General features: G+C 40.0%; 2 protein-coding genes across 6 annotated transcripts; both read left to right on the top strand.

Annotated features, from left to right (window-relative positions):
• The first annotated feature begins 4055 nt into the window (after positions 1-4055).
• LOC109414091 (uncharacterized) lies at positions 4056-8193 on the top strand. Of its 2 annotated transcripts, none has more exons than XM_019687847.3 (3): positions 4056-4405; positions 4509-4703; positions 7898-8193. In XM_019687847.3, the coding sequence occupies exons 1-3, from the start codon at positions 4320-4322 to the stop codon at positions 8049-8051; spliced, it is 435 nt and encodes a 144-aa protein (XP_019543392.2). In that variant the 5' UTR covers positions 4056-4319; the 3' UTR covers positions 8052-8193. The 2 variants fall into 2 exon arrangements, with proteins under 2 accessions (XP_019543392.2, XP_019543382.2); XM_019687837.3 differs by having other exon boundaries at positions 4137-4405; positions 7892-8193.
• A 21750-nt stretch (positions 8194-29943) lies between these two features.
• LOC109420683 (fibroin heavy chain) lies at positions 29944-65048 on the top strand. 4 transcript variants are annotated; one of them, XM_062850247.1, is made up of 7 exons: positions 29944-30058; positions 42291-42345; positions 51602-51643; positions 51710-51878; positions 52467-52718; positions 64237-64523; positions 64703-65048. In XM_062850247.1, the coding sequence occupies exons 2-7, from the start codon at positions 42297-42299 to the stop codon at positions 64819-64821; spliced, it is 918 nt and encodes a 305-aa protein (XP_062706231.1). In that variant the 5' UTR covers positions 29944-30058; positions 42291-42296; the 3' UTR covers positions 64822-65048. The 4 variants fall into 4 exon arrangements, with proteins under 4 accessions (XP_062706231.1, XP_062706229.1, XP_062706232.1 ...); XM_062850248.1 differs by lacking the exon at positions 29944-30058 and adding an exon at positions 42012-42160; XM_062850245.1 differs by having other exon boundaries at positions 51602-51878.
• The last annotated feature ends 7041 nt before the right edge of the window (positions 65049-72089 follow it).

Below are 72089 nucleotides of genomic sequence, written 5' to 3'. Positions count from 1 at the left end.
ACTCACTGGAAGGCACTCGCTGTCATGTTACCGCTCACTGTTGACATCATCGTCGTCACCGCCGCCGCTGCGCATGTTGACGTTGAAGTTGTTGTCCGTGTTCGGGGAGCTGCAGTGAGTTGTCCATCGGTCGTGTGTCGCATGTTTTGTTTGGCTCTGCGCTGCAGTCGAAAATTTCTGTCTTTTTCTGAACAGCAGGCATCCAACTTTTCATTCACGTGATTAAATTCCACGGATCTATCCACCTCTGCCATCATGATTAATCACTGCATGAGATGAAAAATTGAAGTCACTCACTCCAGCGCTCACGATATTTCACTTTTTCTTTATGCACAACTTACGGATAAACAACAACCCGCATAGAAATTTACAATAACTGCTATCGATCATATAATAAGACGTCCATCCGTGGAATGATTACTACAAAAGCAATAATAGTTCTATGATTCGATGATTGAAATTGGAAAATTGACACTATTCAATACTATTAGAGTTTCATAACACCATACCATACATTAAATGATACATGAATCATTTCTAATAATACCTTTTTGGTAAGTTGGCAACTTTTGTGGACTTTTTCAATGTAAAAACTAAGCGATGACACAAAGTTACGGTACTATGCGTTACTGTTTCGTTGTCAGTGACAAAGTTACATACTTCTAAATGCCCTTGATCACCAAAAACAACTTTGCTGTGATGATTCCGTTTTGCTCTAGCGAGGTTCATTTCGTCATCCAAAAATTGCCACTCTTGGCGGCTGTTGTTTTCACGCCAGCACTAGTAATCCTACATTATAGAGATCTGCGGAGGCGGCCATTGTGAGCCAATCATGCAGAGAGAACTGTCAAAGTGTGAGCCAAATGAACATGCTTATCTTTCGTAGGAAGGCGTCGTTTGAACGGTATTGCAATAATCGGAACTAAATAAATTAAAATTATTTATTTTTAATATCGAGATATTGGCGGCAATGTATGTTTAATGAAAAGATAAAAATTTATTAATTCTGCTTTCAAAAGCTCATGCTTATGACGACACTTTTGTTGCTGCACTTGTCGAAAAAACTTCCATTGCGCTTCTTGCTTCACTTCTGCCGATATAATTAGCGCATCACTTTTGCATTGAATTTCAGATTTCTTAGATTTCTCCGCTATTTCAACAAAATTTTGAAAAAAAAATTCTACCATAGTTAGAAAATGTAAACAAAACAATTTGAACCACAACGAAGTCACGCACAAAGTTTGAACATCTAGCTTTGTAGCAAGTGTTGGCAGCTGTTGTAAACAAAACAAACAGCGTTGCCAAATCGACGTATGTAACTTCCGCTCATCTCTATGTAGAGGATTTCTAGCCAGCACCAGCTGTTCTCTGAATTCTACGAAGCACTTGAAATCGTACCTTTATCGGATGTCATAGCATGCAGGAGTCGACAACTTCAATGGTTCCCTTTTCACCCAGAATGCTTCTATTTTAGATCTCCAAAGTCGAGGAGTTCACAAATTCACACCAACGCGTATCAACCTACCGCGAACACCGATTCAAGTTGTTATAGTGCGTACACACTTAATTTTTTTCGCTGAATCTCGGCAGTTTTTCTTTTTGCTTTTTAAGGTCCCATTAGACATGACAAATATTTGGCCAAACAAGCCCAACAAATGACCAACAAAACGTAAATCATGGCAACCTCGGATGAATGTCGGACTACAATGGCAAATATTTGTCATTAGGACAAACAGTCTAATGGCCCCTTTACCGAGATTGGCACCGCCGAGAGCTCAGCAAACTTGTTTTTCTTCGAGATCTCAGCAATCGTGTTGTTTGTTTGCTGAGGTTAAGGAAATGTTTTGCCGAAATTCAGCTAACAAACAGCATTTTTACCGAGATTCGGTATAAATATTTGCTGAGCCACGGCGGTCCTCTACAGACCTGAGCCATGAACCATGGTGGATTGGGACCTAGAAATACGACGCAGTGTGCTGAAGAACGGTGCGTTACTGCAAAGATAAACCACGAGCTCGCTGCTTTTTACGGCGAACCCAGCTTACGGTGGGCAGGGCATCTTGCAAGAATGCTGGACAATCCAACAAAGGTGTTAGTCACAGATGCGGTTGGTACAAAAAATGCGAGGAGCACAGTGGGCCAGATGGATGGAACAGGTAGAAAGTGAGCGATGTACGTGAGAAGCCTTAATCCGAATATATATTGTGGCGTGAATTTGTTGATTACACGATAATATGAATGTGATGTATAGAAGAATCCATGTACAGGGGATAGACAAAATGATCGGGACAGGCAAAATTTTCACTTTCCAAAAAATGTTCAACTAGCTGTAACTTGTCGAAAAGTGCATCAAATATTCTCAAATTTTTACTGTAAATTCTTCAACTAGTAGTGTATCAGTGGACAAAATTTGGAAATGATCGGACAATTCTTCACGAAGTTATGAAGATTTTTGGAAAAGATAAAATTATCCGATAGCCAACTTTGAGCTGTTATATCTCCGGATTCAATGAGCCGATTGCAATGAAATTTTGACCATTCATGACTTATATAATGAACCCTGAAAAACATTTGACCTAACTTGAAATTTTTAACAAGCGAAAAAGTTATAGCGATTTTGTTTTTTTCACGATTTTTTAGTAAATTGGTCTATTTTTAATATGCATCCCATTACTTTTTCAATTTATTGGTGGCTATGTTGTTACTTTCCTTCAAAAAGCATTTATATATAGGTCAATTAGAGGGAAACTAAATGAACTATAATTTGCATCTTGAATTTTGTAACGATGTTGATGTTTTGGATAATTTGTTGTTTTATTAGAAAAATAATCCAATCGTTATAATTTTCTTCCGTGTTAAGAATATTAAGTTAATCAATGGTTTTTCATAGCTCATTATATAAGTCTTAAATGGTCAAAATTTCATTGCATTCGGTTCATTGAATCCGGAGATATAACAGCTCAAAGTTGGCTGTGGGATAATTTTATCTTTTTCAAAAATCTTTATTGCTTCGTGAAGAATTAATTATCTGCATCGGCTGTTTTCCTACTCTCCGCATCGACCAATGTGGCGCTAGCTTCTATGCGCGAAAAATCGCTAAAAGTAAATCGCAAAAATATTGTATGGCGAATACCATCTAAAGGCAAATTCTTTAAAGTGGAACACATTATTCGAAAAAATATTTGGTAGTGGTTGTGCACAATGGTGACCACTATTAAGCCTACCAAATATTTTTTCGGGAAAAGCTTTGTATTTCAAGTAATTCAAGTTTAGATGCATTTCGCCATACAAAATTAAATTGATTTACTCCTGCTGATCAACTGTGGCTGCGCGCAAAGCGGGTAGTCCATTGTCCGATCTTTTCCAAATACACAACGATCTTTTCCACTGATACACAACTAGTTGAAGAACTTACAGTAAAAATTTGAGAATATTAGATGCACTTTTCGAAAAGTTACAGCTTATTGAACATTTTTTGAGAAGTGAAAATTTTGCCTGTCCCGATCATTTTGTCTATCCCCTGTATGTGTTGCAATGGACTACCCGCTTTGCGCGCAGCCACAGTTGATCAGCAGGAGTAAATCAATTTAATTTTGTATGGCGAAATGCATCTAAATTTGAATTACTTGAAATACAAAGCTTTTCCCGAAAAAATATTTGGTAGGCTTAATAGTGGTCACCATTGTGCACAACCACTACCAAATATTTTTTCGAATAATGTGTTCCACTTTGAAGAATTTGCCTTTAGATGGTATTCGCCATACAATATTTTTGCGATTTACTTTTAGCGATTTTTCGCGCATAGAACCTAGCGAACATTGGTCGATGCGGAGAGTAGGAAAACAGCCGATGCAGGTAATTAATTGGTTCAAGTTTTCGTTTATTCAGGGAAATATTCTATTGAATATTCTAATTATCATATCAATAACCGCATAGCATCAAATTCAAAATAGGAAGTCGAATGTGATTACCTATCTTCTAGCGCACCTGATTCTCATCTACGGTATCGATTCACACTACGCACGTACGCCGATTGATCATTAACCTTCAGAACGGTTACATTATCCATCAATTCCCCCATTCATCCGCAATAATACAGACTAAAGTCGGCCAACAATTAAGTCGTAGATGTCATGCGCTATGGGTGGACAAATTCATTTACATTACACACGACTGTGATACCTAATAATTCCGGAGCAACTGCGGATCATCGTGGATCCACCTAAGCAAACCGAAATCACTCGGTTGGCTGACTCCAATGTGAATCGTTGTCGTGGCGCGGTGACCTGTGACTTTGTATTGTGAAGTTCGAAAAAAAAATGCAAATCTTAAGATTAACTGCCTGCATCGTATTCGGTGTTTGCTTTCGAGAAATTTTCGCCGAAGAAACCAAGACGTTTCCAGGGTAAAGATCCGCTTCAGTATGGAGTTTTTTTTTATTGCTGTTGATAAATTTGTGTTAATTTATTTGTGTTTTTCTTCCCGTTCTTGACGCGGATGCGGGTTAGTGCTGAAATTATAATCCCCGCCGTTATAGGACAAGTGGCTCCTGCCGTTATTGGTGCCATCATCAGTGGGATCGGTGGAATAGCGGGTGGTGGTGGGGGAGGCCTTCTTCCACCTGTCCCCCCTGTACCACCCATCTCAGTTTCCCATACGACGGCGGTAGCTACCTCCATCGCTAATAAGCCGATTGCAGTGAGGTGAGTTTCAAACCGACCACACTTGTAGCACATCTGAACCAGTTTCAACATTTTTTTTATACGAAAACCCTTATTCTAATTCATATTGATTCACACCGAACTCTTCTACGTAAATTATATTGAATGTAGGGGGGGGTGGCTGGTAACACAGGAGTTTCCTGTGAATTTCTCATGGGGTTCACTGGGAACTCCTCCAGGATTTCTTTGTGAGTCCCTCAAGGAGTTCCCTGCGAATACCTTCAGGAGTTCTCCGCGAACTTCTTCAGGAGTTTCCCGAGAATCTTGTAGGAATTTCCGGATAACTCCAGAAGAAATTTTCGGAGAACTCCTGGAGAAATTCTCGGGGAACTTCTGAAGGAATTCTAGGCCAACTTCTGAAGGAATTCACGAGGGACTCCTGGAGAATTTTCCAATGAACTACTGTACGAATTTCAGAGGAACTCCTGAAGGAATTCCCTTGAAACTTGTGGAAGAATTTCTGGGTAAATCCAGAAGGAATTCTTGGGGAACTTCTGGAGAAATTCCCGGGAAACTGCTGGAGAAATTCTCGGAGAACTTCTGAAGGAATTCTAGGGCAACTTCTGGAGGAGTTCACCATAAACTTCTAGGGAATTTTCCGGGGAGCTCCTGTAGGAATTTCAGGGGAACTCCAGAAGAAATTTTTGGGAAACTCCTGGAGAAATTCACGGGAAACTCCTGGAGCAATTCTCGGGGTACTTCAGTAAGAGTCCTAGGGCAATTTCTGGAGGAATTCCTGAGGAACTCCTGGAGGAATTCCTGTAGAACTTCTGGAGGAATTCTGGGGCAACTTTTGGAGGAGTTCACGATAAACTCCTAGAGAATTTTCCGGGGAGATCCTGTAGGAATTTCAGGGGTACTCCTGGAAGAATTCCCATAGAAATCCTGGAGGAATTTCTGGGGAACTCCAGAAGTAATTTTTGGGGAACTCCTGGAGAAATTCCCGGGAAACTCCGGAGCAATTCTCGGGGTACTTCAGTAAGAATTCTAGGGCAACTCCTGGAGGAACTCCTGGGGAACTCCTGAAGGAATTCCTGTAGAACTTCTGGAGGAATTCTCGGGGAACTCCTGGAGAAATTATCGGAAATCTCCTGACAGAATTTCTTGAAAACTCTTGAAGGAATCCCCGTCGAACTCCAGCTATAATTCCAGAGAAACTCCTGGAGAAATACCCAGAGAACTCTTGGAAGAATTTCCAGAAAACTCTTGCAATGGACTACCCGCTTTGCGCGCAGCCACAGTTGATCAGCAGGAGTAAATCAATTTAATTTTGTATGGCGAAATGCATCTAAACTTGAATTACTTGAAATACAAAGCTTTTCCCGAAAAAATATTTGGTAGGCTTAATAGTGGTCACCATTGTGCACAACCACTACCAAATATTTTTTCGAATATTGTGTTCCACTTCGATAAATTTGCCTTTAGATGCTATTCGCCATACAATATTTTTGCGATTTACTTTTAGCGATTTTTCGCGCATAGAAGCTAGCGCCACATTGGTCGATGCGGAGAGTAGGAAAACAGCCGATGCAGGTAATTAATGGATCATTGAAGCCGACTTTTCCGCTACTCACCGCATCAAAACAAAAGCGCCACCGTATATGGACGGTAACACAGTGACAGCAGTCGAGTTACGTCAAACACACAAGGCTACAGTGGCGCTATCTGTTCATTTCATAACGGCCGTTTTAGTTATTTTAGTGATCCATTCCCGGGTAACTCCTGCAATAACTTTCGGAGAAGATTTTGAGGAATTCCTGAGAACTTTTGGAGGGATTCTCGTAGAACTCCTGGAGGAATTTACGGGGAGCTCTTGTGGGAATTTCCGGGAAACTCTTAGAGAAACTCCCAGGGAGCTTCTGGAAGAATTCCCGAGAACTCCTGTAGGAATTCCCGAGAAATTTCTTGAAGAAGTTCCAGGAAAAGTTATGAGGTATTTCCATGCAAACTCCTGGAGAAATTCCTGGGGAGCTCATGGAGGAATTCCAAGCGAACTTATGTGGGAATTCCCAGAGAACTGCTCGGAAAATTCCCGGAATACTCCTGGAAGAATTCCCATGGAATTCCTGGAGGAATTGCAAGGAAAATATTGTAGAAACTCCCAGGGAACTCCCAAGAAACTCAAAGAGAAACTCCCAGTGAACTCCTGGAGGAATAACCAAGGACTCCAGCAGAAATATCTGAGAAACTCCTGGTAAAATTCCTGGAGAAGTTCAGGAGAAATTCCTGGAGAACTCCTGGAGGAATTGCCGTAGGAATTCCTGGGGGACTCCTGGACGTCTCCCAAGCAACACACATGCTATATAAGAGTTACGACAGCGCAAGTTGGTATTATGAAAGTAAATTTGACGTAATTCTAGCATTGTGTTAAAATTACGTCAAATTAACCTCAATACAATCAAAACTTGCGCTGCCGTTACTATTATATACCATGTGTGTTACTTGGGCTGCCCGGGAAATTCCCCGGAGACTACTGGAGGAATTCTCGGAGAACTACTAGAGGTTTCTCGGGGAACTCCTGGAGTAATACCCAGGGAACATCTGGAGGAATTCCCGGGGAGCTCTTCGAGAAATTTCCGGTGAATTCCTTGTGGAATTCTCAAAGAAATCATGAAAGAATTTTTGAAGAACTCCTTGAAGATTTTCCGGAGAACTCCTGTAGGCATTTCCGAGAAAATTCTTGAAGAAGTCTCCTGGGAACTTGTGGAGTATTTCCAGGCGAACTCTTGGAGTAGTTCCTGGGGAACCTTTGGAAGAATTCTCGGGGAACTCCTGGAGAAACTCCCCGGGAACTTCTGGAGAAATTGCCGGCGAACTCCTCGAGCAATTCTCAGAGAGCTCATGGGAGAATTCTTAGAGAACTTCTGGAGGAATTCCCGATAAAGTTCTGGAGAAATTACAGGGGATCTTCAGGAGGAAGTTCCGGGGAACTTCTGGGGAAATTCCCAAACTCTTGGAGAAAAACATCGTTCAATGTTAAGAGCAATGATTGAAACAAATGTTAATCTGGATGTTAATCGAAAATATGGACGTTTTTGGCGTAAAAACAAACATCTGTAAAGTGGTTTAGTGTAATTTCAATATTTGTGTAATTATTTGAATGAATCATTTGCAAAAAAATATACTCATTGTGTCATCTTTTTTATCTCTACGCTTCCCGTTTCTCCCAGCCACAGTGGATCCCTCTCGACCAACTCCCACACGAACGCGGGTTCGCAAGCAACAACGGCCGGTTCTGGGTCGCTCGTTGCCATCTCGAGCACCGCAGTAACCAACCCGCTCCGAAACCTCTCCAAGCGGTGGCAAAAGTTCTTCAAGAACATCCGATGAATCCGGTTCCAGCTCCGTCATCGGCACCATTAGGTAAAACGATACCCGTCGCCGCAGTGGAATAATCTGCACAGAAGAAAGTTTATCCGAAAAGTAATAAAGAAAAAAAAACTCCAACGAATCGGAAGAATAACAAAACTGACGCGAAACTGGTTTTTCTGCGCTGGGATATCTAACTGTTTCTATGCTTTTTTTTCGCGGTTGTTTGTGTTGCGGTGCAATTCGAACGTGATTTGATTAATTTGCTCATCAATATCTGGGAAGAATGAGTTTGAAGAAGCCCATAAGTAGGGGAAAGGGTCATCAACAGTAATCGATCCAGCTGAATCATGGCGCCATGGGATTCATAACTAATCTGTGATAAACAATGCGGATGGTTTTGCTATTCGTTTGTTTTTTTGTATGCATGAGCTGAGCATGAACATGAGCATCGTATACAAATCGTTGCTGCTCTAGTTGCTGCTACTCAGTATTTGACTTGAACAATCGATATTGCAAAAAGAATCAAAATCGAACTGTTGACTTACCATCTTCAATGTAGTACATCTTCGAGGGTTCCTAGTTGTGTTAGCCACAAAATTGGATTTAACAAACTCTCAAAAACCGACATCTCTTCTCGACATTGCGTTAAACGGCATTTAGGAAATTAAGTGTTTAGGGGGAGTCTTACCGCCACTTTTGTGGAATTTCGTAGCAGATACGATATTGAGGCAACTCGGGTTTCCTACTTATGGTTTTGCCGACGACTATCTAACATCGTTATTCGGCACACATGTGCATCAGTACCCGATCTGCCCCTTTCAGGTAGCTGTGGGGTGGTGTCGCCGAGATGGCTTTTCGGTAAATCCGAGAAAAACATCTATTGTTCTCTTCACGGAAAGGCGAAACTACAATGACGTTCGAACTTTGCGTATCTATGATTCTGAAATGAATGTGACTGATCAGGTAAAGTACGTTGGAGTTATTCTTGGTCCCAGGTTTTCCTGGAAACCTCACATTGAGTTCAGAATCAAGAAAGCTTTTATGACCTTCTGGCATTGCTGGAGAACCTTTGGTTAAACTTGGGGTCTAAAACCCAAGTACATCAAATGGATTTACAAAACTGTTGTTCGACGAACATTGGCCTATGGATTTCTTGTGGTGGCAAAAGGGCGAAGTGAAAACAATCCAATCAAAATTAGGTCAACTCCAAAGAATGTGCTTCATGGATATGTTTGGAGCGTTCTTTCCAACTCCCACGGCAGCGCTCCCTCCTCTCCTCTTCTTGGCGTAACGTCCTCACTGGGACAAAGCCTGCTTCTCAGCTTAGTGTTCTATGAGCACTTCCACAGTTATTAATTGAGAGCTTCCTCTGCCAATGACCATTTTGCATGTGTATATCGTGTGGCAAGCACGAAGATACTCTATGCCCAAGGAAGTCAAGGAAATTTCCTTTACGAAAAGATCCTGGACCGACCGGGAATCGAACCCGTCACCCTCAGCATGGTCATGCTGAATACCCGTGCGTTTACCGCCTCGGCTATATGGGCCCTACACGGCAGCGCTCGAAGTTCTCTTTGATGTTGCCACACTCTACACCTTCATCTTAAACAAGAAGCATTTTCTTGCCACCTATCGATACTCGGTTTACTAGAGGAAACTCCTGTGAACCGCACATCAACACACACCTCGTTGTCTTACAATTGCTTGTAATTTTCCATATAGGAAATTTTCCACGAAATTCTATTCTTGGGATGAGTGGACATCTGATTATCTGGAGAAAAGTATTTCAGACGGCATTGTATGTTACACTGATGACTCTTTTCTCGAAAGTCGAGAAGATGCTGATGTCCACTCTCGTCAGCTAAGGCTACATTAGTCTTATACTCACTTGGTAGACACTTCTCCGTTTTTCTGGCTGAAATCTTTGCTCTTTTGTGCGGAGTGCAATCAATACTTCATCAGCACGTAATTGTCAAAGTCATATACTTCAGTTCAGATGCCAGGTTGCTATAAAGCACTTGCTTCGGCCAACTCTAGGTCAAAGTTAGTTATCGCTTTTCGAGTTCAAATCGAGGAGCTGAATTCAGCAAAAGTTGTTCACCTTGTATGGGTACCTAGGCATTCTTCCATCGCTGGAAATGAAATGGCTGAAGAGTTAGCTCGCACTGGAGCATCGCACGACTTCATGGGCCCTGATCCAGGTATTCCAATATCGCAGGGCTGTGTTAAGGTTCAGATTGACACCTGGGCTGCCACTCAGCACAAACAATATTGGATTAATTTGGAGTCATGTCGTCAAACAAAATTGTATTGTACTAAGCCATCTCCATGGGTGGCGAAGTATCTAACAAATCTATCCAAGCAGAATTGCAGCATGCTGCATTTGTATGTGATAACTGTGAATTTGATTATGGAACTTCGTATCATTTGATATGTTACTGTCCAGTTTTTGCACAAACTGCGTTTTCGAGTATTCGGTTAAAACTTATCAAGTGAAACTGACTTCAGAAACCTGAATCTTCAGGATGTTCTGTGTTCTTGACCCGCTGTGGTAAAGAGCTTCAGGCTCTCTTTACGCTTTATGAGTTATATAATGCCCTTTCCAGGGCGCTGTTTGTACCCATTGTGGTACGCTTAGGCCAAAATATAAACGACTTCTAAAAAGTGATCATTTTGCATAACAAAATCAGAAATTGCCAATAAAGAAGTAGGGGTGGGAGCAATAATAAACTACATAATTTCCATAAACAAATAAAAAATTCAAATTTCCCATAAATAATTGATTTTCCAGCAATAAAAAAATGTTGGAGTTTACACGAATAATTCAATAATTGCAATAAATAACTAAATTTTTTTCCATCAAAAAGTTTAAATTTTCCATGAATAAATCCGATATTCCATAATTAATTTGAAAATTCCCAATTGAAGAACATCAAAAAAACAATTGAAAATTTAGCAATAAATGCGAAACAACGAGCAACTAACTTGACTTTATTTCTAGCTTAAAGTATTGGGCGAGCCATACGGCGAAGCCGCATAGAGGATTGAGGAACTGAGGCGGCAGATGGCCACCGAAGCTTTCGAAATCCGACGCGTCGTAACTGCGTCGAATTGATTCCAGGCAATCCGCAGATCCAAGAATTTGCCCGCTATAATGCGAACAGAGGTGTTATGCCTGTTCAAATTACAACGAGCGTTAGCGAGTTTGGACAGCAAGCGATTGTCTGTAAATTGCACACATAGAATCAGTTTTTCTATCATAGTTATATGATGTAGAACAGTGTTTCCCAAACTTTTAGGAGATATCGCCCCCTTGGAGCTTGAGAAAATCATCTTCGCCCCCCTAAGTGAGATTCAATTTTTCCATGATAAAAGGCTGAAAATTTGCTTAGCAGAAGCTCTTGAAGCCCACTTTGCGACACTGCTGTGGCAAAAGTAGTATTGTGGTATCTGAATTAGTATCGCTCTTCTTTTTATTGAGTTGTTATGCAAATTCATTGATTGTCTGCATTGGAAAAAAAATACTACATCATTGCATGTAAAACAATACATTTTGGAATCATGTTTGTGTGAACAAAATCGAGCAAAACAGAACGGACTGTAGGAGCGGACCTGGTGTGATGGTTAGAACACTTGATTGCCATGCCGAAGATCTGGGATCGAAATCCACTCCTGGCATACTCGCAAAATGTGGGTTCTTCCTTCGGAAGGGGCATGGATCTCGACAGTCCATTTTACGATCCGATTTTATGAATGAAATTTGGACAGGAGGTAGCGTGCTTACCCGTGAAAAGCAATATCATCATCAACATTGTTGTCACTTCGTAAAATGGCTCATTGAAAAAAGGGTACTGCATGAAATGCTCTCCTTTTCTTTCACTCTTACAGAAATTTTGTAAACAACAAAGCCATGAAACGTCAAAATCCCATACAAAATCAAAATAGTTCACTGCCCTATAAAGAAAAGCCAGTGATGCGAATTTACAAGCTTTCTCTGAGTTGCTAAACTTTTTATTGTCAAATAACTAGATATGTAGACATGCGGTCATAACTCGATTTTAAGGAAATTCAACGCTGAATTTGTAAAAAAAGTTTCAAAATAGCTCCTAGTAATAAGCAATGTTTGGAAGTCCCCCGGAAGGCTTGTCCGAAATATTCTCAAACAATATGTGACGACTTTTATCCGAAAGAAGTTTCTTATTGAATCTCTTTTCGGAAATTCGTGCAGCTGTCTATTTGTTTTTTTTTTCTTGGAATTTTGCCACATAAACATAAAAAAATCTGTATTTAGTCGATCTCGAAACAGACATTTTTCAGTAATCCTGAAAACAAAACATCTTGAAATGTCAGGGTATCAATAATTCAGTTGACATTCTGAATTCATTTTTCAATACTTTTGATATTTCTCAATTAATTTAAAAAAATCGCCCCCCTCCCCATTGGAATATATTGGTGTATTTTCACATCCCCGCCATTTTGGGGTTTTACGCTTTTGCCCCCTTCAGCCTAATTTTCGTCCCCTGGGGGGCGATTTCGCCCATTTTGGGAATCACCGAATGTAAGAATGTAAGAAAAATTTTGTTGAAAATATGGAGTTTTTTGTTGCAATTGGTAAATTATTTGTGGAAATTGTGACATTTTTTATTGCTCGAAAATCAATTATTTATGGGAAATTTTGATTTTTATGCACTTTTGGTTTGTTTATGGAACTTTTATAGTTTGTTATTGCTTCCACCCCTATTTAGTTATTGGCAATTTTTGAATTATTTCTGGATTTTTTTATATTTATTATGGGGCTAATTGGTTGCCGTACGCTTATGCGTGGACGATGATCTTATTCCTTCACCTGTCCTTTTCCCAATTAGACCTGTGCGCCGACTTTATTGTGCTCGGCGGCGGCGTGAGGGCCATTTTTGGCCGGCGGCGGCGGCGTCATCGGCGTCACGCCGGTGGCAGCTTTCGGCGGCGGCGGCGGCGGCGGCGGCGGCGTGAGTCGGCGTGACCAAAATTTGACAGTAATGTCAACATTGGCGAAATGAAGAAGTTGTCTTTACGCTGTAGAATTTGTAGTCCAATCTTTGCTTTTTCATAACCATTGATGACATGAATTATTATTATGTCAGTACACAGGATGAAGTATTTGCAATGCTCAAACATCTTGTTTGACTCGATCTAATTTTCATTAGTGTCAAACAGATGTTTTTTCTTCAGTTCATTTGTCAAATATTTGAGCCTGTGTACTTATAAACCTTACGATTGAATGAACACCTTTTTATTCCTGTTCGGGTCCGTCACTGTGGCCAGTAATTAGACCTATACCCGTATCCGTATTAGTGCATTTTGCATTACTCCATTGCAAATTAAAGGCAAAAATATAGTTTTGCTACAGTTTTCGTTTTGTTTTCTTAGAACCTTAGATTTCCGGGAATAATCTCCAAAAGAATTCCAGAAGGAGCCTGGAGAAATCCATGAAGAAACTTCTGGAATAATCCCTGCAAGAACTGCTGTATGAAACCCTTAAGAAACTTCTGCTGGAATCACTCATATGTAGTTCAAGAATTTCTCTTAGAGAGATCCCTGGAAAAACTTATGAAGAATTCCCTAAGGAATTCCTAGAGGATTCCTCAAGAGAATTCCAACAGGAATTCACGGAGGAATATCAGAAGGAATCCCCAATGAAATTTTGGGAGTAATCCCGGAAGGAGTTCCAGGAGGAATGCTCGTAGGAATTCCATGAGGGAGCCCTGAAAGAAGTCCAAATGAAATTCCCGCAGAATTTGCACAAGGAAATCCCAAAAGAATTCCAGCACGAGTTCCAAGCAAATTCCAGCAGTGATCTCCAAAGAATTTCAGAAAGAATCCTCGAAAGTAGTCCAGTGGGAATTTCAAAGTGAATTCGAGAAAGAATCCTCTAAGTATTTCTAGGAGGAATCAATAAAAAATATCCAAGAGGAATCTCAGAAGGAATTCCAGGAGAAAAACCTGAGGGATTTCTTGGAGGAATTACCGAAAGAATTCCAAGAGGAATCCTAGAAGGAATTTGAAGTGGAACCCCAAAAGGAATTCTAGGAGGAAACCTCAAAAGAATTCCAGAAGAAATCTCTGGAAAAAATCAGGAAGAATCCTCGTTGAAATCTAGGAGGAATCCCTGAAAAAAGTCCAGGAGGAATCCACGATGGAATTTTAGGAAAAATACTCGAAGAAAATTCAGGAGGAATCTCCGAAGGATTTCCAGAAGGAATGCCAGAAGAAATCCCCGAACGAAGTTCAGGAGGTATACCCGACGGAATTCCAGAAGAAATCCCTGCAGAAAATCCAGGTGGGAACCCCCTTAAGGAATTCCGGGAGGGATCTCCGAAGGAACTCCAAGCGGAATCCTCGAACGAGTTTCAAGAGGAGGAATCCCTGAAGAAATCCCCGAAAGAACTCTGTAAGGAATTCCCGCAGCAATTCCAAGAGAAAATCACGAAAGAATACCAGCGCGTATCTCAAAGGAATTCAAGCGGGGCACCAAAGAAATTTCAGCAAAAATCCTTAAAATAATTTCAGTGAGAATTCCAAGGACAATTCAAGAATTAATCCCCAAAGAATTTTGAGGACAAACCAACGAAATATATACATGAGGCTCGACAGGAGGAATCTTTGCATAAATTCCGGGGGAAAATCTAATAGGACCGAAGTAATTACAAGACAAAATTCCCTAAAGAACTCAGGAAAGAGGAATCTCCGAAGGAATTATAGGAGGACTCACCGACGGAATTCCAGAAGGAAACCCCGAAGAAATTCTAGGAGGAATTCCATGAGGAATCTCCGGAGAAATTGGAAGGGAAAGCTCCAAAGGATTTCCAAGAGGAAACGCCGAAGAAATTACAGGAGGAATCCCAGAAACAACTCTAGAAGGAATCTCCGAAGGAAGTCCAGGAGAAATCCCCGGAGGAATTCAACGAGAAATCCCTGAAAAAAGTCCAGGAGGAATTTCCGAAGGAACTCTAGGAGGAATCTCTGGAGGAATTCTATGAGGAATCCCCGAAGAACTCCAGAAGGAATCTCCAAAGCATTTCAAACCGAAATCCTCGATAGTGGAATTCAAAGAAACAGTACTTAACACGATTTTCTTTTTACTTCCAAATTGATTCCAGGAGGAATCCCGAATGAATTTTAGGAGAAATTATCGAAGGAGTTCCATGAGTAAATCCAAAGGAGTTCTAAGAGGAATCATCAAAGAAATTCCAGGAGAAATCTACGACCGAGTATCAAATGAAATTTCTGAAAGAATTTCTGGTGGAATCCATGAAGTAAGTCTAGGACGAATCCTCGACGGAATTCCAGAAAAGATCTCCAAAGGAATTTCAGGAAGATTTCCTGAAGGAACTCTAGCAGAGACCCACGAAAAAATTGTACGAGGAATCCCCGGAGGAATTCCAAGAAGGAAGTTTAAGTTGTATCTTCGAAGAAATTCCCGAAGGAATTCCAGGAGGAATCCCAAAGGAAGTCCAGGAAGAATCCACGACGGAATATCAGGATCAGAGATGCCAGATGATTTTTTGAAAAATCTGTATCATTCTTTTCAAAAATATGTATCCCATACAAAATTTCCGTGAAAAATCTGTATCCCATACAAAAATAAAATAGCTCCTCTAGCTCAAAAATCTGTATCGAAATCTGTACGGATGCTAAAAAATCTGTATAATACAGATAAATCTGTATAAATGGCATCCCTGATCAGGAGGAAACCTTGAAAAAAATTCAGGAGGAATTCTTCAAGGAAGTCTAGGAGGAAACCCTAAAGTAAATCTAGGAAGAGTCCCCGTAGGAATTCCAAGAGTAATCCTCGAAATAATTCCAGGAGAAATTTCCGTATGATTTCTTTGAAGAATTTCCTAATAAATTCCAAGGGGAATTTCAGGATGAATAATCGAAGGAATCCCATGAGGAACCTCTGAAGGAAGTCCAAGAGGAATCCCCAAAGAAATTACAGGAGAAATCGCTGCAGGAATTCCAGGGGGAATCCCCGAAAGAATTCCGGTAGCAATCTCCGAACGATTTCCAGGTGGAATTGTGGAAGGATTTTCAGCGGAATCTCCCGAGGGAATCTTTCTGGGTAGAGGGATCCCTGCAGTATTTCCAGGAGGAATCCCCGACAGATTGTCAGGAGGAGTCCCCAAAAGAATTCCTTGAGGAATTCCAGAAGGAAATACTTGAGGAATTTTTGTAGAAACTCCATAAGAGATCCCACAATAATATCCTGGAGATATGCCTGATTATATTCCTAAGCAAATTCTCGAAGGAATTTTAACAAGATTCCCTGAAAGAACTCCTGTAGGAAATCTCTGATTTTACTCCTGGAGCATCCGTGAGTCCTCCTGGAAAAATCTAAGAAAGAACCCCAAGAGCGATACCTTGAAGAACTCATGGATGAATTCCTAAATGAACTTCTCCAAGAAAACCCTTTTGGATATCCTGAAGAATTCTTAAAAGGAACTCTTATACTAATTTTTGAATGGATTTCTGTAGGAGTCCCTGAACAAACTTCTAAGGGAATCCTTAGATCCTCCTCAGAAGGAACTCCTGGATCTCTCGGAAGGAACTCTTGGAGAGATTTCTGAACTTCTGAAGGAATCCCTGAAGAAATGCAGGAGGAACCTCTGAAGAAACATCTGCATGAATCCCGGTAACTCCTAGAGGAATCTATGAGGGAACTCTTGGACTTGTTTCTGTAAGAACTCCTGTATGAATTTCTAAAAGAACGTTATAAAATAGCTGTATTCGAATTTTGTCAAGACTAAAAAAATCCATTTCAAAGTTAAATTCTATCGCAGTCGAATCCAAAAATCGTTAACTGCTGTGAGAGAAAACTCAGTCCGTTCGACAACCATTGTTCGACAGAACAACAATGAACGAAAAATCGGCAATAATTGAGTCCCTGAGGAAGATACCAAATGTAACCGAAACGTCGGAAAAGATTAAATAGCTGAATTTAAAATTTGTCAAGACTGGAAAAGCCATTACAAAGTCAAAGGAATCCCGGCAACAACTCCTAAACTAATATCTAGGACCGTTTGTTAGAATTCCTGAAAGAACTTCTAACGGAACTCTTGATGGATCTCCAGGAGGCATCTATGAAACCTCCTGAAAGAATCTCTGAAGGGACGTCTGAAAGAATACCCGCGCGAACTCCTGTTGAAATAGCTCAAAGAACCTCTGAAGGAATTCCTAATAAGCACCTGAAGAGGTTACTGAAGGAACTTCTGGATCATTCCTTGTAAGGAAATTCTGTAGGAATACCTAAAGGAACTCCTGGGATTTCCTGAAGGTACCCTTGATGGAACTTTTGGAGTGATTTCTGAAAAACACAGAACGCCAGGAGGAACCCGTTGTTGGAATTCTAGAAGAATTCTTGAGAGATGTCCTAGAGGAATCTCTGAAGAAACTCCTGGACTATTTCCTGAAGGAACTCCTGAATGAATTCCTGATGGAATTTCAGAAAAAAAAATTTCGGAGAAACTCTCTAACTTATCTCTGAACGATCTCCTATGGGAACACCCGATGAAACTTCTGGATGAATCTCGGATGTATTTCTAGGAGGCATCCTTGAATCCTCCTGAAAAAAAATCTGAAGGTACTTCTGCCGAGATCTTCCTGAGAGGTCTTCTAAAAAAAATGCATGTTGAAACTCCTAGAGGCATCCCTGAATCTCTGAAGGAACTACTAGAGACATCTTTGAAGAAACTGCTGAAGAGATCTCTAAAGGAACTTCTGAAGAATTCTTTGATTGGAATTTTAGAGTAATCTTCGAAAGAAAATTAGTATTTTATCTCAACTTTATGTAAACAAAATTTTTTTCGTGCACTGATCACCGGCGTGAAAAATGAAAATCGGCGGCGTGACATACATCGGCGTATGGCGCGCCGCCGATACCGCGGTCGGCGTCGGCGTGGGGCAAAAAGTGTCGGCGGCGGCGGCGTGGCGCGGCGGCGCACAGGTCTATTCCCAATCCCATCCTTTTTCCTTCCCTTCTCCTTTAGGTAGGCTCAGTATACCAGTTATGGCTATAGTACCTCAAATTCGCCATAGTTGATTTTCAACTTTAAACATACAAATCAACAAGAAAAAAATCGTGAACAACAGATCACGAACACAAAAGATGATTGCAATTATTCAAACTTCACAATTTGCTCAAATTATGGTAGAAATAAATCATTTTCCTTAACTTTTCGGCCTCCTTGCACCCTATTTCGCCATAGTGTACCAGTTATGGCAACTCCCATAAGGAATGCATGTAAATAGTGCGAAGTGGAACCCAAATTAACAAATGTGTCCAGTCCATAACTGGTACAGCGTTCCTATCATTGGCACACGCCGTAATAAATACTAAAAGTAGTTTTGGCTCCGTTTCTATATTTTTCCTGTAAAGTATTAAAACAAATCAATCATTTTATTGTTTACATTCGTCGGTCTTCTTCTTATTTTTGTAGAAATAGTTTTTCTTAGGTGGTGCGATAACTGGTACAGGCACCCAAAATGATAAATAGGCTCGTGTTCATGGCGATAGCACTCAGCGTATCAGTAGGTCGGCTCCAGAGGCACGTTCTCCTCCATTTGGGAAATTTGTGCCACTCAGCGTACTTCCTGAATGGAATACGCCAAGTCTTGAGTGCTTAGTCCAAACGCACATACACCATCACCATAGCTTGGGTCCCTTTACATTGCTCGACTCCGGGCAATGAGAAAGCGGACTCTCTGACTAAGGTGGGCGCTAGCGGAGGCGATATTTACGAGCGTCAAATCGCCTTCGACGAATTTTTTGCATTGGCCCGTCAGGAGACCTTGATCAGCTGGCAACACAAATGGAGAGATGGGAAGATGATTGCACTCCATCATTCCACAGGTGTCGAAGAAGCCATGGTTCAAAGGGTTGGGTATAGGCCGCGATTTTATTCGTGTAATGTGTCGGCTGATGTCCAACTACTATTTGTTGAACGCACATACCTTCCGTATTGGGCTCTCGGAAAGCAATCTCTGTGTCTGCGGTGTGGCTTTACCAGGATATCGAACATGTTGTGTGGGGATGCGATGAGTATCGTGAGGTCAGATCTGAGCTGCATGAATTCTCCGGGTCCGAGGAAAACAATAGAAACCCGTTAGAGAAGTGTTGGCATGAATCTCATTTATCAGTTTTTGAAACGTGTTTGATGTAGTATGTTCCTTGTTCTCGTTGTCCGCCATTTGGTTTTGTTGTTCGTCCCTGTCTGTTGTCGTCCCTGTCTGTTGTCGTCCCCCTTCCATTTGTCCTCTTCTTGTTGGGTCTACCGATAAAGTCCTTTCTTTTTGGTTCCGTTACAGATCTGTACAATTTGTCCCGTCAATGTTTTAGTATACACTCCCGATCAAAAGTTTGGGGTCATCCCCTCAAAACATGTCATTTTTTAGGCCCAATCTCCACCAATTTGCGTCCGATTTCAAAACCCTAGGTTTCATTCAAAAGATAATAAGTCAAAGAAACTTTGAACATGATTTAAAAGAAACTTTTTCAAAAAAAATTGTATGTAAACTTAACCCAAGTTGCCAAATTTTCTAAAAAATGTGTATAAACTTACGGCAGTGTCGCTGGAAATTGGGTAGACCAAATTTTAAGATGAGAGCGGTAATATAACCCATTTTCTATTAGATTTCAACTGCTTTTTACAGAACTTAGCTAAAAAATCTAGAAAAAAAGTTATTAAGGAAATTAATCCTTGATGTTATCGACCAAAAGTTTGGGGTCACTATCGTAAAACATGGAAAAGTGATTTGTTAATATCTTTGTCATCTTTCATTCAATTTTAATGCTTCTTGGCTTATTTGAAACATAATGAATGATACTTACTGCATATACATTGAACTACACATATTTGTTGAAATTTACATACTAAAACTTAACGTAGAGTTGCCTTATTTTTTGAAATGTGGTGAAATGTGTTAACTTCACATAACATTTTTATATACAAAAACCCAATTTAGTCCACCTATGGTGAACAGAACCCTTCTTACACTTATTAAAATTATTGTTGTATTATTTGTATTTAACATATTTGTTTTGTGGAATTGACCAAAAGTTCTAGAAAATATTGTGGATTTGGCATCTAGTGGATTGGTTTCCAAAATAGCATCATGGACCATGGACTAAACTACCAGAAATGCCAGACACTTCCTAGAGTCTTGTATGGAATGTTTAAAAAATAGCTTACATATTCTGGAATTTTGTATGTTTTATTAACTGCTAAAAGATCTTGAATCGATTAACAAATGGGTAAGAAAATCAGCGAGATACACTTTGTCTAAATCAGTCAATTAAATTGGCTCCGAAGTACTTGGTATTCATGGTTATGGTGTAAAAACGACAAAAATGATATATCTACTAAGTTAATCAGTTTTGGCATTAGCTAGTTATTATGGCTGTCTGGTTCTTCAAAGCTTTCATTTAACATATTGTTAGTTTCCATAAAACTCCTGTGTATTTGTAATTTGTTATTTATAATTTTGTTGAAAACAATAACCTGCTAGTATACACTTTGTATGAGGTCAGCATCATTTATTGAAAAATAATTTCCCATAGACTGGTTAAAAACAAAAGCAAGATAACAAGTGAATATAATAAAATAAAGAATTTATTGAAATACTCTTCGTAAGATATCTCAGTAATCAAATGTCGAATCGAAATAAAATTTCAGGGCCTTATACAAGCATATTGAAGCTTTCATTTGGTGCTTAGAGAACCCAAATCGGTTGACAGACGGCTGAGATATTTATTATGGTACCCTTGGTCAAAAATCTCTCAAAAAGTTAACCTGTATTACTCCCAAGTACTCTTTGAAAGATATCTCGGTAACCAAATGTCCAATCCTAATGAAATTGTATAGGGTTCTACCAGAATGTTGTAGCTTTTATTTGGTGCCAGGATAACCGAAATCGGTTGACAGACGGCTAAGACATTTATTATGATACTTTTGGTCAAAAATCTCAAAAGGTTTAGTTGTATAAATCCGAAGTACTCTTCGAAAGATATCTCTGTAACCAAATGTCCAATCGAAATAAAATTTCTGGGCGATCTACTAGGATGCTGTAGCTTTCATTTGGTGCCAAGAGAACCCAAATCGCTTGACAAACGGTCGAAATATTTATTATGATACACTCGGTCAAAAATCTTAAAAAGTTTAGAAGTATGACTCATAAGAACTCTTCGAGAGATATCTCGGTAACCAAACGTCCAATCGAAAAAAAATTCAATAGCGTTCTACTAGGATGTAGTAGCTTTCATTTGCTTCCAAGAGAACTCAAATCGGTTGACAGACGGCTGAGAAACGTGCGTGACTTTTTTTGTAACGCACATACACACACACACATACACACATACACACACACACATACAGACATTTGCTCAGTTCGTCGAGCTGAGTTCATTGGTATATGAGACTCGGCCCTCCGGGCCTCGGATCGAAAGTCGGTTTTTCGAGCGATATTTATACCCTTCTTATGGGTGTAAGAAGGGTAAAAAGGCTTTTCCTACATACATTCAATGATATTTTTGCTACTGTTTATTAAGCTCAAATATTACAAAGAGATAGTAGCTTTTATGTATTTGATGCAATTGCATTTTCATGCAGAGTTCCTTGAGAAACCAAATTTGATCATAAAAAAGGCTTTTCCTACATACATTCCGTGATATTTTTGCTACTGTTTATTAAGCTCAAATATTACAAAGAGATAGTAGCTTTTATGTATTTGATGCAATTGCATTTTCATGTATAACTAACTTGTGTAACTAAATATGATCATAAAAACCCGATTTAATCCACCTATGGTGAACAGAACCCTTCTTACACTTATTAAAAATATTGTTGTATTATGCGTATTAAGCATGTGTGATTGACCAAAAGTTCTAGAAAATATTGTGGATTTGACATCTAGTGAATTGGTTCCCAAAATAGCATCAGACCATGGACTTACCAGAAATGCCAGACACCTCCTGGAATCTTATATGGAATGTTAAAAAAATAGCTTTCATATTCTGGAATATTTTATCTTTTGTTAACTGCCAAATAATCTTGAATCGATTAACAAATGGATAAGAAAATCAGCGAGATGCACTTTGTCTAATATCTCTTAATCAGTCGATTAAATTAGCTCCAAAGTACTTGGTATTCATGGTTATGGTGTAAAAAAGGACAAAAATGATATATCTACTAAGTTAATCAGTTTTGGCATTAACTAGTTATTTTGGCTGTCCGGTTCTTGCATTTTTCCCACAATATATAAATTCAAAGCTTTCATTTAACATATTGTTAGTTTTCATAAAATTCCTGTGTATTTGTAATTTGTTAATTATAATTTTGTTGAAAACAAATACCCTGCTAGAATACGCTTTGTATGAAATCAGCATTATTTATTGAAAAATAATTTCCCATAGACTGGTGAAAAACTAATGCAAGATAACAAGTGAATATAATAATAAAAAAGAATTTATTGAAATATTCTTCGTAAGATATCTCAGTAATCAAATGTCGAATCGAAATAAAATTTCAGGGCCTTATACAAGGATATTGTAGCTTTCATTTGGTGCTTAGAGAACCCAAATCGGTTGACAGATGGCTGAAATATTTATTATGGTACCCTTGGTCCAAAATCTTTCAAAAAGTTAACCTGTATTACTCCCAAGTACTCTTTGAAAGATATCTCGGTAATCAAATGTCCAATCCTAATGAAATTGTATGGGGTTCTACTAGAATGTTGTAGCTTTCATTTGATGCCAGGGTAACCGAAATCGGTTGACAGACGGCTAAGATATTTATTATTACACATTTGGTCAAAAATCTCAAAAGGTTTAGTTGTATAAATCCTAAGTACTCTTCGAAAGATATCTCTGTAACCAAATGTGCAATCGAAATAAAATTTCTGGGTGATCTACTAGGATGCTGTAGCTTTCATTTAATGCCAAGAGAACTTAAATCGCTTGACAAACGGCCGAAATATTTATTATGATACACTTGGTCAAAAATCTTAAAAAGTTTAGAAGTATGACTCATAAGTACTCTTCGAGAGATATCTCGGTAACCAAACGTCCAATCGAAAAAAAAATTCAATAGCGTTCTACTAGGATGTAGTAGCTTTCATTTGCTTCCAAGAGAACTCAAATCGGTTGACAGACGGCTGAGAAACATGCGTGACTTTTTTTTGTAACGCACATACACACACACACACACATACACACATACACACATACACACACACACATACAGACATTTGCTCAGTTCGTCGAGCTGAGTTCATTGGTATATGAGACTCGGCCCTCCGGGCCTCGGATCGAAAGTCGGTTTTTCGAGCGATATTTATACCCTTCTTATGGGTGTAAGAAGGGTAAAAAGAATTTATTGAAATATTCTTCGTAAGATATCTCAGTAATCAAATGTCGAATCGAAATAAAATTTCAGGGCCTTATACAAGGATATTGTAGCTTTCATTTGGTGCTTAGAGAACCCAAATCGGTTGACAGATGGCTGAAATATTTATTATGGTACCCTTGGTCCAAAATCTTTCAAAAAGTTAACCTGTATTACTCCCAAGTACTCTTTGAAAGATATCTCGGTAATCAAATGTCCAATCCTAATGAAATTGTATGGGGTTCTACTAGAATGTTGTAGCTTTCATTTGATGCCAGGGTAACCGAAATCGGTTGACAGACGGCTAAGATATTTATTATTACACATTTGGTCAAAAATCTCAAAAAGTTTAGTTGTATAAATCCTAAGTACTCTTCGAAAGATATCTCTGTAACCAAATGTGCAATCGAAATAAAATTTCTGGGTGATCTACTAGGATGCTGTAGCTTTCATTTAATGCCAAGAGAACTTAAATCGCTTGACAAACGGCCGAAATATTTATTATGATACACTTGGTCAAAAATCTTAAAAAGTTTAGAAGTATGACTCATAAGTACTCTTCGAGAGATATCTCGGTAACCAAACGTCCAATCGAAAAAAAAATTCAATAGCGTTCTACTAGGATGTAGTAGCTTTCATTTGCTTCCAAGAGAACTCAAATCGGTTGACAGACGGCTGAGAAACATGCGTGACTTTTTTTTTGTAACGCACATACACACACACACACACATACACACATACACACACACACACATACAGACATTTGCTCAGTTCGTCGAGCTGAGTTCATTGGTATATGAGACTCGGTCCTCCGGGCCTCGGATCGAAAGTCGGTTTTTCGAGCGATATTTATACCCTTCTTATGGGTGTAAGAAGGGTAAAAATCTGTTGACAAACGGCTGAGAAATGTATTATGATACATTTTATCAAAAATCTCTCAAAAGCGTAAATTTCATTACTCCTTAGTACTCGTGGAAAGATATCTCAGAAACAAAATGTCCAAACGGCATGAAATTTAATAGCATACTACTTGCATGCTGTAGCGTTCATTAGATGCTGATAGAACTCAAATCGATTGACACACGGCTGATTCATTTATTATGAAGCATTTTGTCAAAGACCTCTTAAAAAGTTAAGTTGTATTACTCCAAAGTACTCCCCGAAAGATATCTCGGTTACAAAATGTCCAATCGGAATGAAATTCAAAAGCGTTCTTCTAGGGTGCAGTAGCTTTCGTTTCGAGCCTTAAGAACCCGATTCGGTTAATAGACGGCTGAGAAATTTATGGTGATACACTTTGTCAAAAATATCTAAAATAATTAAGTTGTACTACTCCCTAGCACCCTTTGAAAGATATCTCGGTAACCGAACGTCCAATCAAAAAAAAAAAAAATCAATAGCGTTCTACTAGGATGTAGTAGCTTTCGTTTGGGGCCTTAAGAACCCAAATCGGTTGATAGACGGCTGAGAAATTTATGGTGATACACTTTGTCAAAAATATCTAAAATAATTAAGTTGTACTACTCCCTAGCACTCTTTGAAAGATATCTCGGTAACCGAACGTCCAATCAAAATAAAATTCAATAGCGTTCTACTAGGATGTAGTAGCTTTCATTTGCTTCCAAGAGAACTCAAATCGGTCAACAGACGGCTGAGAACCGTGAGTGACATTTTTTTGTAACATACACACACGCACACACACACACATACACACACACGCACATACAGACATTTGCTCAATTCGTCGAGCTGAGTTGATTGGTATATGTGACTAGGCCCTGCGGGCCTCGGATCGAAAGTCGGTTTTCCAAGCGGTATTTATACCCTTCTTATGGGTGTAAGAAGGGTAAAAACGTTATATACGTTAAGTTAAAGACATCAAACGTAAATTTAGTTAATTATCTTTGAAATGAGCCAAAAAAATAAAATAAAATTGAACTATAGATGACGAAGATATCACCAAATCACTTTTCCATGTTTTACGAAAGTGACCCCAAACTTTTGGCTGATACATCATATTGAGCGGTGACCCCAAACTTTTGGTCGTTGACATGAAGAGTTAATTTACTTAATAACTTTTTTTCTAGATTTTTTAGCTAAGTTCTGTAAAAAGCAGTTGAAAGCTAATAGAAAATGGGTTATATTACAGCTCTCATCTTAAAATTTGGTCTACCCAATTTCCAGCGACACTGCCATTAGTTTATATACATTTTTTAGAAAATTTTGCAACTTTGGGTTAAGTTTACATACAATTTTTTTTGAAAAAGTTTCTTTTAAATCATGTTCAAAGTTTCTTTGACTTATTATCTTTTGAATGAGACCTACGGTTTTGAAATCGGACGCAAATTGGCGGAGATATGGGCCTAAAAAAATGACATGTTTTTGAGGGGGTGACCCCAAACTTTTGATCGGGAGTGTAAGTTAGCAAATAATTTAGTTTAAAACCCATAAATTCCTGCTACCCATTTTTATTTTTTTCATCTAACCTCGAAACAGCCGCGAGTACTTCGGCTTCCCAAACTAACATTGTTTTAAGGCAATAATAAATTGCAAAATGTTAAATCACTGTAATACAAATGATATTGGCTCATGAACGCCCATGTGGTACCCGAGCCTTCGAAAATAAACGAATAAGTAAAAAAAAGCACAAATTTCCCAAATGGAGGAGATCGTGCCTCTGGAGTCGACGGCCGAAAAAGTCTATTTCCTAGAATGTTCCGTACATTTATTTAGAACTAGTTGTCCCGGCAAACTTTGTCTTGCCGTCTTGTGGTGGTTTGACAACTGTTGAGCTCAAAATAGCACCGCACTCTAGATTGATTTTATTTCGGTCGTGTTGATTTCCTTCCCAGCTCATAAAAATTTAGTACTTTATCAATTTTCTTACTTTTCTAAGTTGATTTTCGTAACTTTTTGTACATATAAACACAGCCACCACGAACACGAGTCGAAAGGGCCTCAAAGGAACTTAACACTCATTTTTATATATATAGATAGATTAATTATAGAGCTAACTATGGAAACCTATCTGCAACAGTTCGTGAACGAGACCGTCATTCCAACAAAAAGCTTTTTCGACATCTAGTAGAAACATGGCAAGCGATGCAATTTGTTGGAGCCTTGTTTCGGTGGATTGTGTTTTCCATCCGGAAAAGCTGATGGACGGTGCAATACTCTTGACGGAATCCGAACTACTTCGGAAGGATGAATCAATCGAATCAAAAGATACTGTCGCGTATCCTATTAAACATATTGAATCATTCATGGGGAACCTGCGGATGATCCTTGATGAATTTCAGGAGTAAAACTTGTAGACTCACCCACCATCTGTTCATTGATTTTAACCTTCCAAAGATATTAGCATTTTCGCACCACAATGGCATAGTGCACGTTCCTGGGGCTTTCCTGGGTCATATTGACCCCAACTATGGTTAAATGATTCAGTACAAAAAAAAAAGTTTTGGCAAACAATGTCAGCGCACAGGGGGAGCGACACTAGTTTTTCTAAGCCAAAAAACCTCAAAACAGCTGATAAAAAAAAAAACAAAAAAGTCGCTAGAACCCGCAAAAGTTTTGCGGGTTTTACCGGATTTTTTCGACTTTTTTCGGCTTTTTGTTTTGGGATTTTTCGGCTTGGCAAAACTATTGTCGTTCCCCCCGCCAGAGCATGGTTTTCTGACGAAACTGATTAAGCCGAAACCCGCAATGTTGAATAGATCAAAATAATATAACCGGATCGCAGACGAAGTGTACCTTGTTTGACCCCTTAGATGGACTAAACCAGAGTGATACTCCTCCAAATTTAATACTCAACATTGCATTCGAAAGAGCAATTGGAAGGTGTGGCGTACAGGAGAATGGCACTATAATTACACAGTCGCACATGCACCTTCCCTTTATTGACAATGTGGATCTTATCGGCATCGATTGTAGGGCAGTGGAGGAAACTTTATGCTTTTCTGAAGAGGGTGATAGCGAGGATTGCCTTGACGATTAACTTTGTCTTGATGGTGAAGTACATGGTTGCAGGTAAAGACAGAGGCAGGCCACGTGGTGTTAGTGCTGAGGTGGTGATATATGGGGATGTATTTGAAAGTGTTGATGTATTTGTAGATCTTGGACATGTGGCAATGATGTTTCCCGTGAAGTGAAAATGTGTGTTACTGCTGGGAATTTTTTTTTCTATTACCGTACGGGTTTGGACCGAAGGGTCTCAGATTTTCATGAAACTTTTTCCACAGGCAGGGCTCATGGATATATGAACAAAAAAAAATGACACTACTTATGTACTTTGAAAAATCATAACTCAAAAACAAAGCATCATAGAAACAGTTTTTTTAGAAAATAAAAGCAAATTTTCTCAGAAATCAAAAATAAAAAATATGAACTGGAAAAAGTTTTCCACAGCTGAGAAAATTCGTGAAGAAAAGCCGGAAAAATAATGCCCGAACTCGTGGAAAATTTTCAAATAAAGATTTTTGAGAAGGTTATTTCTTTAACTTTAATCACTGAAATTTTTGGAATGCATTTTTTTCGTTTTTGAGTTATGGCCAATTTTGTTGAAAAATGTCGAAATGTGGCATATAAGCCTTTTCGAAACAAAGTTTTTTTAATGGAAATGAAAGCAAATTTTCTCAGAAATAAAAAAATAAAGTGGAAAAACTTTTCCACAAAATTTTCCACCGTTGAGAAAATTCATAAAGAAAAGTCGGAAAAACTTTGCCCGGACTTGCGGAAAATTTTCAAAAAATATATTTTGAAAAGGTAATTTCATAAGCTTTGATCGCTGAAATTTTTCGAATGTGTTTTTTTTTTCGTTCCTGAGTTATGGCCAATTATTTTAAAAATGATCATATAATATATGCGTACATGGTAATTTCACAAATTGACCATAACTCAGGAAAGAAAAAAGAGTGCATTCCAAAAATTTCAGCGATCAAAGCTTATAAAATTACCTTCTCAAAAATATTCTTTTCAAAATTTTCCGCGAGTTCGGGTATAGTTTTTCCGGCTTTTCTTTACGAATTTGGCTAGAACCGTTTTCGTATAATACTATTTTTTAGACAACTAATTTTTGAACTGTCATGTATCGGAAACCAGTGAACCGAATCGAATGAAATTTTCAACGTTTGAATTGAGGTTGACATACAGTCAAAATTTGAGATTTTTTCATACACTCTATAAAAAGTTAAAGCTTGTTGAACTTTTTTTTTTGAGAGAAAACAAGATAAGTTGCCTATCCCAAGCATCATCGCACCCCCTGTATTTCCCTCACAGAAATGACATAATAGCACTTGCAATGCGCAGAGCAAAGACAGTACGCATATCGCTCAAATTTGCAGTTGTTTAGGAGGCGAAATGTAACCAAAAAAGTGTTGATCTTGCAAAATGTTCACATTGGCCCTTCCTAATATACATATTACAACTTGAACCTCTTGAACTAATAAAAGGAATGCATTTGATCAGTGAACTTCCTCAACGAGACTTCCTATTAATCATTGATCGATCAATCAATGCCTTGTTTATAAACTATATTACACCGGAACAAACCGTTGCAGCAAGTAATCTCTGAACTTGATCAGTTTCTTTTACTGTAGTAATACCACATTAAGAGTGTATTTTGCCCTTTGTGTTACTTACGGTAGATACAATGTAAAACATTTCTTCTAATTTCATTACATGTGCATCTAAGAATTATGCTAGGCTTAAATTAAAAAGCTTGATTGTTTAATCACTTCAAATATGAGGAAGGCCAAAGAAAATCTCTTCATTTAATGGTACCAGTCAAAATGACATCAACTTGTTTCAACCACCTTAGCAAAGTTCATTCTTTTCGGGTGATGCGTGCGTTCATGTTAAGTCTCTCAATTTGCTCTCGCTCTCTTCATATGATCTTTCGTTTGTTTTGAACTGAGATTGCCGGTTGATCGTTGTGATTTATTGGTTTTACTTTTTATTCACGGATAGTGATAGTATATATAATCAATGTCGGAAAAGTTAAGGAAATTAACATTTATGGAAAAAAATTAGGTAATCCTATTACAGCATTTTTTTTACGCCGAGGAAAAGTTAAAGCTTGGGTAAAACCTTCATATAAAAAGTGTTACTATTTTACCTGTTTATCAGATTATGGTGCCGATCCACCGCCCATCCTGTAACAAACTACGAGGACATCTTGACTTTTCTAAAGGTTCTTCAGTCTTCATGCACGTGAACGTGATATGCCGAAATTTATACGAAGTAAGAAATTTCATCAAACTTGCGTTTAATTACTTCAAATCCCACTAAATCGTGAGGATAGCAACCAATTCAGTAAGAAAAGATGCAATGCATCGATTCACCTGAGAAGCGATTCATGGAGCGCATTTTGGTTTCAAGCTATACGGAGAATCAGGTGCTTTTAGGTGCCCCCTGAGTTTTTTCACCATCATCTCAAATTCAGACCAGACTCTCCCGTGGTATATTATCACTATATAAAACACCCTCTCGGTGGACCTCTCCGATTCATTCGTACACTGGAGACGATCGAGTGATCATCTTCGTTCGAGTTTTTCTTGTGTTTTTTTTTCTTCTCTGTTTCAAACTATCTGTGAGACCGTGAACTTGAAAGTAAGAATAATGTTTTCGCTGTTGTGTTTATGGCTGTCTATTTCTGTGCGATAATGTATAGTGTGATCATTATGACGATTCAGGAATGGTGTTCAGGGAACTTTACTGATTATGATCGATCTTGTGCGGAAAAACCCCTAATAGTGCATAAACTCGTGACTTCGGATTTGAAATGATGAAATATACTCCTGCAGGAGCGCAGAGAAGAAGCACGATCTATAGTGGTATCACGACAACGCAAATGACGAAGTTGCTACTTTTGAAAACAAGTTTTTCGAAGACGTCTTCGCGGTCGTCCCCCGTTACCGGTTAACCGGAAATCCCCGATCGTCCGCTCGTACTTGAAGATGGTTAACATATTTTGGATTAGGGGGATATCATTGGCAAACTCGGGCTTTCGAAGTGAAATAGGCTACAGGCAAGTTTGCAGGCAATCAATTAATTCAGAAACTATGTGCTCTGTTTGTTGATGGCGTAGGAGAAAGATGTGACCGCAATTTGACCGGTAAGCACGGAGTCAGCTGGAGGAAGACCGGTTTTAGATTATCACCAGCAGTGAAGAAACTTCGTTTGGTTTCAGATGGTTTCTTCTGGTGGGTCCATGGATGGGACTGCTGCAGTTTCTTTTTGTTGTCTTTTGAAATCGCAATATTTGCTGTGAATAATATTTACAAAGCATCTAAGTTTTTCCTTCAACCTGAAGATTGTGACTCATTCAACCAAAGCTGGATATTTGGCAAAGATTCTCGGCATGTTTAAGCTTTATTAGAGGTGCGTGTGACACATTCCACGCGTTACGTTGTGCGTGAAAATCAAAATTGCTTTCAAAAATTGTTATATGATTAAATACATGCCAACCAGCCAACCAATGATCAGATTTAAATAGAAGATTCAATTTATGCTTTCTAATTAGAAATTGTACATTTTTAAGTAAGCACATATCGTTATATAGGGCGTAACGGTACGCCAAGTTTCAAGTTCAATTAGAAGAATGTAGGGGTAGACGGGTCAATATGGACACCCTAAGGTTTTTACCAACTTTGCCTGGCAAGATGTCAAAAAAGTTTTGTTTTTTGATGCATGTATCCTTTTAAAGTCTATTTAGCATCTATTGCATAAGAATGCTCACGAAGAAAAAATATTTATCCACTTCAAAAATGTTTTGAAAAATGTTAGTTTTTCATGACCGTCATGGACACCCTTATGGGGCAATATGGACACCATGAGACTTTTACGAAATTCGTAAATTATTTACACATATAAAGTCATTTCATTACAAAACAACTATTTTGGATGAATAATACGCCGAAGTAGTTCATTTTTGTTCAGTTAATGTAAATTCAGGCTGTTTTGGATAAAGCTTCTTTTTTGTCGGCATGTACAGCTGTGTCTAGAACAACTATTTTCCACTTCTGTCGTTTTTTAACCAATTTGTTTCACCCTATGTCTACTATAGTAAACATTTAACCGAAAATATACTGAAATCGAAGAATTTGGTTGGTTTGTGATTTAGGTTATATTTTTCCCTTGCCGCTTCTTTCAAAAAGGTGAGTGTCCATTTTGCCCCGGCAGCAGAAGATATTTCCAAACGTGATTTTTGATATAATAAAGAAGAAAATATAAACATGTTAAGCATGTAGATACAGCAAAACTACTTGCATGTATTCTACAAATCTCGCGCTCAGTATCATACGGGCGTATCTACAATGATCGATATCTCTTCATCGATTTTCTCTTCGGCTAATAACTTGACCTGCAAATCATTTTTGGTTGTTTTTGTTGTTTTAGATGTTAGTCCTAGTTGTCCTTCACCGAAATGCACCGAGAGATCATATTAATATTGGTCGTATTTTTCGGAGTAATCCGAAGAGAAAATCGACGAAGAGAAATCGATCATTGTAGATACGCCTGTATGATACTAAACGCGAGAAATATCAGGTTCGACCTGCAATAAATTAATCACTAAATCTTATTTTAGATGGTGTAAAAATTATAATTTCCATGCACAAAAAACGGAGGACGCAACTTTTTCGTGTAAAATCAAGTATAATTTTAATTTCGAATGTTTCTTTCCTGAAACTACGTTTTAGACAAATGGACTATATTCTCTATTCATTAAAAGTTCAAAAAAGTTCGCATATTTCAAAATATTGAGGGTGTCCATTCTGCCCCGGGTGTCCATATTGCCCCGCCTACCCCTAAGTAATTATCTTTATTTGGGTGCAAAGAGAATCAAATTTGACAGCATGAGCATGGTAATATCGTTAAATGAAGTTCAAAAACCGCGGTGTACCAGTGCGTAGAAAGTGTCATGTAGCCATTTTTTTACCTATAATATTTGTGATTCCTCGAGAATTAATTTTGGGTCCAAGTATTTATCGAATTAATTCAAAACACTTCTGACATTTCAAATTAACAACTATTTGAGACACCATGGGTAACTCTCGCTGGAACCGACCCACTATTTACACCTAGTCTTTGAAAATGCTTAAGATGGTGATTTTCTGAAAGTCCTCGCCAAAAAAAGTAAGGAAAATGCAATTGGTTACTCAAATTGATGGTTAGAGCCACAACAATTTTTGCAGACCCCTTGATTTTAGTCAAATGGTGGCTCGTTTAAACCGTTATAACTCGAAAGTTTCGCCTAAACCGCCTCAAAACGAAATGTTGTTAAAAAGAGGAAAGATAGAACTAATATTTACAATTATAAAAAGTTGGGTCGGCCATATTGATTTTAGCCGCCATCTTGGATTTTTATTCCTCTTTTCAACAACATTTCGTTTTGAGGTGGTTTTAGACGAAACTTTCGAGTTATAACGGTTTAAATGAGCCACCATTTGCCCAAATGGAGGGTCCGCAAAAAAATTTGTGGCTCTAACTAACGAGGGGTCCATCAATTTGAGTAACCAATTGAATTTTCCTTACTTTTTAGCGAGAACTTTCAGAAAATCGCCAGCTAAAACATTTTTGAAGATTAGGTGTAAATAGTGGGCCGGTCTCAGCGAAAATTACTCAATAAAACATCCTATCTTATTCAACATTCTGAAATAATACACTATTTTACATCAGCAAAAAGTCCTCCAAGTCTGCAGGATCCAACAGTTTTTAACATTTTTAGATTTTTTTGAATTTTTGAAAATTCTTGACTTTGTAGACTTTTATCAGGCAGGAACTTTTAGAGGATTAATGCAAAGATTTCTCGAGGAATGCCTCCAGCAATGCATGAAAGGATTCTTCAGAAGCTCCTGCTGAGATTGCAGAAGAAAAGCCTTCAAGAATTCCACCAAGAATGCCCCCGGGGGATTCCTCTAGGGAGTCCAGTTGAAGTTCATTCATGGATTCCTCCTGTGATTCGCGTAGGGATTTCTCCAAGAATTTAATCATTGATTCCTACAGGTATTTTTCTCAGCATTCTCGTAATAACTTCTATAATGATTTCTTTAAGGATACCTTCAGATTCAAGGATATTTTCAGAAATCCTCCACAAATGCAGCTGGGATTTCTCCAGAAATTCTTCTTGTTGCAGCTCAAGTAATTACTCCGTAGATTCCTTCAGAAATTTATCCTGTGGTTCCTTCAGAGATTTTTGAATTGATTGCTAAAGGAATTCCTTTAGAGATTTCTCTGGAAATCTTTGCAAGGAGTCGTCCAATAATTTTCTGGCATAAAAGCTAAAAATTCTTGCTGACATTTCTCCTGCAATTGCTGTTATAATTTATTCATGGATTTTTTTTTTCTAAAATTTGGTTTTCTTACTCGGAATTCACTTGTACTGGGATACCTCCAGACATTTTCGGTAGTAATCGCCTAGGATGTTTTTATGGATTTCTAATGTTATACCTGCAGGGAACCCTATAGGAATTTCTGGAGGACTCTCAAAAGTAATAATTGGATGCTGGAATAATCTTCCTGCTGAAAATGATTGAGACAGTAAGAATTCCCTAGGAAATTCTTGTAGGGATTCCAGCAGTAGTTAATGGTGGATGTATTACAAGAGGAATTCCTAAAGAAAAACTTGAGAAGACATCTCTGAAGGAATCGTAGCAGGAATTTCTGGAAGAACTTTAAGAAGACTACCTTCACGAATTCCAGGAATAAATCCTGGAGGATCCTAGGAGGAAATTTCGGAAGATTTACGGCAGCAATCCCTAGGAGACTTCCAAAAGAAATGGCTGAAGAAATCTTTTGAGAAATCCTCTTGGAATTCCTTCAGTAATGCCTGATGGGTTTCTGTTGGAATTGCTGGGATTTCTACAAGGATTCCTTCAGAATTAGCTCCAATCATTCCTTTAGAGATTTCTCTAGGAATTTCTCTCGGAATACCTGCAGAAATTCTTCAGAAACTCTAATTAGGATTTCTCCAAGCGTTTTTGTTAGCAACTTTTCTAAGAGGATTTCCACCAAAAATTCCAGGAGAAATCTCAGTAGCATTCCAGAAGTAATTTCAACAGACATTCTCACAGGAATCTGAAGAGGAGTTTCAGAAAGATAACAAATAATAATTACTGAAAAAATCTCTAGAAAAAATCTGCAGAAATTAATGGTAAAAACATCTCTGACTGAATTTCTGGACGAATCCTTAGAAAACTTACAGGAGAGATTGCTGGATAAGTTCCATAAGCAAAATGGAAGAATCATATCACGCATGTCTAGAGGTAATCCCAGAGAAAATCTTGGATAAATTCCAAGGGAAATTCCAGGAGAAATACTTGGGAAAATCCCTAGAGGAACCAAATGAAAAATTCCTGGAAGAAACCCAGCAGGCATTCATGTCGAAATTCTTACAAAAATTAGTGCAGGAATCTTTTGAAAAATCCATGTAGACATCACATAAGGTACTTCTGCAGTGTCCCAGTGGGCATTTCTAAAGGGTTTCCTAGAAGAGTTCCTAAAGGAAATCTTGGAGAAATCCGTGGAGAAATGCCAAGAGGAACCCTTGTAGGAATTCGTTGAGAAATCTTTGAAAAATCATCTAGGAAATTCCTCCTGCGATTCTTTCTGGTATTGTGTAGAACGTTCCTTCCAGGATTGCTACAGAGGCTTGCACATGTATTCCTACGTGTTTTTCTTCAAACATTTCTGAAGAAATTACTCCAGAAGTTTTTCTTTCGAATTCCCCCGGGTATTCCATTATAAATTTATCAAGAGACTCTCCGGTAGATTCATTCTAAAATTTCTCTAGAGATTTTCTATGGAAATTCTGGCATTTTCTTAGGAATTCTTTCAGATCGTAAATTTCCTCAGAAATTTTTCAACGATTTTTTCCAGGGATTACTCTAGGAGTATTTTTAAGAATTCCTTTCAAAGATACTGCAGGGATTCATCTGAAATTTTTTTAAGGGATTTCTTCAAGTAAACTCCATCAGCACTTTCGTCAGCAATTTCTGTGGACATTTTTTCAGAATTTCATTAAGGATTTGTCTAGGAATCCCTTCAGAAATTTATCAAGTTGTTTTGTTCTTAAAACTACTTTTTACCAGTAATTAAGGAGGTATCTTAAGTAAGGGTATGCGGTATGGGATTTTTTGAAGGCGAGACGAAATGAAACGAAATATACAATTTCTGATATGATGCGATACGAAACGACACGAAATTCAAAAATGTTTCGTGATATCGATACGAAATCCGATTTCACTCGGTATTTTTCGAAACGAAACGAAATTTTCGAAAAAGTTCCGCGGAATTTTGCAATTACATCAATTTTATGCGAATTGATATTGCGAGTTTGCGGTGGCGCGAATTACTTTTCCAAAAAGACTCTCATACCTTAGCTTCTTTTGATATCAGTGCCATTTATGTTTTTTCAATTTTTCGCGACCTATATTGAAAATTTGAATAATTATACCAATAACCTTATAAGATTGCTCCAATGACTTAATAAGAGCAAAACAATAATGCGTTACATAATTGCGACTATGCAATAAGATGCTCTTATGCCGATTGAAACTTGAAGCAATGATATGGAAACATCAGCCAGATATTTCCCAATCAAGCTTTGTTGAATAGCGTACCTTCTAGAGAAAGCCTAAAATTTAAACCAAAAATTCATAGATGATTGAAAGTATCAGAAAATACCCAGTAAAACTCATATAGAAATGGAAAAGAATATTTAAGAAATCTATGCGCACTCATTAAATATGAAGGCATAGACAAACATGAAGTTCGAAAAATAAAACACAATCATCTCGAGGTATTAGGCCAAAAATTCTATCGGATAGATCCGGACTATGGCGGCCCTAGTGGGACGGTTAAAGTGCATGTCCTTTTCGCCGAAGACCTGGGATCAAATACCACTCCCAAAAGACTTGTAAAATGTGAGTTCCACCTTCGGATCTGGCGATTTGAGACTGTGGGTCCCGAAATGAACTAACATAGAGCTAAACATATTGTAACAACAGTTGAAGAAAAAATAAATAAAAAATATTTTTCAGAACTTGTATTGCACTGAAAGAAATCATGAAAATTAAACAACACGTAAGTTTGGCATCGATTGAAAATTATTGTATAAGCTACGCTCAGTCGCCTGCCTCGCTGCGGGGACGGCTCTCTCTCGCTCTCTGTGGCCGAAGCGGTTCAACAGTTTGTTCCTTTATGGTGGAACATGTTTATCTTTGATTGCCTGTTCTTCAGCTTGGTGAGACAGCCTAGAGGGGTTAGGCGTGAACTCTCACTCGGAAGATCTGAGTTCGATTCTCGTTTAAAGATTTTTTAAGTTTCTTTGAAAAGTCGGTGCTAAAATTAACACTTTTCTCTCAGCAATCAGCAGTGAAATTTTAAGATCACATATAAATTTCTATCGAACACGATGGAGGTCAATTTGTTACATTCAGTTCGTCATAAATTTACAGATTTTGTTCGTATTGTGTGTATTTGAATAAAAATCTCACCTGATATCATCAGCCCAGAGTATGTTGGTGAATAATCTGATGAAATACAGCAAATAAACATTTTCAATTTACTCCTGAAATTCGTCAAAAAATATCGGTATGAACCCCTACGATCATATATTTTCCACTTGAAATACTTCGAGAATTCCGCTATGAACTCCTACATCGATGCCTTCACCTGAACATATTTTAGAAATTTAACAATTAAAAACATCATTTAGGATTCCACTTGTTGGGTTCGGATATCTTTTTGCCACGCTTGAACACCTATTGATAGCAGCTTTTGGTGTAGCAGCTTCAATGCAGTAAAACATAATTTATTATCAAATTGTTAATACTATTTCTATAAACATTTTACGGCATTAGAGTCAAAGAAACCTTGCGTTGATTCTTTGACTGTAATGCCGAAAAATGTCTACGAACAACAACACCAGTCGTGCCACCAACATTTTTTCTAGAAACTTTCATCTTAGTGTTGTTCACGGCCTGCAAATGATCCTACTTCCAATCAATTACTGATTCTTTTTACCAAATTCTCTTCTTTACTTGTCCACTCAGTGTTGCCAGTTCCATAGACCTAAATCTACCACAACACCACTAAACTTAAATTCATCCATATATCGCCAAAGTACTCTTTTCAGTATCTCCAAACTTTCTCATTTAAGTAGAGCTCTATGAAAAACAAAAAGACGAACATGAAATTTTACGGATTTCTTATCAGCAGAAGAAATAAGAGTTTACCCGTGTATAACGCGTCGTCATACATATTTGATGTGGAACTCATTCAAGAATTCCACTGGAAACATTTGCTGTATCCCAAATTTTGTATCATCCTATCCTAATATTCTCCATTACTCTGCTAAAATTTCTGTTGGAAATATAAACTGAAGACAGAAACTAAACTCGTGTTTTTTGCATTTGGTTCAGCAGAAAATTTAACCAAAATATTAAGTAAGGGTTCCGAATGCCGCATATGTTGAAAGCATACCTATTGATCAAGATCTTGATGGTAGGCCCAAAGATAAGAAGTATATTCGAGATATTTTCTGTCTTTATTATAGGAGTAGTTTATCTCTCGCTTTTCGAGATGGTTTTTAAACACTTTTCTGTAACTTGAGATTAGCAAGATCTTCGATAGATGTTGTGGACATTTACACTATTTATTTGTTTTCGAAATTTATTAGACATTCCGCGGAATTCCGTTTGATTTCGTCAAAATCTATTTTTAGGAGACGAAATTTTTAGAATTTGGCGAAACGAAACGAAATTCAAAATCATAAATTTCGCCTAGGTGAATTCCGTGGAATTCCGCGGAATTTCGTTTCGAGGTGTAATTGGCGAAATCATTCGGTATACCGCATACCCTTAATCTTAAGGGGTTTTCTCCCTGGCATTCATACAGAAATTCATCTTGAGATAACGTCAGAAATTGCTTCAGGAATGTTTTCCAGGAGAATGTTAAATAATTCTTTCAAATCTGCAAAGGTATCAGGTATCATTAGAAGCTTTTTAAGGGATCCCTTCAGACAATCCTCCAGGGATTTCTTTAGATTTTTTCAGAGATTATTTCGAGAATTTGCTTACTTTTTTATGCAATTTATGGAATAATTTCCTAAAGAAAATCCTGGAGGAATATCTGAAACAATTCTAACAGATATCTCTGAAGGAATCCCAGGATATATTTATGAGAGAATCACTTTAAAAATTACTTAAAAAATCCTTGTAAGAATTTCTGGAAGAATCTCTGTAGAAATTTTCCAAGGATTTCTTTAAGGCATCATTGGAATAATTTCAAAAAGGATCTCTTTGCGAATTTTAAAGAAATGTTTAGATGAGGTTCTGAAAAACTCAACAAAAAAGGAATCCAATAACTTTTGGCAAAAATATAAATGTGGAGCGGACCTGGTGTGATGGTTAAAGCCGAGGACCTGGGATCGAATCCCACTCCCGACAAACTCGCAAAAAGTGAGTTCTTCCTTCGGAAGGGAAGTAAAGCGTGGGTCCCGAGCCAAAGGCTGAAAATCTCGTTAGGCGGATACAAATTTAGTTTTGACTTTTTATCTCCTCCCCCCTTTAGAAAATTTTGGCCGGATTTGGCATTTTGAGGGGGAGATAAAAAAATATTTATCAAAATATCGGGTCTTGCTAAATATTTTTTAACAAATCCGATGAGTTTTTATTATTTTTCAGATTAAATGCTTTATTATTTTTACCCCTCCCCCCTCGACTGGCCAAAGAATGATGGGACAAAAAGTGAAATAAATATTTGTAACGGCCTTAATACAGATAAAAAAAATATAAACGACTCATAAAAAGTGATAATTTTCCATAACAAATTCAGAAATTGCCAATGAAGAATTAGGGTGGAAGCAATAATAAACTACAAAATGTCTGTATGTTTGTGTATGTATGTATGTGTACAAAAAGGTCATTCACTTTTGAGGCACTTCCCATTGTCCGATTTTTCAAATTTGAGCTTGAATCGAACCAGAATTTTACCGCATTTTTGCTATGAACTGCTATAAAACTGAACCTAGCCCCAGAATGCATCCCATCAAACTCCGGCGATTTTTGTAACCTTCAGCATGGTACATTTTAGGAGCCCCCACAAATACCGTTTTTGTTTGCTAAACATTAACTTTATTTTTCATTTTGCTCAAGTACTGTTCAAAAATAAAGAAAAACTTTTTTGTTTATCACAATTCCGAGGGGCCTCCACATCAGTTCTGGCCCGGGCCCCCACAATCCTTAATCCGCGCCTGAGTATAGGACCAAAATGGAACCCAAAAAGTGCACGGGAGTGAAATATTTTTTTATCTGTCCCAGGCTAATGCTTAAAATTTTTTTTCCCAAACGTCTGATCACTTTGCCGTTGCGGCCAAATTTTTTGAGAAATTCGAGGCTATAGTTCTATGTCATTGGTTTTGTCAGTCGGTTTGAGTTTCTATTCTGCAGAATCGTAACCTTTTCTGTGACTTAGTTGGATAATGCGCCAGTCTAGCGAATAAGAATTCGTAGTGTTGGAATCCCATCAGAATGCGTTCTTCACAATTTTTTTTCTGTATTAACGAGATTTTTAGCCCTAGGCTAGTACATCTCGGGACCCACGCTTTACTTCCCTTCCGAAGAAAGAACTCACTTTTTGCGAGTTTGTCGGGAGTGGGATTCGATCCCAGGTCCTCGGCGTGATGGTTCTTCACAATTTCATTTCTGAATTTGCCAGTTAACGATCATTGTCCTCTGATTTCCAAGTTTTTCCAATTATTGGTTTTGTGGTTTAAGAAATGTTAGAGTCCTAAACCAAAATAATGCAGAAAAATGATGTTTTCCCATATAAACTGCCATACAAACTTTAAATGAGTTGGGCGGTGAAATGTTTAAGCATTTAGCTGAAACTGAAGCTGACGTTGTATAGATTGAAATGAGAAGGAGGTCTATCGAACTTTTTGCCATATGGTTGTTAAAAATGATGGTTACGTCGGTAATGTGAACATAGGCTTATTTTCGAGCCCTGAAGGCAGTAGAAATTAATAAGTTAACCAATCCGAATTTATTATTGACCGTATATCAAACGTAGCTGCTTTCTGGGTGGTGTTGCTCTCATCGGACGGGGATACTTTCGAGGTGGTAGAAGAATTCGTCTACCTCGGTTCCTTGCTAACGGCTGACAATAACGTGAGCCGTGAAATACAAAGGGGCATCATCAGTGGAAGTCGTGCCTATTATGGGCTCCAGAAGAAACTGCGGTCAAAAAAGATTCACCCCCGCACTAAATGTACCATGTACAAGACGTTAATAAGACCGGTGGTTCTCTACGGGCACGAGACGTGGACGATGCTCGAGGAGGACATGCAAGCACTCGGAGTTTTCGAGCGACGGGTGCTAAGGACGATCTTCGGCGGCGTGCAGGAGAACGGTGTGTGGCGGAGAAGGATGAACCACGAGCTCGCTGCACTTTATGGCGAACCCAGCATCCAGAAGGTAGCCAAAGCCGGAAGGATACGGTGGACAGGGCATGTTGCAAGAATGCCGGACAACAACCCTGCAAAGTTGGTGTTTGCTAACCATCCGGTTGGTACAAGAAGGCGTGGAGCGCAGAGAGCACGATGGGCGGACCAGGTGGAGCGTGATCTGGCGAGTGTTGGGCGTGACCGACGTTGGAGAGCTGCAGCTGCAAATCGAGTATTATGGCGGCAAATTGTTGATTCAGTATTATCATGAATTTGATGTTAACTAAATAAATGAATGCTCTCATCAACGCCAATTAACCTACCAATAAACTGAGAATTTTAATTTAAAAGACCGCAATGTTTTGATATTGAGGGCCCATATGATGCATAATGATATAACCACGTTACAATAATTATCCATTTCCTGTTTTTTTAAGCAACAATATGCGCCACATTTTTTCTTGATGAATGAAGCATTGTATTCACTACAAGCGACGGGAGATTCCCACAATCTTTCACGTTCGGCCAAATAGCTATAATTGTAGACGCCAATCAATAGGTGTGAGTCTTGTTTGCGGAGAAATTGGCTGCAGACACCGTTCTGACCGATTATTAGCTAACCTAATCACGTTTATCGTATCCATTAATTTTGATGAGTCATGAATCGCTACAGAAGAAGCAAACGCAAATCTTTTCCAGCCGCGGGAAGATTAGCTTCGGCATCTACTGCTGCATGTATCGTTCGTCGCAGAATAGAGTTGGTAGTATGTATAACAACTCGTTCCCGTCGTCGGTTGAATGGAATCACATTGCCCGATACCGAAGAATGTGCTAATTACCGAATTTCGACTCACCGAATTAGCACGTTGGACAATCAAGGCTTCCACTACCTCGAGTTTTTCGCTACCGTTACGGTGCAGTTGAGTTGATGCCCGCCTATTTATTTTTCTTGCTTTAGCTTCGTAGATTTGAGCAGCATCGTTCATCCGCATCCAGAACTAGAAGTGGCTCTGGCTCTCTCTATGAATAGCGGAAATGTGCGCATCAAGAAGTCGCGTTCTCAGCGCAAATTTATGACATCATTCCCATTCTCTCGCGTTTTGTTCAAAAATATAAACTATCTTCCTCAGTACTGCGTTGGATTTCGTCGCGTTCGAGTCGTTACTGAAATTTTCAATACAAAAGTATAATCTGTTTTTGTTGAAAAAAAAGTAGTTCTTGTGTTGTGAGGGGTTGAATCAAATAATGGATCGTCACTTTCAGAGGTTTGTGACGAGAAACAGGTTTCCGATGAAAGCTGGGGTTTAATGTTGTTTACGAAATAGCAATGATCTCACAGGACGGTCCAGTTCTTGTTTCATATTCCAAACTGATCTTCTTATTGTTTATCCACAGGTAATCATGCTAAAATTTGTTTTGATATCTGCCCTGGTGGCTGGAGCTTCTGCAGGTGAGTCATTTACGTGATGTACAGTGAGATACTTTTATATTCGTACAGGACAGTAGTGGTTTCAGATCAAAAATTTGCAAGATGTGGAATTTATGCAGTTATTTTCGGTAATAAAAATAAAGAGGATATTTATGGAGGGTCGGAATTCCCGCATGATAGGATTTTGTGTGCGACGCCGCTGCCTTAAATTATTAGGGGAGACTGAGGAGACTTGATCCCTGGGGAGACTTGTTCCCCCCATGTTTGCTCGGAATCAAAAACATTTTTCTTCTAGCATATTTTTTCCAAAACTACTCCTGGACAAACGACTATGTTTTGGCTACAAGTGATTTCGATTTTACATTGCATTATTTTTTAACGGCAGATGGTTTGTTTTGAGTCCTACAGAAATCTTTTAGGCGATTCCGAAAAATCTCAATAATTTTGTGAAAATTGAACCAAATCGTGCCAAAATTTCACAGTACATAGTACGAATAAAATGCTATCAAACGTATTTATCCAAATAAGGCTTTTATATAAAAATGTTAATAAACGCAGTTTAGTATAAACAACAGTGACATGGGGAGGCTTGACCCCTCGAGGATTACATACATTATACATGTGAAAAATAAAATTCTATTCGGAAGCCTCTATTTACTTGGAATTCTAGTCTTTTCAACGATAAAATGTGTCAGATAATTATAACTTTAGTACAAACCAAGAAAAAGGGGATCAAGTCTCCCCATTACAATTTCAAACACTCCATATTCATCAAAAACTCGAAAAGAAAATGAATTGGAAGACTCAGGAATTATTTTCCCTTTAAATAAACCATGTGCTCAAAGGGGGATCAAGTGTCACACATTTTTGAAAAATACATCATAAGACATGCCTCCATAAAAACACAGTTTTGAAAACTTTAACAATAATTTAAAGGCCTTCTGTTGTGTATTAACTTGCAATAGATGTTTACCTGCCATTTGTATGGAAATCGGATCTAGTTTTGTGTTTTTTTTTCTTAAAGTTTCAGGTAAATTAAGAAAAAGGGATCAAGTCTCCCCAGTCTCCCCTATATACGCCACCGCTAGTGGAATGTGATTCGGTGGCGTAATCAGCGTGTTTTTTCAATATTAATAAAAAAATCACATTATTTGGATGATTTTTTCTAAGCAGGGTGTATCATCATGAGTCACTTGGAGATTGCTTCTGGAATTTCTCCAATAATTTCCTAAAGAGTTCTGAAATTATTGAACGAACCCTTTTCAAGATTTCAGCAAAATTCCTTACGAAGATACTTCCAGGAATTCCTTTGGAATTTCCTTGAGGATTTGGTTTGAGATTTTTCCAGGAATTCTCCTAGAAATTTCTTCAGAAACTCTTGAAGATATTCCTTTCGGTGTTTCTCCAGTTTCCACTCAACCATTTCTTCGAAAAAAAAAAAAATCAATTTCTACAAGAATTTCTTAACAGATTGCACTGGAGTTCGTCTTGCGAATCCTTAAGAAGTTTCATCAAAGATTACTCCAGCTCTTTTTTCAGTAATTCCTTAAGTGTTTCTTGCGGGAATACTCCAAAGGTTCCTCCGAGTATTTATCTCGCAATTTGTCCAGCGACAAGAATGCTAAAAATGATAAAAATGAAATTTTTGTTGGAGCTCTTCAGGGGGTTCCTATCTGAAATCGCTCCGTAGATTCTCTCAGATGTTACGTCAGAAATTAACAATTCTAGGAGATTCATCTCAGACGGATTTGCATCATAAACTTCTTTTGGAATTCATTGAGATCTTCCTACGAGATTATTTCAGTTTTTTTCAGGTACCCTTCAAAGATTTTTCCAGAAGTCACTTCCGGATCCCTTCCGGATTCAGAAATCAGTTTGTTTCTCCAGTAGTATCTCACGAACTTCTTCATGGAATAACTACGAAGCAATCTTCACTTATCTAGGCATTCCTTTGGAGAATCATTCGAAAACTTCAATTTCTTTAGAAACATTGTTTAGTCATTCCTTCAAGAATTCTTCCAGATTTGTTTCAAATGTCTGCTCAGTGTACGCAGAATATGGCACCGCAAGCGAAAAATAGGCAACAAAGAAGGCACGGCAACAACGCTTTGTTTTTTCGTTAGCAGATAATGACAAAATCGCTCCCAAGTTTGTTCACAACAAAAACGATAGGAATATTTGTCTCGTTCTATTCGCATCATGATTTTCGCATTGTTTTACAACTGAAACTCGACCCTGAGGATGGCAAGAGTCTTAATTCGTCCAAATGCTCATGAATTCGATGATTTGGGTCGAAAATTTCAGCAGAAAATCCGAAATATCGACACACACACAGCAAGCGATGCTTGTTTTATTGCTCTCATCGCTTGACATGCGTTTGTTGCGGAGCGCCTTTGTTACCAACATACACCGCTTAGGACAAAGCGTTTGTTTTTCGGCGGGATCCGTTTTTTCGTACCCTGTGTCTGCTGGATTTCTTCGGACAATTTCTCAAGCTACCACTTAAGAAAACTTTCCAGGGATTTTATCCAATTATTCCTTTAGACAGTTTGCAAGAAATTCTTTTAAGAACTCTTCCAGAATTACCTCCAGCAGTTCTTCCAGGGTTTGCATGAGAACCTCCCCCAAGAATCCCTTCTGAAATTTATACGTGGATTTATTCAAGAACTCCTCCAAACCTTTGTATGCAGTTTCTGCTCGGAATCCCTTCAGAAAATTTTCAAAAAAAAAACTTGGAGTTTTCAGGAAATCGTTTAGATATTCCTTAAATCCTTGAAAAAAAATCCCCTGTATTTTATTTACATCATGAAGTACTTCTGGTAAAATCCGTGAAAAAAAAATTGAATCAATTCCTGGAGAAATCGACAATTCCTATGAAAACTTTTTTGGTATTTTTATTGGGAACTACTTCGGAAATTAATTTGGGAATCGATTCGATTAATACCTAATCAGTTTCATTGGAGAAGTCTTTACTAGAACATTTGGGCAGGCATTATCTGGAACTTTCTTCGTCAATTTCTCAGGCAATCCTTCTGTAAACATTTTTTTCTAAATAATTACTTTAAAAACATCTTTGGCAATTTATTTGGAAACTGCTCCTGCATTTCCTTTGGGAATAAATTCGGTAATTACTTTGTCAACTTCATCAGAAATTCTTCATTTTTTTCGAGAGTTCCTACGCCAATTATTGCGAGATTTTTTCAAGCAATATAATTTTTCGAATCCATCAGCAATTCTTCCGTTTTTTTTAATTCTTTTGGGAAATTCTTAGAAACTACTCAGCAAAATTCATTTAGTAATTCTTTTTGTGAATAAATCAGAAACTTTTTTCTTTGTGGACGAACTACCACGGCAAATCTCTTCGAAGTTGATTTTGGTAACACCGCTGAAAATGTTTTTAGAAATGCCATTGGAAATTTCATTGACACTTTCTATGGAGATTTCTCTGGCTATTGCTTCAGGGTACTTTTTTATTTCTTCGGCATTTATTTCAATTAATTCGGCACTTTCGTTTTGAAATTCATTTGACATTTTTTTTAAGGAAATCAAAAATTTCCTTTGAAGTTTCTTTCGATAATTCTTGTGTGGATTCCTTTAGTAGTTCCTTTAGGATATCCTAATTAAAAATATGTCTGACAAATTTCCAAAATATGGCAAAAGAAATTGACATAGAATTTCCCAAAGTAGTTGCTAAGCAAATAAAACACAAATAAGCGGAAGTATTCCAAAAAATAACCGAAGAAATTTGAGGTGCCCAGATGCAAAGGGTGTAAGTGACGTATCTGCAGAATTTGAGTTGAGAGTATCATAAAATTCTTCAGACTTCGAGCTTTTCAGAATTTTTCTAAGCTGATTTTCATGTTAGTTAGGAAAATCACAAACAATTTGAGAAAATTTTGCTTGATTCAGGAATTCGATTCATTATGTTAGCGAAAAACTTTAAATCGCATTTATTCGAAAGTGGAGTTTTGGCACTTATACCCCCTTACTTCTAACCTCCTCATTTTTCTCATATTAAAGTAATTGGACAGGACCGGTGAAGTACTAGATTCGCAGTTTCTGCAATAAAATAGTATCTCTTGCCTAATTTGAAAACGTTTGAGCAAAACTTCGTGTATTCTCCATTTCTTGCCTCTTCAACAGCACAGATACTCAAAGGATCAAAGTTTTGTTCAAGCATAAAGTTTAACATTTCACTTCGCAAAAATTCAGCTCAAATTATCCAAAAAAGTGTTAAAAAATCCTTATAAATTTCATAAAAGAAAAATACTATAGAAATGGCGAACAAATATCAAAGGAACTACTAGGACTTCAAAAAAAACTTGCCTAAGAAAATCTTAAAAACAATACCACTGTAATTTTCAAAGAAATGGCAAACTGAAAAGAGGCAAAGCAAATGCCGAAAAATATTCTCAATTATATTGTGAAGAAAATCTCAAACAAACTTCAAAAGATTTGCATTCCAAGAAAAAAAAATCACAAAGCAATTGCAAAAGAAGATTTTCAAAAGAAATTCCCGAAGGAATTCCCAAAGAATCGTCATTTTCGAATCAATTTCCAAATATTTTGCCAAATAACTACAGAGGCTCAGACAGAGGCGCATTTCCGAAAAAATCCCAACAAAATTTACAAATATTTGGAATTTCAGTAGGAATTCGAAAAAGAATGGTCAAAATATTTGGAATTATCGAAGTGCTAATGGTTCTTCCAGAGAAATTGTTGTTTCTCTTTCCAGCAATTTTCAAAGGAACTGTCGAAAGAGTTCCCAAAAGTTGTGAAATTTGTTATACGGGAATTGATGAAGAGTTAGAAAACATTTTAATTGATTGAAAGCGGTTTTTATCACACGAAGTTTTGCATAGTTTTTTGTTCTGTAAATTAGTAGTACAGTTGTCTTCGATCAATAGCAGTTTTGAATTCCTCCATGAACTGTTCCAGCCAACACGATGTCGTATATGATGTAGAATAGGATGCTAAAGTGGAGGCTTCCATCTAACCGCGTGTAAAGTGTACGTATATCGCATTCACTGCATATATGATCGTGTGCTGTCTGGATTTCTAGTCCTTTTAGGACCGTCCGCTTGATGTCGATAGCTACGTAGATCGAACGCAACCCGATGGTGAGAGTAGTTCTAGATTTCAGGAGTTTTTTTTTTTGAAGGCGTTCAGGTTTCGCTTCAAGGGGCTTTAAATTCGTTCCAGAAGGGAGGGTCCGGGGTAAATGTACCATACAGAGACATTTTAGAGTGTTTGAGGGGGTTTTAGGACAGGGGTGTTTTGAGACATTTCAAAAGTGGTTCAAGGGGTTTTCAGGGTCGTTTCAAGAACCTTTAAAGCACGCAACGCCTCCAAAACGCTCCCGGAGACCTCCAGATACCCCCTGAGATATTCCTGAGACCTTCAAGTACTTCCCTGAAGCCCCCTGGGATCCTCTGAAATCCCCCTAAGCAGGCTTAGAAAGCGTCAGTGTCAATACGAGTCGTCACGCGGTTTTTACAGAAACGCCTCGCTCAAAGTCATCGAATCGGAGCTCGGGAGATGATGACAAGGAGAGTCCAGTAAAACTCGCTTTTTTTCGGTTACGACGGAGTGTGGCATGGTTGTAGACAAGGGAATTTCTAGCACATTGATGGAGTTTGCTATTGTTCGAGTCCTTTTTAAATCAGGAAAATTTGAGTTTCAAAACAGTATGAAAGTTTCCGTCATGCCGCTTAATCATTGCAAAATTACGTGATGAAGCGCGTGAAGGTTCGTTGCATCTTGTGACGATTACAGGGGCAACTTCTTCATCGTCATGGGAAGATCACGACCAATAGCTGCGCCATCTTTGAGATCTTATGGAACGCCCGTGGGAGCTTCTGAAGAATCCTTGAGCCCACTGAAACACCCCTGAGCCTACTTGAAACGCTCCAGAGACCCCCTGGAGCGCTTCTGAGATCCCTTGAACTACCCTGAGATCCCCTGAAACGCCCTTGACCCGCTGAAATCCAGAGGATTTTTTTTTAAAAAATCTGTATCACTATTTTCAAAAATCTGTATTCCATACAAAATTTTGGTGAAAAATCTTTTTCCCATACAAAAAAATAAAAATAAAATAAATAAATTTCATATAAAATGAAATCTGTACGGCTGCTCAAAAATCTGTATGATACAGGTAGTTCTATATATATGGCATCCCTGCCTTTGAAACATTCCTGAAACCTTCTGAAACCTCCCTAAACGCTCCTCAGACCCTCTGGAACTCCCTCAAAACTCAGTGAAATCCTCCCAAAAGCACTCTTACCCCTGTTTTCTGATATCCCCCTGAAACCCCTTGTGCTCCCTGAAACGTCTCTGCTGCAACCTTCCATTGATGTAAGTACCACAGAGTAGTCTGCAGAGCTGCTGGAGAGGATCATTGAGTGGCTTTTCCTGCATCATGACCCGAGTCTTGATAGGGGACTGTGGTGGGCAATGAGGGGATGGTCACCGATGAGGAACTTACGGGGATTGAAAATCCTCTAGCGTAGATGAGGTCACAGATCCGGATGGAGCTTTGCATCTGGTGTTAAAAGTAACCTTTGAAGATGCTCCCAAGGTGAACGAGGGAGTTTTCCCAGAGAGGTGTGGAAGAGACAGAGCCTGATTTTATTATCAAAGGGGCTATCCATAAACCACGTGGTCATGAGGGGGGGGGGGGGGGGGGGGGTTAGACCGATGACCATTTTGTATGGGCCAAAAAAAATTTTTGTATGGACAAATGACGACACGGGGGGGGGTGGGGGGGGGTTGAAAATTCCCAAAAAAATGACCACGTGGTTTATGGACAGCCCCAAAGGCTCGTGAACCAAGGGGTAAATCATACCGTAAGCCGTCGGCGTCAAAGAGAACAATATGTTTTTTCGACACGGCACGTGCTCGAGAAGATCATCGTCAAAATACTATTGAAGTTCACCGGTTCATGGTGTAGAATGTCTCTCAAGCAATTAGTGCACCTTCCGGAAGAAGAAATCGACCGTAGACGCTATCTAGTCAGTTACTTAAACTGCCAAAATAGCTCACCAGTGTAGGAGGAGGGAATTAGCTGTCGGTTGTTGAGGTTCCTAATGAGTTTGGCCATCGTCGACTAGATTACGGTTGGGAAGGAATGGATCAGGAAGCTGGAATGGGCTCACCAAAAAACTAAGATGGTTGTTGTGTACCATCGGTAGATTTCATTGTTACTTACCTCGAAGCGCTCCTTCAACCACTTTGTGATGTTTGACGATAAGCTCACCTTGGTAGCCACGTAGATCACGCCTGCAAGATAACCTTCAAAGCGTTGTAGTGGCATTGTTCTAGATGATGTCCTGTAAGATAGTTGATGGCGTATAAGCTGACGTGCTTTAGGGCGGCAAGTGCGTGCTGGACCAAGTCCCACGATGCGCTCTGTGTCATCATCGCTATTGTGTCTATCGTCATCCATGTGGGAAAGATATAGAGTGCTTTGAAATAATCGATACGTTGGACTGTTGGCACTATAATGACCAATTGACAGCTTGCTTGGTGAAGCTCAACGAAAGATAGATGGACCCACAGGTTGATTCCAGAGATATATCCAGAGGGTCAACGAGCGACATTCCACCTGTTTCAAGTCCAATCGGGTAATGGCTGCTTTAGATACCGTCTTGGTCATGAGGGTATACTCGATCGAGTGTATAGAGTTTTTGAAGAAACTGCAGAGTACACTTTGTTCTGGTGACCAGTCATCCCGGCCCGTTGGTAAGAATTGTTCTTAAGTCATGCCTACGACAGAAATTAGAACAAGCAACAAACCAGAATTAAAACTACACTTAGTTTACAAAATGATAGTTATATCGCTTATTGATGTAGATTAAGTGCACAGTTAAAATAAAAATGTAATTTTAAGTTTATTTTCATGCACATATTTGGAGCATGAAAATAAACGCAAAATTCAATTGCACTTTATATTTACACGGCTTGAAATGAAAACGAGACGTGTAAATTTAAACGCCGTTGATTTTTACACGCACCGCAGCACGCGGCTCGGCGACGTATTGTTTTGTTTCCTTTTTCGTTTGTTCCCACATTGAGGATGTTTCGGCTCCCCCGCTCTGTGTCACAGAGATCAGCAAAGTGATGCACAACACCATATAGGATTGGAACAATTTATTCATTTATTTCATTTCAAAATATGTATCTTCACATTTCGGGATACTACGTACGAAACATCTTGTTTTCTCCGCCGAATCCCATCCAGGGCCATCGATCAATTAATTTTAATGCGGTGGGGATTTTTTGTGCTGCCTCGAAGTGTGTTTGCGCTGCTGCTGGTGTTTGATGTGTGGGAATAAGGAGATCGACTTCACTTCCTGGGAATCCTTTTGCAATCGATCTGCGTGAGGAATGAAATGAAATAAATGATAGAATTTTGATTTTGTGTTGATTTTTTTTCCTCCCCGCAGTTGGAGAAATTAAGCCTGCGGCCAAAAAGCTGAAGTATTGCGGCATGATTTTTTTTCTTACCTTCATTTAACAATTACTCAGTGTAATCGATGATCTTGTTCCTTCCTTTTTTCTCGTCACTCTTACATTCCGAATGCTTGAAAACCTCTAATTTTGAGCTCACAAATGAACGACAGGAAGAAAGTGGCAGTCTAAATAAAAATAGCTCCGCCATGACTGCTTGACCAATGTTAGCTTGACTGATGTTTATATTCAATGATGTAAAATTCAATCGATTTACGCTTAAATATAAACGTTTATAAATTTATTTCAACATAAATGGTTTAAAAATACATTGCAATTAAAACTAAATTAATAAACATGCCATTTTAGATTGAAATACATGTTCTAGTTATGTGCATGTATTTTGATGTAAAATTCAACCAAACGATAGATTCAACTAGTGTATTTTTCTGTTTAGATCACTTTACAGCTCGTTTAAATTTCAATAATTTTTGCTGTGCAGTTATTTCTACACCTTTGCCAATGTCTCATTTGACGGAAGTAAAAATATGTAGACCATCGATAACCAGCCTCTTCAGCACGGGATATCGAATAATTGCCTACAATTTCACGTTTAAATTGCACTTCACTTAAGCTTTCACATTCACACTCTACTAAAGCTCTGTGGCACTTCAAAGTTGGTTTTCACTGCTGTACAATGCAGCAAAAGCTGTTCAATTAATTAAATCATTAAATTGTATAGTGTATGCCACGTCCGGTACGAATATAAAAGACAATCACTACATCCCTCTATATGTAATATTCTAATGTCCACCATACCATTCCCCAGGATATGCCAGCAGTCAGTACGCCGGTGCCGGTACGTCCTCGGGTCTGTACAACCAGGTCAACTCCGGCCAAAATGCCTATGCTGACAAGTACCCCTATACCAATACAGGTTACAATGGGGGCTTCCAGTCGCAGTACGCCGGCCCCAACGGAATAGCAGCCTCGGCCGGATCCGGTGCATTCGTACCCGGATTTGCCCCGTTCCAGCCGGTGCCAGCGTTCCCCTCCGCTTTCGATTTCAACAGCTTCTACCAGGGACTGCAAGCCAACTTTGCCAAGTAATATGATGCCTCTGGCTGTCCTTTCAGATCTGTCGCCTTTCTCTCTTCGCTCTAACCGCGCTCGGCTTTGATGATTAACGCTTCTTTTTTTCTCCGCTGCATAAGATTTCATTTTAATTATCATAAATTTATTTCCGAATTCGTCGCAAAACCTGTTCCCAAAAGAACTTAATGCTTTGCTACGAAAAGGATGACATCAGGCGTCTTTAGCGCAGCACTTTTGGATCGATTGCATATGGGTCATTCCATGTCAAATAAAAAAAAAAATACTAAAATTGAAAATGCCATTTTAAATGCCAACTGCGAATCGCTTTCCGGATCTTACGTGGAATGATCCAGATGTTGCGTCACACGTTTGTTATTTCTACATTCATACATTCGTGCATCCAGATTAGCGAAATGCATTGCACTCGTCTCGTCTCGTCTTGACGCGCGCTCGCATTAAAGGTTATCAAAATTCCGACCACAGCCGCGTGTCTCCCAATTATCGGAAATTAGCATTCCGCGGATGAATGCTTCGCGCAAAACTCCCGAACAAAGCATTGAACTTTAAACTAACCTTGTCTCCGGGAAATGTATACCTAGCGCCGCGGCGACACAGGCTTACGCGACGGGAGGAGCCACGGCCGTTGCATCTGCTTCGCAGTTTAGCTATCCAGGATATTACCAACAAAGGGCACCGGCGCCACCGTATGGTCAACAGCACCACGGGCAGCATCAGCAGTATCAACAGGCGATGCCTTATCAGCAACGTGGTCCGCAGTATGCAGCATCGGCCAATTCATACTATTACAACAACTATGACAATGGTTACAGTAACTACGACAACGCTTATAAGTAATTTACGGCATGAAAAGGATGCATACAAATAGCATGAGCATGAATTTGTTCTAGAAAATAATCACTGACGAGTGCTTGTTTGGAATATTGAGTTGCAAATAGCTTGATTGCACATAAATTCGTAATGTTTGGAAAATTACTGCGGTTGAATAGATATTAAAAGTAGTTAGAGACATCATAACAATTTATTTACTTACTACTACTTACTTTCAGTTCTGTGCAGCAGAAGTAGTACACACACAGGATCCAAAGTGAAGGGTCTCCATTTTGGGCCACCTGACCTGTGGCCATGCCCAGAGTTTCCCATTGCTCATGTGTACATAAATGTGACAGCGAGCCTCCCACCAAATTGTCTCACAGCTCTTCAAAATCGCAGTGTGCTGCGCTGCTAGGAGGCTCATGAAAATCTGGTGGGTGCGAGCTAGGCACATTGCTCCCGGGGAGCCCGTCTCATGCGCTGCGTGAGCTGTTGGTGTCTAAGGTGAAAAACACCTTCTTGGTAACGAGGAACCTCAATAACTTGTTTCCGTACACAACACAAGTGTCTGGTTAGTCTATACGATACGAGTAGGGAGTCTCAATGCAAAGGTTAAGGTTTCAATTCTCGTTCGTTTAGGAAGTTTTTGTCGTGAAATTTTCTAATTTAATCAGCGCATGAGACGAAGCTCATGAGACACATCTTGAGAAAAATGAGGCGCACAACTTTCAGTCTCAAAATGTACTGTGCTCCTGGGAGCTTGCTTGCAATGTGGCTCCCGTACATGGGACTACCGCACGTGTACATCAACTCTGCCCAGGCCAAATTTCTATCAATTTCTTTTATTTCGTTGTCAAGGCTGCGTCGGAGCCTCTGGGTCTACCTCGGCTGCGATGCCCTGCTGGGTTCCAGTCAAGCGTCTGCCATTCTCCATTCTCAGTCACGCCCAATGCTCGCCAGATCACACTCCACCTGGTCTGCCCACCGTAGTCTCTACGCTCCACGCCTTCTTGTGCCAACCGGATCAATAGCGAACACCAAGTATGGGGTGATACACAAATTATGTCACGCTAAAATCGACCTTTTTCAACCCCCCTCCCCCCTATGTCACACCTTTTGTATGGGACCACAATATTTTTTGTATGGGTCGTCACGTTCTGCAAAACCCCGTGACGTAATTTGTGCACGGCCCCTATGCAGGGTTATTATTTAGCATTCTTGCGACATGTCCTGCCCACCGTATACTTCTGGCTCGTGGTTCCCGCCACATAACATTCTCCTGCACACCATTGAAGATCCTCCTTAACACGCGTCTTCCTCGAGCATGGTACATGTCTCGTGGCCGTAGAGGACCATCGGTCTTATTTGCGTTGTGTACATGGTGCATTTGGTGCGGGGTTGAATCTTTTTAGACTGCAGCTTCTTCTGAGCCCGTAGACTTCCACTGATGATGCACCTTCGAATTTCAGGCTGTCACTGTTTTCAGCCGTCAGTAAGGATCCGAGGTAGACGAATTCTTCTACTACTTTGAAGGTATCCCCGTCACGGTGCTCCATTTACCGTTATTATAAAATAAAATATACCATCAAAACCTGAAACGCCATTCTCTTTATTTATCTATCCTACACCTCAAGTCAAATTTTTAAAATCATCGTTGGGCGAAATTAAAGGGCCTAAACTCTAAAAAATCGAGTTTTCTATAGAATAACACCACATTTCATAACAGAATCATGAATTAAAGAAATCATTAACAAAAATTATCATGAATAATATTGAAATTTGGTGGTATGCATCCATATAAATATCGGTGGAGTGCATTTTCTATCAAAATTAGTCATTACGTCAATATACGGTAGGTATTCTTGGGGCCTATAGAAAACAAACATTTCATCGGTGTAACAAATTCACATAAAAGTATATTGTATTGTGATTCCATATGTCTATTGATGTTCATATTACTCTCAGTCAAGCGATAGTATTCACATGCATAGCACCAACATTTCAAAAGGACGTAACTGATCTTCAACACAAGATCTTCTCCTATAGCTGTAGATCGTATCTCATCTTTCCCAGGTCACCAACAATCACTATCGGAAAGAATTGCATTTTCTCCGTCCAGTAGTGGTTGTGCATTGCGACGGAGAGATAAAGGTTTAGCTTCGGCAAGTTGAGCAAGCAGTTTCGCCTTTTTGAAATGTGTGAAGAATTAGCATTAAGTTAAAATTTACAAATACAAAGAAATAAAAAAAAAACCTTTTTAAAATGTTAGCACCGATATATTAAGAGCGTACACTCTCTATACAGCAAATCTGCGTTAACAACAATAGTCAAATATGGGCAACCGTAAATTGAACAAAAAGAAGTATGTTTGTGTGCCAAATCTTAAGGTATAAGAATAGAAAACCAAAATATCGAAAGGCCAAAAGGCAAAAAGTCGAAACAGGCAACAAATAATCACAGCATATTAGCTGGGTGAAAATTCTTCCTTCTTCCAAAATATGTAGGTAAGACGTTTTGTCCCTACTAATTTTATTTTTCTTCGACTTATTGTGTTAATTTTTTTTTCATTTGTACGATTTGTCTTCTCAACTTCAGCATTTCAGAAGGGCATAACTGCTTTTTGATACGTCACCTTCTTCTATAGATGTAGATTGCATGTCACCCCTCTGATGTAAGCCATCGAAAGAGGAGCATTCTTTTCGTCTCCATGCCACAGCTTTGAAAAAAATGTGTTGTTTTGGAAAGTTGTTACGCCCTTTTGAAATGCTGAGGCTGAGAAGACAAAACGAAGAAATGGAAAAATAATCGAAAGATAATATTGCGCTTTACAGTAGATTATCACGCAAAAATGTTCAAAATCGCTAATAGATAGTCGCCAGTGTTCGTGTCTTCTACGATAAGTGCGGAAAATAGCTCAGGATTGACCGCGCAGAAGACACCGAAACGATTAAATGCAACCGCGCATATCTAATTACATTTTTGCACTACTTTGCGTGATATTTATTCTTGTAATGTATAATAGGTCGATAAAAGTAAAATGAGTAGGAGCAAAAGGTATAATGTTTGATTATTTGGAGCCTGTTTCGACTTTTTCGTTCAATGTTTTTTTTCTATCCTTTTCACTTAAACCGTTTGGGACACAGACATATTTCTTTTTGTTTAATTTGTGGTTGCCCATATTTGACTATTGTTGTTAATGCAGATTTGTTCTATAGAGAGTGTACGTACGGTCTTAATAATTCGGTGCTAACATTTCAAAAAGGCGAAACTGCTTGCCGAACTTGCCGAAGCTAAACCTTTATCTCTCAGACGCAATGTACAACCACTACTGGACGGAGAAAATGGAATTCTTTCCGATAGTGGTTGTTGGTGGCCTGGGAAAGATGAGATACGATCTACAGCTATAGGAGAAGATATTGTGTTGAAGATCAGTTACGTCCTTTTGAAATGTTTGTGCTATGCATGTGAATGCTATCGCCTTGACTGAGAGTAATATGAACATCAATAGACATATGAAATCACAATACAATATACTTTTATGTGAATTTGTTACACCGATGAAATGTTTGTTTTCTTTAGGCCCCAAGAATCCCTACCGTATATTGACGTAATGACTAATTTTGATAGAAAATGCACTCCACTGATATTTATATGGATGCATACTACCAAATTTCAATATTATTTATGATAATTTTTGTTATTGATACCTTTAATTCATGATTCTGTTATGAAATGTGGTATTATTCTATAGAAAACTCGATTTTTTTAGAGATTAGGCCCTTTAAAAGGGCGTAACTCAAAATTTTGCCCAACGATATATATAATATATCGTATATTATATTTTATAATAACGGTAAATGGAGCACCGTGCCCGTGTATCCTGACATAACTACCTATACCCAGTCGTGTTCGGTTCCGCTTACCAGCATGTACTTTGTTTTTGACGCTTTCACCACCAATCTGACCTTTGCTTCCTCGCGTTTCAGGCGACTGTACGTACAGTTCTGCCACCGTTCCAAATGTTCTGGCGATAATGTTCATGTCGTCCGCCAAGCAAACACATTAACCGGATTTTGTAAAAATCGTACTGCGGCTGTTCAGCTCGGCTTGTCGCATTATATACCGCATTTAGTTCACCACTGGACTGCGAACTGCGACTTCATAAGTGCGAAAACGTAAATAAAAGTGCGCGATTGCATCAAATCAGGTTGATGTCTTCGGCGCACTATTTCTTCAATCTATGGTGAACAAGTGCTCTGAAGACACCGAGTTGATTTGATGCAATCGCGCACTTTTATTAGCGTTTTCGCACTCGTGAAAAGTAGTGCGATAGTCCAGTGGTGAACTAAATGCGCTATATCTTCCAGGGCGATGATGAAGAGTAGGCATGATAGTCCATCACCTTGTCGCAGTCCGATACTTTCGTATACCGCTTTGAAGTCGATGAACAGGTGATGCGTTGGGACCTGGTTTTCATGTCATTTCTGGAGGATTTGCCATACGGTGAAGATCTGGTTCGTTGTCGACCGGCCGTCGATGAAGCCGGCTTGATAACTTCCCGCGAACTCATTCGTTTTAGGTGACAGACGACGGAAGATGATCTGGGATAGCACTTTGTAGGCAACATTCAAAATAGTGATCGCTCGGAAGTTCTCACATTACAAATGATCGCCTTTCTTGTGAATGGTAGCCCCGGTAGCTTTTCGGTTTCCCAGATCCTGGCTACTAGCCGGTCAACTTTTCTGAGCTTATCTTGATGAGTTCAGCTACGATATCAGGCATTCCACTACTTCGCAATCCACTTCTTCCAGCGCACCGCCCGAAAGAGACGGGTCTGCTGTATCCGCTTCTGTTTGTTATATTCCACGTTCTGTCGGATTCCTTGCTGCAGCATTGCCGCCAACGTTGCGTTCCTCTTTTCCAAAATGGTTCTGCATTCCTCGTTTCGTTTCGTCATCACTTTTCTTCGTACCCGATGGTGCTCTTGGCTGTGTCGTTGATGGCTACTTTTAATATATAGTAGTCCTCCAAAAGGCCCTCACCCTCGTATGACAACACTGCCTTCGCATATTCTGAGGTGATATCTGGTCGCTTCAGTCGCTCTTGTCTAGAGGATGTACCGTATATTGTCGATGACGGAAAGTTTTGGGCGCAGTTTGATCATCACCTGGTAGTGGTCGGAATCGATGTTGGTGCCATGATAGATCCTGACATCGTTAATGTCGGAAAAGTGCCGTCCGTCAAGCAGAAAAAATGTGTTCGCAATTAAAAATCTATTTAACAAAATTCAGTCCTGATATGGAAGTAAAATTTTTCTAGCCATTAATTTAAGAAAGCTTCAGGAACTCCTCCAAAAATTTCTTCAGGAATATCTCTACGGATTCCTTCATGAATTCCTTCAAGGAATCCTTCAGATGAACCTTAACGAAGTTCCCTAAAGATTCCTTTAGAGGCCGAAACGTCGTACAAATAAAATGCTTGCTTTCTTTGGCTCACCGATAAACATCAATAAAAATGATAATGATTCCTTTAGAGGTTTCTCCATGGAGGAATATTGCAAGAGTTCCTCATGGTAAATATCTTTGATGAATTTATGAGATCATGCTTGGAATTATACCTGAATGAATCTTTGTTAGATTTTTTAAAGGATATTTGATGGAATTGCCGAAAGAATTCTTGTAGAAATGCTTGTTAGGTATTTTACCCTTCTTACACCCATAAGAAGGGTATAAATACCGCTTGGAAAACCGACTTTCGATCCGAGGCCCGCAGGGCCGAGTCACATATACCAATCAACTCAGCTCGACGAATTGAGCAAATGTCTGTATGTGCGTGTGTGTGTATGTGTGTGTGTATGTGTGTGTGTATGTGTGTGTGTGTGTATGTATGTTACAAAAAAATGTCACTCACGGTTCTCAGCCGTCTGTTGACCGATTTGAGTTCTCTTGGAAGCAAATGAAAGCTACTACATCCTAGTAGAACGCTATTGAATTTTATTTTGATTGGACGTTCGGTTACCGAGATATCTTTCAAATAGTGCTAGGGAGTAGTCCAACTTAATTATTTTAGATATTTTTGACAAAGTGTATCACCATAAATTTCTCAGCCGTCTATCAACCGATTTGGGTTCTTAAGGCCCCAAACGAAAGCTATTTCATCCTAGTAGAACGCTATTGAATTTTTTTTTGATTGGACGTTCGGTTACCGCGATATCTTTCAAAGAGTGCTAGGGAGTAGTACAACTTAATTAATTTAGATATTTTTGACAAAGTGTATCACCATAAATTTCTCAGCCGTCTATCAACCGATTTGGGTTCTTAAGGCCCCAAACGAAAGCTACTACATCCTAGTAGAACGCTATTGATTTTTTTTTGATTGGACGTTCGGTTACCGAGATATCTTTTGTTGACGTTGGCACCGGGGCGCAATCTTCCAATTGGCAGCACGATCGGGGTGTGGTGTTCCTCTTGCGGTGGGACTAGACCAAATACTTACTGAATCCAGCAGCACTCTTGTCCACAGCTATCGCGATGATGAATCGACGATGATCAGGATGACGAAACCCACAATCGTTTCACGGTACCGTTGCGAAGGGATACGGTATTACATTCCGTGCGTGCCAACCAACAGACTAGACGGAACGCGTTACTTTCGAACACCGATACTACTCACTCAGGGTAGGAGGTTCAAGAAGGAGAATAGTTAAAATCGAACGTCCAAATCGTGTGTGATAGGATTTAGGCCTTTCTAGACTCATGCCAACGTTACTCGCATTCGGAACCTTGGCGTACCAGAGTGAGAAATAAATGCCTTCACACTTGAATCTAAATCGAACTGGCCTTTTCTAGACTCATGCCAACGTTCTCGCATTCGGAACCCAAGCTTACCAGAGTGAGAAAAAGTTCGATAGATTCAATGATTTGGGACTCGTCTAAAATCGTGTGTAGAGCACTTAGGCCTTTCTAGACTCATGCCAACGTTACTCGCATTCGGAACCTTGGCGTACCAGAGTGAGAAATAAGTGCCTCTACACTTGGATCAAAATCAAACTGGCCTTTTCTAGACTCATGCCAACGTTTCTCGCATTCGGAACCTTAGCTTACCAGAGTGAGAAAAAGTTTGACCGACCCAATGACTTAGACTTCCACGATTCTAAATATCAACACTTTAGAAGGATTGAATTATCCAATCAAGTGATCAGAATAATTTAAGCTTCGCAAGTGCAAGTTCAGGATCAAAGGAATTTGAGTAGCAAAATACTTATCCGGGAGGTATCCAGTGTGGAGTCCAAAAACAAAACTGACTGTCGTCTTTATTGATCTTCCTCTTTTATAGCCGCAGGGCCTACCAAAAATTACACATGATCTTTCCTGAAAGGATTATGAAATAGCGGCTCTCGTTACGATCTACACATTTACACTTTCAGTACGTGTTTTAACATGAATATATGAGCGGCCAGATTTCTAGAATGATCTTTCGCGGGTACATGGTTTTTCGTGTTTTCACAGGAGAAATATTTTCTTCTCCGAAGAGAGAATTTTCCTGAATTTGAGCAATCTCTCTAGCTACATGATTTGATTGTATTTGTACAGAATTAGATCTACCATTCATATTTTGCACGATCCCGATGCTCAGCTGGCCTAATTTTCAAGATCAAGTTCAATGATTAATTTTGATTACATTTAGAATGCTACCGATCTGCTAGGCTATTGGTATGGTTTCCATCGGGTGTCGCTTCAGATTGTTTATTTTATCATGCTGCTCAAAGTCAGTCGAGTCCCTCAGCCGCATAGCTTTTGCTTCGTTATGCTGATAAACAATGCCGCTCTGCTCTACGTTTATAATCGCGGGCCCTATTATATTGTGGTAGGTCATGATTGTTCGAATTTGATTGGGGTTTTATGATGCGGCTCGCTTGGTGAGTTGTAGGAAATGGTTGGAAAGGAATTCGTTCCGAATTGTGTGGATTCAAATGTACTTCACGCTTCGCGTTCGTAACATCTTTCAAAGAGTGCTAGGGAGTAGTACAACTTAATTATTTTAGATATTTTTGACAAAGTGTATCACCATAAATTTCTCAGCCGTCTATCAACCGATTCGGGTTCTTAAGGCCCGAAACGAAAGCTACTGCACCCTAGAAGAACGCTTTTGAATTTCATTCCGATTGGACATTTTGTAACCGAGATATCTTTCGGGGAGTACTTTGGAGTAATACAACTTAACTTTTTAAGAGGTCTTTGACAAAATGCTTCATAATAAATGAATCAGCCGTGTGTCAATCGATTTGAGTTCTCTCAGCATCAAATGAAAGCTACAGCATCCAAGTAGTATGCTATTAAATTTCATGCCGTTTGGACATTTTGTTTCCGAGATATCTTTCCACGAGTACTAAGGAGTAATGAAATTTACGCTTATGAGAGATTTTTGATAAAATGTATCATAATACATTTCTCAGCCAACAGATTTTTTATGATCATATTTGGTTACACAAGTTAGTTATACATGAAAATGCAATTGCATCAAATACATAAAAGCTACTATCTCTTTGTAATATTTGAGCTTAATAAACAGTAGCAAAAATATCACGGAATGTATGTAGGAAAAGCCTTTTTTATGATCAAATTTGGTTTCTCAAGGAGCTCTGCATGAAAATGCAATTGCATCAAATATATAAAAGCTACTATCTCTTTGTAATATTTGAGCTTAATAAACAGTAGCAAAAATATCACGGAATGTATGTAGGAAAAGCCTTTTTACCCTTCTTACACCCATAAGAAGGGTATAAATATCGCTCGAAAAACCGACTTTCGATCCGAGGCCCGGAGGGCCGAGTTTCATATACCAAAGAGTACTTGGGAGTAATACAGGTTAACTTTTTGAGAGATTTTTGACCAAGGGTACCATAAGAAATATCTCAGCCGTCTGTCAACCGATTTGGGTTCTCTAAGCACCAAATGAAAGCTACAATATCCTTGTAAAAGGCCTTGAAATTTTATTTCGATTGGACATTTGGTTACTGAGATATCTTTCGAAGAGTATTTCAATAAATTCCTTTTTTATTATTATTATATTCACTTGTTATCTTGCATAAGCTTTTGGTCAGTCTAAGGAAAATTATTTTTCTATAAATAATGCTGACCTCATATAAAGTGTATACTAGCAGGTTATTATTTTCAATAAAATTATAAATAACAAATTACAAATAAACAGGAATTCAATGACAACTAACAATATGTTAAATGAAAGCTTTGAATTTATATATTGTGGGAAAAATGCGAGAACTGGACAGCCAAAATAACTAGTAAATGCCAAAACTGATTTACATAGTAGATATATCATTTTTACACCATAACCATGAACACCAAGTACTTCGGACGGAGCTATTTTATTCGACTGATTATAGATATTAGACGAAGTGTATCCCGCTGATTTTCTTATCCATTTGTTAATCGATTCAATATCTTTTGGCAGTCAACAAAAGATACAATATTCCAGAATATGTAAGCTATTGTTTTAATATTCCGATACAAGTTTCTAGGAGGTGTCTGGCATTTCTGGTAGTTTAGTCCATGGTCTAATGCTATTTTGGAAACCAATCCACTAGATGCCAAATCCACAATATTTTCTAGAACTTTTGATCAATCACACAAAATAAATTTGTTAAAAACGAATAATACAACAATATTTTTAATAAGTGTAAGAAGGGTTCTTTTCACCATAGGTGGATTAAATCGGGTTTTTTTGGGGAAATTGTAAAGAAATTCTTGAGTTTTCTAGTTGGATTCTTAGATATATTCGGAAGGAATCATTGGGTTGATTTTTGAGATATCTTTGATTATATTCTTGAAGGATTACTACAAAAAAAAACTTCATGAAATTTTGCATAACATGTGAACAGGGCCCAAAAGCGTATTTGTTAACAAATATGTTTTGGTTGCTGAAGGTCTATTCTCGATCCACCGACGCACACCTATACCTACTATTAACAAATGCCTTTATGTGTTTTCTAGCTGATAGCGATGCGCGATCGAAACAAATTTGTTTACAAAAAGTCTAGTCTTTTTTTCATGTTAGGCTCGAAGTACTATGAGGAATTACGTGAAGGATTCTTGAAGAAATTTGGAAAGCAAATGGGTTTTTGGAAGAATTTCTTCTGTAATGCCTGGATTATTTCCCAAATGAATCAATGTCGGAAACTACAAAGAATTCCTCTCAAATTATTTAGTGTTAATCAATGAATGTGTTCATCCTTTAAGGAATATCTGAAGGAAAACTTACTGAAATTCCTTAAAAAAATCTTGAACAAATTGTGAAAAACGATTTTAAAAAATTGTCTAAAGGATCTTTGAACGATTTACTTTAGCAATTATTGGAGGAACTTCTGAAGAAATCCCTGCACGTATAACCAAAGAAATGATTGGAAGTATTCTTAAGAAACCCTTGAAAGGACTTATTAGAAAAATCATTTGAGGCATTGCAAAAAGAACGCTTGAAGTATTTTCTTATAAAATCTTGGAGGAACAAAGCCCAAAGGGAATCGTTTGTGAAAATCATTAAAAAACTTACTGCCACTTACTTTCTGTCCTGAGCACCCATGGTGGTGCTGAGGGCTGAATTGAAAGATCTCCATCCTGGGCGATTGCCAGCCATGGCCTTGACCTGTGGCCAGGTCAAATTTCTGTCGACTTGCTTGATTTCGTTGTTGAGGCTGCGCCGCCATAAGCCTATGGTTCTGCCCCTGATGCGATGTCCTGCTGGGTTCCAATGTATCGCTTGCTTGCAGATTTTGTTTCCTCCCCTGTGGCCGACCCACCTCCACTTTCGCTCCCGAATTTCTGTCGCTATCGGCTTTTGATGACATCGACGACGATGCTCCACATTGGAGATCCAATTGTGAGGCCTTCATGCACGAATTATATACCGCAGGCATCTATTGATGAAGACCTGCAGCCGTTGAGTGTTCTCCTCTGATACACACCAGGTTTCACTGGCGTATAGTAGCACAGATTTCACGTTCTAGTTGAAAGTTCGGATTTTGGTGCGTCGACAAATCTGGTTGTTTTTCCATACGTTTCTTCAACTCATCGCCTTCTTGATCCGTGCGCCTATGTCGATCTTGGTGCCGCCATTTGGCTATCAAGATATTTATTGGAAGCTTTCGACATGATAAAAACTGTAAAACAGTAAAAAAAACTCGAATAGATGTATTCTTAAGGTCAATAATTAAAATAAACTCATCGCATGTCATGCATTTATGACATAATTGAGGGTGATATTGATTAGTCAAAAAAAGATAACAAACTTATTTTGGTGGTCGAAGCTCATCAATGGATAAGATATATGTTTTGTTCAATTTAACACTTTTCGACCAGATCGAATCAATTTACCATTTATACATACTCACTCAGCTAACGACGATAAATCGTCATAAATTTTGTCTCGTTCTTGGTTGAATTATCGCTGATCTCCGCATAACCACCTCCAACGTCACGGCAATGCATAAATTTCCGCGACCGATCGCAATCATCATCACCGCAGTTTGTACCAGCAACAGCTCGCCCATCAGAATGCACTGTTCAACCAGATTCGTCAGCAACAGGCCTTTGCCGCCAATGCTGGAGCTGGAGCCGGAGCCGGTGCTGGAGTAGGTGGTGGGTTTGTTTCTGGCGGTAACTATGGTGGGGCCCCAGGATACGCAGGAGCATCGGCTGCCTATGGACCGGGAGGAACTCACCAGACGGCACATATCTACCCGGAGAATCCCCAATCACCTAACGTTGATGTCAGTAACCGATTTGGTGGTGGACAACCACAGGGAGGACCAGGTAAGAGACCATTAATGAACAAGTGACCATACTTTGTATGGTCGCGCCGATTGTTGCCTAACGAGAGGCGACTATCAAGCAGTAGGAAACAGTGAAGCGTTGTTGGCTTCATCTTTCAGAAGTAGCATAAGTTATCAGCCGACATTTCAACGCAATTACTAATTCTGTTATAATTTTAGGATTCGTTGGCGTTTCAAGCTTCTCATCGTCTTCGAACGTTAATGGACAGTCGCATCGTGAAGCTTCGACAACAGTGAATGATAACGGAAAGGTTACTACTTACCATGTGCGTTCGTAAATGTGGACCGGTGCATCGAAGATGAGACCAGGAACTTGGAGAAATATTGGACAAATATTGGAAGAGTATTAAGAATATTGCATTTTCCTTTACAAAAGACAAACAACTATTCAACGCTTATGTGGATTGATTCCACCGTACTTACATTCTACGCGGATACATGCTTTGCAAGTAATCTGCTTTGAACAAGACGTTTCGACAAATAAACTAAATTTATTTTTAAGATAGCTTCGTGTTTTTTGTACATTTATTTCTATGTATATTGTTCGACATTTGACAGATCGTTCTGTACCTGGTCGTTCCACCACCCACAGGCTGCCCTCCTGATCTTCTTGTACTATTCGAAACTCTTGCAAGCATCAGCTAGGCAGGGTTGTTGTCTGCCATTTTAACAACATGCCCTGCCCATCGTAGCATTCCAGCTTTTATTACCTTCCGAATGCTAGGTTTGCGGTAGAATGCATCGAGCTCGTGTTTCATTCTTCATCGCCACACACCGGTTTTCTGCACATCGCCAAAGACGGTCATAAGCACCCGACGATCGAGTAAATCGAGTGCATGCATGTCCTCTTCAAGCATAATCTAGGTCTTGGACCCCATAGAGAACCACCGATCAGCGTTTTGTGTGTGATACAATTAGTGCCAAAGTGAACTTTTTTCGAATGTAGGTTTTTGTGGAGTTCATAGTAGGTTAGATCAAGGCATGTATTTAAGGAATGATATTTTTAAGTTTCGCAAAGTAATCTTGACTATGAAACCTTGACCGATTGAACCTTTGAAGAAGTTCACATACAGACCGAAATGTCGGGAATAGTCAATAGTGTTTTCAATTCCTCCAAAAGGCTGCAAAGCCAATGTTTCGAAATAAGATATAATCACACATGCGTGCTACCTAACTGCCTGATGATTTATTTTTTGCAATTTTAACCCTTAAGTGGCCGGAAGGATATCCGGGTACCTTTTTCGATTTCAAATCTCGATATTCAAATGGTTATTGAGAGTAGGAAGTTGAAACTTTGCTAGATCTAAGAACTAAGAAGAATTTTAAAGTGAGGAGGGGTTTCTGATTTTTTTATTCCTCGGAATGCCGGCATGGTATACGAGTACCCACGAAAATGAAATGATTTTTTTTAATGTTTGGCCAAGTGTTTGGCTCATTCAACTCAAGCACGCATTATCTATCAAGCAAATAATTGGTTGGACTGATCTGATCGCCGTGGTTTTTGGTAAATCCGGATTTTAAGGAACATGTTCTTATACCATATTGAAACCCACATTGTTGATGCTAGGATACCTTAACCTTCCGTAACTCGCGCGGTTGACCACCACCGCCAGCACCACGCCAATGCTGAGTACAAAAAGCGAGATTTTTTCAACGTGTTGTACAAATTACAATAGCGCGATCGCTCGAGGGTGGTCATGGCCTCACGGGAAGCGAAATCACAGCTTGAAAGTCAACACGTTTTCTGATCCCAGGCTGGTCAGAAAAAAACACCCCTGGATCTTCTTGAGACTAGTCCGGATACCCTCCAAACCCCCCGAGATCATCTGAAACTTCTTCTGGAATGCTCCTGAGATTCCTTAAAACATATCTGAAAATTTTCTGAAACTCTGAAAGTCAGAGTAACGAGAAGTGTCGGGCATACCTATTAGATTCAGTATTCAATATGGTCTTGATTTGGAGGGGTAGGTCCAAAACAAAAGTAAATTCAAGGTGTTTTTTTTTTCATTTTTGAGTTACTTTAAATGATGGTTTGGACATTTGCACTATATATCTGTTTTCAATTTATTAAACATTCCGCGTAGTTCCGTTTTTATCTTAGGAATCGCGAAATTACAAGGTAGGCAAAATCTTTTGGTATACCGCATACCCTTCAAGTAGCGGTGAGAGCCTAGGATTCTTTCCTAAGCGAACCATATCCACACATCAGTGTGGACTTACCACCTTTGGCACCGGGAGGTGACCGAGCACCGGCACATACGAACTGCTCAAGCGGAGTAAGCCTAGGCGTGGCGGGGGACCAGCAGTGGGCTCTGCTGGTCCTCTTCAGAAATTCCACACATCCGGAAGCAACTCTGTGCAAGCGATATGGCGCCGCTTCCAAAGTGTCACAGCACAGCTAGAAGTGCCTCGGGCACATCAGGAACGATGCCAGTAAGTTCCTGATTATGGTATACTGGTCATGCTTAGTAATTGGTAAATGAGATGGTACACGCTAAGGTAACTATGCACAAGTGAGCTGATGGCGACGGCATTCTATCCTCTTAGTAAGGTCGGGTGACACTGACTTGAAACGGCGAATAGGCTAATGTCGATGTCCGCCCCATAAAACCGTGGCATGGCCTTAAAGTACGTTTCTGATCTGTGCCCAGCTTAGGCAACTAACTGGGTGGAAGTAGGTTCAGATGAACACTCCTGATTAGCGCTGATCCGGCTCTGAGCTCAGTCCTCATAAGGGCCTGGGCCAACCCTCGGGTGGCCTCCCTGCTTGCATAGATAACCACCAGGATCCTTGGCGACTACTTCATTTACAGTGAGGGATAGCGGCTCTAAGGGGGGCCCAACAGACATGACTTCGAAATTCAACAACTGTAACAACGTGGTCGAGTGTGGAGTAACTGAGGGAGCGGCATTGAACCCGTTCGCGCGTGGAGGCTTGGCTAGATCGCCACTCCGAGGGGCCAGCGAACCAGCGGCAGGAAGTTCAAGTGGAGCAAGTGGTGCACGAAGCGGTACAGCGCCGACGGAGGAAGCACAGATGACCGGTGCGGACCTCACGCGGGCGCTGAACCGCAACAGGAGCGGGCTACCAAAGATGTTGGTAGTTGCCGAACAGCTGGATGAGCTGATCGGCTACACGAGCGGCCGGACAACCATCAGCAAGGACCTGAAACAGGGCCTGCTGAAGCTCCGCAAATCACTGGCTCTGGCCAAGAAGGAGTACGACCTCCTGGTGGAAGAGTGAAGTGCTGCTGATGCGAGCAGGGAAGAGCGGTCCACCCAAACGGACAACTTCCTCCTTGCTGAGCCTTCTGAACCTGCTGAGGAGACGCGGCCCAAGAAGCGCCCGGCAGAGTCGGGTGCAAAGCCGAAGAAAGAGAAGGTGAAGACCAGCGTAGGTAACCAGGCTGCTAAGCCGGTTGTGAAGCGCGCAAGGAGCAGGGAAACCAAGCCCCAGCAAGCCAACAAGAGGAAGAACAGAGGCCAACCGGATCAAGGGAAGGAGAACCCTTGGATTACGGTAGGAAAAAAGAAGAAGGTGAGAACTACGAAACCAGCCCGCAAACGAGCGAGAAGTGACGCGCTGGTCTTCAAATCCGAGGCAGACACATACGCCGAGGTGCTGAAAGCCATGCGAGGCGAGAATCGTCTCTCACCGTTGGGCGCGGATGTAAAAAGCATCCGGCGCACCAGGACGGGAGAGATGATGCTAGTGCTGAAGAAGGAAGCAGCCAATAAAGGTACTTCCTACAAAGCACTAGCCCAAGAGGTACTTGGCGAAAAGGTGCAGGTAAGAGCCCTAACGGCGGAGGCAACTCTCCAGTGTAAAAACCTGGACGAGATAACCGACGCAGAGGAGCTCGCAGCCGCACTCAAACAGCAGTGTGAGATAGATGTACCAAGTGCATCGATCCGCCTGCGTAAGAGTCCGGCTGGCACGCAGATTGCCGCGTTCAAACTCCCCGTAGGGGATGCGAATAAGGCGATTTCAGTCGGGAAGATCAAGGTAGCTTGGTCAGTGTGTCCGCTCAGCATATACGAGCCGCCAGTGGTGTGCTTCAAGTGCTTTGAGCAAGGGCATAAGTCCTGGGCATGCAAAGGCCCAGACCGGAGTAAGCTCTGCAGAAAGTGTGGAGTAGAAGGCCATATCGCCAGGGAGTGCAACTCTGCACCAAAATGTCTGATTTGCACGGCGAACAAGGGCCACACGACGGGCGGGCCTAAATGTCCAGGCACGCGAGGAGGTCGAAGTTCCAAACGATAATGCAGGTTACACAACTAAACCTGAACCACTGTGAAGCCGCACAAGAGTTGCTATGGCAGTCAGTCTCGGAGTCAAGTACAGACATCGCACTACTATCGGACCCATACCGCATCCCTCCCGATAACGGAAACTGGGTAGCGGATAAGGCCAAGCTAGCGGCGATCTGTACAACCGGTCGTTTTCCGGTCCAGGAAATAGTTTCCACGTCGCACGAGGGCTTCGCAATAGCGAAGATTAACGGGGTATACTACTGCAGTTGTTATGCCCCTCCCAGGTGGACGATAGACCAGGAATCGTTAACAAGCGCAATGGTGGGATTGAGTCCCGTGGTCATCGGTGGAGACTTCAACGCCTGGGTGATTGAGTGGGGTAGCCGCTTGACTAACGCGAGAGGTTGGGCCTTACTCGAAGCTATGGCTAGACTAAACGTAGATGTCGCGAACGTAGGCGACAAAAAAACCTACAGTAGGAATGGTGCAGAGTCCATCATTGATGTGACCTTCTGGAGCCCGGGTCTAAACCCTAGCTCGGACTGGAAGGTCGACGATGGATACACGCATAGTGACCATCTGGCGATTCGATACAGAGTGGAACACGGAGGAAGACGGCCACAGCCGAAGGTCATCGACCGTCATCGGGGATGGCTGACCTCGCGATTCGATAAGCCGGCATTTGTGGAGCGATTGTTTATGGAGAGTAACACCGACGATTTATCCAGCGATGATCTAGTCGGAACCCTAAGCCGTGCATGTGACGCCGCTATGCTAAGGCGATCCCTACCCAGAAATGGACGCAAACCGGTGTACTGGTGGTGTCCAGATATCGCAGAACTCCGCGCATCCTGTTTAAGTGCTAGAAGGAGGATGCAAAGGGCTCGTACCGATGAGGATAGAATTGAACGAAGCGAGGCCTACAGGGCGGCTAAACTGGCACTGAATAAAGAGATTAAGACTCGTAAGCGGGCGTGCTTCGAAAATCTCTGCCAGGCAGCCAACACGGCCCCATGGGGTGATGCCTACAGAGTAGTCATGGCCAAAACGAAGGGCGCGTCAGCACCCCCAGAACGCTCCCCAGAGATGCTGCAGAAGATCGTGGAAACGCTGTTCCCGCGCCACGATACAAGACCATGGGCCCCCGTTCCCTATAGCCAAACCGGCCATAGCGAGGTAGCCCCGGTGACGAACGACGAACTCATTGCAATAGCAAAGTCGCTTAAGTTGAACAAGGCTCCGGGTCCGGACGGTATCCCGACATTAGCCATCAAGACGGCCATCGAGGCTAAGCCTGACATGTTCAGAATGGCTATGCAGATGTGCCTAGACAGAGGCGAATTTCCGGAGAGATGGAAAAGGCAAAGATTGGTTCTACTGCCCAAACCCGGGAAGCCACCTGGCGACCCGTCGGCATACAGACCTATCTGCCTGCTGGACACCGCCGGAAAACTGTTGGAACGGATCATTCTGTCGAGGCTGATGGTCTATACCGAGAAACCCAATGACTCTGGTCTCTCGGATAACCAGTTCGGCTTCCGGAAGGGTCGATCGACGGTGGACGCTACTAGGGCTGTAACCAAAACGGCCGAAATAGCGCTCCAAAAGAAGCGAACAGGAATCCGCTATTGCGCGGTCGTCACGCTGGACGTTAAGAATGCGTTCAACAGCGTCAGCTGGACCGCCATTGAGTGCGCAATACACCACCTAGGAGTCCCGGTTAGCCTATGCCGGATATTGGAGAGCTACTTCCAGAATAGAGTGCTAATTTATGACACCGAGGAAGGCGAGAGGAGCTACAAAATCACCGCAGGGGTACCGCAGGGGTCCATCTTGGGCCCGGTGCTATGGAACGCGGCGTATGATGGCGTATTGAGGCTCAAACTTCCACCGGGCGTAAAGCTGGTCGGCTTCGCCGATGATATTACCCTCGTGGTACGCGGCGAGTCGATAGAGGAAGTGGAACTGACAGCAACTCACGCAATTGGCATAGTGGAGGATTGGATGAGGTCGAGACATTTGGCACTCGCGCACCACAAAACGGAGGTGGTGGTGGTAAACAACCGCAAGTCTGAACAGCAGGCAGTGGTCACCACAGGTGGATGCACGATCAACTCTAAGCGCTCACTGAAGCAATTGGGGGTCATGATCGACGATAAGCTGAAATTCGGAAGCCACGTAGAATATGCCTGCAAAAGGGCAAGCATGGCGATAATGGCATTGTCAAAGATAATGTCAAACAGCTCGGCAATAGTCTCGAGTAAGCGTAAGCTGCTCGCGGCAGTAGCGATCTCCATACTACGATATGGCGCCGCTGCATGGTCGAAGGCGCTAGTGTTTAACCGAAACGTGAAGCGACTTGAGAGTACCCACAGGCTGATGTGCCTTAGGGTGGTGAGCGCATACCGCACGGTCTCAAAGGACGCGGTATGTGTGCTAGCGGGCATGATGCCCATAGCTTTAGTGGTGGCAGAGGATGAAGAATGCTTCGAGCGACGCGGCATAAGAGGCGCAAGGCGTATCGCCAGAACCTCGTCTATGCTGAAGTGGCAGAGCGAATGGGATTCCTCCAGTAAGGGTAGATGGACACACAGGCTCATACCGAGCGTGTCCAAGTGGACGAGCAGGCCCCATGGCGAGGTGAATTTTCACTTGACTCAATTTCTGTCAGGCCATGGGTGCTTTAGGTGGTATCTGCACAGATTCGGACACGCAGGCTCCCCCGCATGTCCGGAGTGTGCAGACTGCGACGAGACCGCAGAGCATGTGCTCTTTGAATGTCCACGTTTCGTGGAGCAAAGGTCGAGTATGCAGGAGGTATGCGGTAGAGATATCACGCCTGACAACATTGTTGAAAGGATGTGTATGGGGGCGGACAAGTGGGACTCCGTTACTTCCACGGTTTCTCGAATCGTACTTGAACTACAGAGTAAATGGCGAGCCGAACAACAGCTAGTTGAGTTGGCCCCCCTTCCCCATCCAGGAGCTTGAGTTCAACGGGTAGTCTAAGTACTAGCCAGGACCCGAGCCTCCAGGGGAGAGTGAACAACTTAAGGCGGTAGCTGGTGGAACGCTTACTATTAGAGTGTACTCATGTACGGTCCCCCCCCTTCTCGAAGTCATCCCTAACGGGCGTACCGCGAAGGTAAGGAAGAGAGAGAATGAGTTTTTAGTGGGTCGATTCCCACATCACCCGAGGAACCACCTCTTGGGTATCTGTTGCAGATTTTCTCATTCTATATATAAAAAAAAAAAAAATACCCTTCAAGTATCAGTAGGTCGGCTCCAGAGG

Source organism: Aedes albopictus, chromosome 2 (genome assembly GCF_035046485.1).
Source record: "Aedes albopictus strain Foshan chromosome 2, AalbF5, whole genome shotgun sequence".
In the NCBI taxonomy this organism is placed as follows: domain Eukaryota; kingdom Metazoa; phylum Arthropoda; class Insecta; order Diptera; family Culicidae; genus Aedes; species Aedes albopictus.
The sequence above is the reverse complement of the archived record's forward strand: the minus strand, read 5'-3'. Positions and strand labels throughout refer to the sequence as shown.

Excerpts from the sequence above, each read along its gene's own strand:
- LOC109414091 (XM_019687837.3), top strand. The coding sequence starts at position 4,320 with ATGCAAATCTTAAGATTAACTGCCTGCATCGTATTCGGTGTTTGCTTT. Across the intron at positions 4,406-4,508 it reads GAAACCAAGACGTTTCCAGG|TGCTGAAATTATAATCCCCG; the intron begins GTAAAGATCCGC and ends GATGCGGGTTAG. Across the intron at positions 4,704-7,891 it reads AATAAGCCGATTGCAGTGAG|CCACAGTGGATCCCTCTCGA; the intron begins GTGAGTTTCAAA and ends CGTTTCTCCCAG.
- LOC109420683 (XM_062850245.1), top strand. The coding sequence starts at position 42,297 with ATGCTAAAATTTGTTTTGATATCTGCCCTGGTGGCTGGAGCTTCTGCA. Across the intron at positions 51,879-52,466 it reads CTGCAAGCCAACTTTGCCAA|CGCCGCGGCGACACAGGCTT; the intron begins GTAATATGATGC and ends ATGTATACCTAG. Across the intron at positions 64,524-64,702 it reads ACAACCACAGGGAGGACCAG|GATTCGTTGGCGTTTCAAGC; the intron begins GTAAGAGACCAT and ends TTATAATTTTAG.